Genomic DNA, 72089 nt, shown 5'->3' with positions numbered 1-72089 from the left:
ATTGCTGAAATCTGTTAAGGAGACATTATCTAGCAATGATCATATTCCACATGTGCAATGAAGCTTGACTGCCGAGAGAATTTTAGAAGAACAAATCTCACTGAACTCTTTTTATTGTGGTCTTTCAGCAGAGGTCAAAAGTAATGCGCTGTGGCTAGAAAACCACTTTAAACACTTCTCATATTCATTGTGGAGGAAGACTGTCCTCTGATTAAAAGAGCCATTTCGGAGCTTGAAGGGGTGGCTTGCGCTGTTTTCTCTAAAAGAATTTGCAATTAGATAAGGAGTGAGACTGAACAGGAGAGACAAAGGATCTCTCTGTTCCCACTGTTTCTCTCTGCCTTATTCTTTTGGAATATTGTTCAGGACTGTATGTTGCGTGCACTGAAATAATCCAGATTTTGAACCCAGGAAATCCATAATGTATAGGGTCAGTGTTGCTTTTAACTATCTAAGGCCTAATTCTATTAACTCACAAATAAAACCAAATTTATAGCTAGGTGACCACATCCCTAAATTTTCTATATCCCAATTTTAAAAGACCTTCTCTCTACCTTTTTGGATTCTCTCTCTCCACCTGCTCCCTAAATTTAGGTTGGCCAGAAGCCTGAGTTTAATGGAATTGAGTAGGAAAATGGAAATAGCACTTGATCTGAAGAAACAAATTTGGAACAGGGCCACTCCATCAGTTCTGCTGGAACACCAGCACCATTTGGCTTCTCCTCTCCCTGAAGTATTTCTATTGAAACTAGTCATTATAAGGGCATTACCAGATGTGGCTTCCAATCCACTTGGGAAGCAAATTGAGCCCCCTGTGGATCTGTTGATGGCATCACTGAGGGCTTTCTATTACTAGAACCTGGAATGTTGGAAAGCCCTCAGTGATGCACTGATGATTGGCAGGGCTACCCACCAATCAGTTAGCTTCCTGCATCGATCTGAAGCCATCTCTTGTAATACTCTAACCATTGCTGTGGAGCCTTAAGAACTTGTGCCTAGGCACCCTTGTTTTCACTATTCTTCCTCATTAGAGACTGGGAGAACTTAATTCAGTTTACATTTTTAAGTAAACAGACTTATTTTGCATTATCTGAATAAATACAGGGATGAGAGCACCTAAGTCTTTTGGACTACACATTTCTATGAATTTTGTAAGGTAGTTCTCAGTTCCAATAATGCATGTAAAATACATATTTTGAGGAAATTGCATTCAAAATGATTGTTTTAGGAAAAAATGTGTTAAAATGGTTTCATAGGGAAAATGGGAAATGAATATGAAAATAAATGAGTATTTGAATTCACAGATTGATACAGAAATAGGGCTTTTATTATTTTTAAAAATGTAAAACTGCCAGGGACCAGAAATAGACTGAATTATCCTTCTACAGATTGGGTATATGTCTTTCATACATTACAACTGCACATAAGAACTGTTTTATTTTTACTAATGCTAGATAAGCTTTTTAGCTGAAGAGTAAGAAAAAAAAATATGAACAATAGGTACTGGTATTGCCTCTGAATTCTTCATCTTGCAAAAGCCAAAGCTAAGCATACAAGAATCCCTGATAACAGCTTTCATGAGGGAAAATTGTTCTCAGAAGACAATTAGAAGAGGTGCATCAGAGTTTTGCTGCAGAACTAGCAAGTTCAAAGTGGTGGTAAATGTAGATGAGATTAGGTATGTAAAGTCAGAGTAGAGTATTTAGGGCAACATCTCTAGACATCTAAAAACAGCAAGCTTTCAACCCAGCTCTAAATTTAAGGCATAGCAAGAATGACTGTGCCTGTAAGCTGCCTACAAAGTTTGAAAGGGGGCATGTTTTCAGCCTGCCACATTCTCTCTCAGTCATCTCTTCCTGTTTCTTGGTACCTCTCAACTCTCTCTTTCCAACCCCACTGCTTAGACAAAGGAAGATGAAAGTGGTAGCATGCAGCAGAAGCAGCTGGGGATGAGGCCCCTCCACATGACAAATCCACAATTTTTGATGTATTGAGAGATTTGAAATACTAGGGATATAGAATATGCACAGGGTAATCTATCAGAGTTATACTGTATTAACAGTCCTGTTTATTTCAGGACAAAATGTGGCACTAGCAGGACAAGCTTCTTGTCTCATGAGTGACATAAATAACTAATCTCAGTATTGAAAAAATTCTGTGAAAAGAGGTTAATGACTTAGGAACCTCAGATAATTCCTCAACAACCTACAACCACTGTGGAAATTCAGAAGCTTCAATAGCATCTGGACCAAATAGACAAAATAGATCACACTTGGATTGATTAAACTGCCAAGAAGAGAGCCAGGCTAGTGTAGTGGTAAAGGCACCAGGCTAGAAACCTGGAGACTGGGAGTTCTAGTCCCACCTTAGGCATGAAAGCCGGCTGGGTGACTTTGGGCCAGTCACTCTCTCTCAGCCCAACTCAACTCACAGGGTGGTTGTTGTGGGGAAAATAGGAGGAGGAAGGAGTATTAGGTATGTTCTCTGCCTTGAGTTACTTGCAAAAATAATAAAGGTGGGATAAAAAATCTTAAAAAAAAGAACACTCTGAGGTCAAACTCACTTTTAATTTGGAAAAATTACATTTCACAGGTTAAAGGATCAATATTATATCTGCAATCCAATATGTTCCATATTGAAAACGTGAAAGTGATGTTTGCTTATCAACAAAGAACCCAGTACTTACCAGGACTTTAATTCTGAAGTTTCTTATTCCAGCAGCAGTCCAAAGTATGATAAATAAAGGAAAATGTGGAAGATTAAATTCGTGTTTCCCAATAGGTAATTCTAATTTTCACAATGAAAATATTTTCTATGCCCTTGCCTGAGATATGTACTTACTATTCTATAAACTTGTCTACAATGACTCAACTTGTCTACAATGACTCAACTTTTTTCCCTTTTCCCAGTATTATTGCCTGGTGCAATGTGATAACAGTTTTTTTTTTTTTGCGGGGGGGCAGAATAAAGCATATCAAGTTCATATTAAGCACAGATCAAAAGACTTATAGTACCTAAGAGATAGGATGCATAGAGTTCTTGAACAACTTTACTTCAGCCAATTGTTGCTTTTTTCTTTTAACTCACCTTTTTGCAGGGGGGGTGGTCCTTTGAGTCAGTGTTGACTCCTGGTGACTTCCTAGATAAGTTCCTGCAGTTTTCTTGGCAAGGTTTTTTAGAAGTGGCTTGCCTTGCCTGCTTCCTAGGGCTGAGAAGGAGTGACTGGCTTTGTGCCTCAGGTGGGACTAGAACTCACTGTCTCCCAGTTTCTAGCCTGGTGCCTTACCCACCATACCACACTGACTCTCTTTAACCCACTTACATAAGCTTATATAAACAGAAAGGTGAGAATCATCATCATCATCTAAAACAAATCATAACAATTTGATCTCAAATAAATGCCAACATGTTAGTCTTTTCCCATCATAATTGAAAACTTGGTATGCTATTTTTTCTCTTTTATTTTGAACATATCTATAGAAGATGAACCTTTTGTTCATTTTGTGCTTTAGTTTTCCTGACACCCTCCCTCACTGCTCATTGGAACTTGCAATTGTTCTTTTATTATCACTTTTGGGGGGGATCTCTCATCCTTCTTGAACTTCTTTTTCTATTATCTTCTCCTGCCATAGAATCCCATTTATTATTGCTCTGTGTTTATTAAAATCCACTTCTTTTTTTCAAAATATGTGCGTGACTACATGCAGCTTTAGTTTCTCTTAAAATCAAGAACTTCCGAATTACCTAGTTTCCCCCAATGTTCCTGCTGTATCTACTTCCTTCCACTTCCTTTTACACTGCCTAAGGCTTTATTTGAGGTCCTTACTTCAAGACCTTTGTCTCAACCCCACAGGATTCAGTTTAAAGCCCTCTTGATTTGTTTTGGCCAAGCACATTTTTACCAGTCCTTCTAATGGACAACTCATCCCATGCCAGCAGTCTGTCTTTCTGTTCATGCTCCCTCATACTGTGTCTCTCCCACTGACAGTAACTTATGTGTTGTTAGGTATTAATTTGCAGTCTTCTCTTTCCCTTTCCCTTTCCCTTTCCCTTTCCCTTTCCCTTTCCCTCCCTCCCTCCCTCCCTCCCTCCCTTCCTTCCTTCCTTCCTTCCTTCTTTCTCTATCTCTAGAGTTCCATGGATTCTGGAACTGATTCTTCTTTTTCAGGGGGCCATGGGGGGAAGGAGCATGAGGTCTGAAAGCTGTTTCTTTCAGCGATGTTAAATATTTTCTATGTTTTTTCTCTTTTTCATTCCTGTTCACTAGGCTTCTTTTGTTTGTCTTATGGATAATTGCTTCCTCTGTCACCTACTGCAACACCAACTTTTTTTTTTTTAATGTGATAAATTTTCATCTTTTCGACTCAGCTGAAGCATGGCAACTCAGTCTCTAATCTGGGTTTTTCTTCATCAGGCTGCTTTTAAACAGGAATACAAAGATGCCACTAACATTGTATGTTACAAGTCCTATCCCTTCATTTTCATTTTTGTTTTTTAAGCTTTTTACTTCTTCATATTCCTTTTATAGGCTCTCATATTACAAAAGTACAGTTTATTAAAGATGCTCCTTTAAGCTCCTTTCCAAACGCCCCTGACAAGCTATTAGTTCTTTCTGTTTACCCACTCAGTGACCCTATTCTGTTATCTGTCTGCCTTTATCAGCCTTGCGAGGTAGACCAGACAGGAAACATGACCAGATGAGCTAATTCTCCTTTATTGCAAGGTTACATTAACAGAATCTTGCAAATCTGAAAGTATGCTTCTCCCCCCCGCCCCCATTACCTTTATAGCCCAGGAAACTAGGAAGGGCTCCTTCTTAGCCGCTTGCCCAGCACACATTCCTGCTGCAGGCTACATTGCCTTTTATCTGACCATTCCCTTGGCTGCATCTCTTTGCCCTGTCTCCCAAGGTCATTCCCACATGCCATTACAGCCCTATATTTCTTATACAACCTCTGTTTGCTCATCAAGAAGCAGTCAAGCAGTCACCTACTGTACAATGGACAACCATCAGTTCTCAAGTTATATCTTTTGAAAACATCAGCTGTTTGGCAGAGAGTTGTTTCAGTCTTCGTACAGTGCCACGAGGCCATCATAAAATAACTATGATACCTGGAGAAGGTGGGATAGGAACAATAGATAGGCACAATAGAATATGGAGAGGAATTAATGCTCTTTCATACCATCACTACACAACTGCTTTGCAATTTTATGCTGTGTGGGTCCAGTCACAGACACATGTACACATAAACATATGCTGCAGCAGATGGCAGCACCTGGCTACCATTGTCTGGGCTAGTAAGCCAAGTGGGATCAGGCCTGATTAGGATGGCAGACACCCAGGGAACATTAGGGTTGTTGGCTAGACTAGGAAGTAAAAACATAACCTTGAAGGCAATGTCAAACCACTTCCACACTGGTGCTAGGAAAATAACATTAATCCAACTCAATTTAAATATACTTTTGCACCACTCCTTTCTTCATCTCTTACTGGGGTTTGGTGGGTGGAGGGCTGTCATAAGGATTTCATGCAAGCGTGTAATTAACAAATACTGAAATTCTGTCCCAATGCAATAATGCCAAAAAGGCTTTGTTTAAGGAATTTAATATCAAATTGACTTGATTCACATTTTTGGAATGTTGTTAACCCACTGTTTTTCACACTTTGCAAACATGCAATGCACTATTGGCTTAATAAAATAAGATTATTTTCAGTCAGTATAGGAGCACAATTGGATTGCCTTCTCTTTTTCTGAATGGTATGCTCATCTGGAATCCTTACAGATTTTGGTATGCCTATGTTGCCCCTTCTTCCCATTCCTTTGGTCTCGTTGATCTTCAACTGTAGATGAAAGTGAATCTTGCCAGGAGAACCATCTGTCTTCATTTTCCTCTGCTGAGTACTAATGGATGAGTCACTGACCATTTGTCCGATTTTTCTCCCCCATGAAAATACTGGTGTGCCAATTCCAAATATTTTAAAGGACAATTTCACTGACACTTTTGAAGACTGATCTCAGTTCCTTGAAGAAACACACACAGACACATGCACCCCCTTGTGCCTGCTGACCTGCTCAACACTAATTTTATCAGAAGAGAAGAGAACAGTGATGTTCTCTAAAGCTGCTTGCTGGAAAGTATCATTCAATGTAAAGTAAAAACATCTATAATTAAACTATTTAGGAGATGATTTTAACACAATATTTTCTTATTTTGCATAAATAGTGGGGTTTAAACTTCAGTTGATGGTATTCTTGAGTAACAACATACAGAAGTGTTGCTAACTCATTTTGCACTAAATGAATTGTTACATCATAAGCAGAGAGATAACCAATTTTTCCACCCACCTTCTTGTAATGTTTCTTCCTTAATTCTTCAGCTCTCACACTCAGTTGCATTTGTTCTGTCATTTATTTATTTGATTATTTATTTGATTTATATGGCTGTCCAACTTAGAAAGCGACTCTGGATGACTTATAATTATATAGAAGCATGTCAACAAAATATAGCAAGTCTCTAGAACTGAAGAACAACAAAACAAAAAGGAAGCAGACTATCCAAGGCCAACCACAGTAGGGTATATTCAGAAACTTTGGATGGGTTCATTACAGTCTGGCTCACTGCTCAGGGGAAGAATCATATTTTCAAGGCCTTATGAAAAGTCAGCAGGATTGTGGCCATCCAAACCACTGGGGAGGTAGTGATCCATAGAAAAGGTTTTGTGAGAGAGAAGTGATGCCTCCTGGGTCCCACTAAGTGACATTGTTTCAAAGAAGGGACCTGAAGCTGGATCTCATAGCATAATATATCCACACTTAGCATAGGCAAACTCTGTGCAAACCTTTATCATTTTTTTTCCTGGAGCATTTAATAGCCATCACACTCTATTTCTCTCCTATCTGCTTTATTGTTATTCCTAAATACACATTTTCCTTCCCCTGCCAAATTTTCTCCACCAACATTGTCAGCTTCTTGAGATATCTAACTTTCTGTTCTACTTATGCTGCTTCTTAGAGCATCACGTGTGCATTAAAAAAAGTGAAAGTTTATTTTATTTTTTTTATTTTAGAAAAGGAAATCTGCTCAGGTATCATTAGCAGTCTTGGAATCTGTGCAATGGTTGATTTGTTGTGAGTATCTCTTTCATTCCCATCTATTTCCAAGCTCTTGGGATGCCAGCAGCATTAACAATTTGACACAGAAAATTCTTCTTCCCAACCCTGTTCAGTTTAATGTGCTGAAGTAGCTCTTGTAAGTTTGGATAAAACAAGAGAGGTGTAGACTCTGAGTCTTCATTGTCAGCTATGGCTTTTGAATCTTCAGAGAACAGCAGAAGAGATTTCAAAAAGCCCACCATGTTTAAAACATTGTTGAACTCTGGCAAGACAATAGATGATAACCTTGTGCCTGAAGCTCAGAGCTGGGATCTTGAAGAAGCAATTATTCATCTCATTTTCCTGAAATGAAAGCAGCTGGATCTGTGAGTGTAACAGTAGCCATCACAAAGAAAATAAAAACAGAAGCAATGAAAAATAATATACTACCTCCCATTTATGGACCCTGTGTTGCTTTGCAATTTTTAAAAAAAGGGTTTGCTTTGTTTTTTTGTATCTTTATAGTCCCCTTTCTTCAACTTTGTTTAGGGCCCTGGGTTTAAAAAAGAGAAAGAAAAGAAAAGAAAAACGGCCAGGGGAGGGAAGATGACATTGCAGGTTATTGCCATTTGATGCAGTTGGAGTTGGCGTTTTAAAATATTCATTTCAGATCAGAAGTGATGTATTTGCTGGAGACGTGAGTAGTTTATAACTGCCAGCACTGACTTTAAATTTAATGACACAAAGAATGTCACGTACATGTGACACAGCCATCACTCCCTTCATTGTAATGCAACTTTGTGACACGGGCGACACAATTTGTATGCGAGCTCCCATGCAAATAATGTCATTTGAATCCTTTTAACAGAAGATAATGACACAAATTTCTAGGAGTACAGGGAACAGGCCATGAAATAGGACTTTCAAATGACAAATGGCAAGTTTCCTTCCTTATTTACATTTCTCTAATTTTCCTCCTCCTCCTTATTGCTGGAGGCCAAGGCAACCCAAAGGAATGGTCAGGTGGGAAAATGGGATTATAAAGACCTTCATGTCCCCACAGTACAGGATGGTGATAGAGGGATTCTTCCTCTGGGATGCACTTTATGTTTGTACTGATTTTCTTCTTTCATATACCTATAATAATAACTTCTTTTCAGCTGCTAACAACAATTGGTATCATTTAGTGGAATATATGAAGCAGACTTACACTGAATCAGATCCCTGGTCTGTCAAACTCAGTATACTTTACAATTGCTAAATGTACATTTTTCGGGCAGAAGTTATTCCTTATGTGGTTTTCTTCTTACAGTCTATCTTCCAGAGTCAATCTCTTTCTTTTGTAATTACACATGTATACACAGCATCTATCTATCTACCTATCTACCTACCTATCTACCTACCTACCCACCCACCCATCATCTATCATCTATCATCTATCATCTCTATTTAGACTTATTCATGATAACTAGATAGTGCCTGTCATGCAGTTTACCTGGTCAGCTTGTCTACCACTATCAGCCCTTCGAGGTAGACCAGAATAGAAAATGAAAGTTATGAATGCTAATTTTATTTTTAACAGAATTTTGAAAGTCTGAATACACTTCTCCCCCCCTTCTATTTATCTTCCTGAGAACTAAGGAGGGTCAAGTCTGAGACACTTTCTCAAATTACAATTCTGCTTTGGGCTCAAATTTCTTTTATCTGACCATTGGCTAGGCTGCGGCTCTTCCTCCTGTCTCCCAAGGTTATTCTGATAGCCCATTACAACCACCATAAGGTTATAATAAGCCAGTCTTCCTCATATTTGGCATCCTTCCAAGCACCTCAGCTTTTCATTTTTTTCTTTTCCAAAAGAAAACAATCTGTCTCCTAGAGACTAATTAAGCTGGTTGTTCCTTGCTTGTCTATTTTTTTTTTAAGTTTTTCTTTTAAAACCTATAACTATATGCATAACTAGAGCAGCATCTGTGTGTATTTTGGGGTGGCCCCATTTTGTTTTCATACTGATATCTATCAGAGATCCATATTAGTATATGCTGATTATGATTTTGAGATTTTGTTGTTATTATTATTATTATTATTATTGTTTAATAGAAGACACACACAAACACACAGACACACACAGATGGTTTGGTGTAGTGGTTAAGGCACCAAGTTACAAATCAGGAGACTGTGAGTTCTGGTCCCACCTTACGCACAAAACCAGCTGGGTGACCTTGGGCCAGTCACTCTCTCTCAGCCCTAGGAAGAAGGCAATTTCAAACCACTTCTGAAAAACCTGCCAAGAAAACTGCAGGGACTTGTCCAGGTGGTCTCTGAGACTTGGACATGATTGAATGGAATATACATGTACATGTACATATACATAAATACACACACATACATATGAGGCTGGTTCCTTAAGACTGATGGTGGAAACCATCTATAGATTTCTGTGAGAACTAATTAGCTAGATCCACCAAAATGGAATTTTCTGGAATAAATGGAATTTTCTGGAATAAATGGAATTTTCTGGAATTCTTTATTTCCCAGGTTCTTTAAAAAAAAAACTTCATTAAAACCAGATATTTGAAAAAGAGGCACCTGAAAAAATAGCATATATTTGAAAAGATTTGCATAAAAATCATAAGTCAGTGGTTTTTTGCATTAAAAATACATCGAAAAATATTTGCTTTAAAAAGTGCTTTAGAAAAACGTATATAAAAGTCTACAAACATTAGAGGAAGTTGCATATAATAGCTCCACATTTTGCGAAAAGAGATGATGCAGTACTTAAAAAAAAGAAAAGAAAATGAATATATACCCACACACAGAAAAAGATCAACAAATCATATCAGTAGTTGAAAACTTGTGACCAGTACATGGACTTCATCTATGCTGATGTGCTCATCCTCACTTCCTTTAGTTTGCCTTTTGGCCTAGCCATTATATTCCCAAACAGACCAAACGTAGTTTCCGAAAGCAAAAGTTTTTGTTGATACTGAAATATCATGTTTAGGGAAGATACTCAGACAGTATTTTTAGGATAGACTCTGCTCAGTTGGTCCTTGTTTATTAACTCAAGAGTGTCTCTTTATTTCTGAGTGAACTGAAATGCATCATTAAGTGAATGGAAAAATAACACATAATAGCTCTACTTCTTTTTCTCTGTGTAATTTTACTAGCTTTAAGTAGGATGGCTTGCATAGAATGCAGTGTACTGAAAACACATTTTCCATCTTCATTTAAGCTGGACCATCCTTCTTTTTCCTAGGAAGGAATGCAGACCATCCAGTGCTCTATAATCAAAAATGGGATTTGTCATATATTGAATAAAACTATTCCCTCTATTAAGTGAATATCACTTCTATCATTTGCATTTTCTGTATATAATTGTGCAGCAAACATAAACTCCAGAATTAAAATATATCTTGGGTTCTGTTGCACCTTGGTAATTCAAATACATAGTTTATCAACATCAACAACAACAAAGCAAAACTAGGCCATTCAAATTTCCTTTTTAGAAGATAGGGTCTGACTTTGGAGATTCATGTTCCACCTTACAGTGGGTATGTTTTCAGCTGTTTGCTATTTTCACCTTGAGGAAACGTTAAGCTGCTAATTTAGCTAAATGAATCAAATGCATACAAATGGAAGTTTTGGTGTTATGAAACTTCTTTTCAATGCATAATATGGAAACAAGTATGTAGGTCATGATATCTTATGAATTGCTAGTTTGTTCTTTGTTGACAACTACATTTTCACATGAATGTCATGTGAAGGTGTCGTTTTACATACACAAACACACACTTAAAATTCAGTTTCTTCTAGACTGATGCAGCTTCATTGACAACTTTCAGTACAGTAATATTGAAGTTTCATTAGGTATACAGCCATCCCTACCAATGAGACTTGGAAGATGTTGGTGATACAGTTCCTAAAATATAGACTCCTTGCATTTTTTAGTCTATTGACCATTCAGAGTATTAGGAAGAGAGACAGAGCAACCAAGGGATTCCCCCTTTGTTCCCTTCTTTGTATCTACTCTGGTCTCCCTGACTAGAAGACATAGGTTATTCTCCAGGCTGCTTCCTATAGGATGAACAGAGTACTGTACCTTCTTTTTCTCTTCCCCCCCGCCCCATGTTGAGAAATATATATTTTAAAATGGAGTATTTAACTTCTTTGATAAACATTATGTGCAATTTTGGACCTTGAATATCTATTTCTATGGGGTTCTATGAACACTCATATGGTCTTCTAAAGAATTAATGGAAGATTCCAATCAGAGTTACATAAGAAATTTCCCTACATTATGCAAGCTTCTGAATAGTGTTGGATGAGATATGATGCACTGCTAAAAGATGCAAGTAGGGGAAAACCTGTTTAAAATTAGGCTTGGATCCTAATATAAGAACTTCAAGACGTTTACAGAATAAAAGTCTCCTAGCTTTAAAAAGGTAAAGGTTTCCCTTGACATTAAGTCCAGTCATGTCTGACTCTAGGGGGCGGTGCTCATCTCCGTTTCAAAGCCGAAGAGCCGGCGTTTGTCCTTAGACACTTCCGTGGTCATGTGGCCGGCATGACTGAATGGAATGCCGTTACCTGCCCACCGAAGTGGTACCTATTAATCTACTCACATTGGCATGTTTTCGAACTGCTAGGTTGGCAGCAACTGGAACTAGCAACAGGAGCTCACCCTGTCACGCGGATTCGAACCACCGACCTTCCGATCGGCAAGCTCAGCAGGTCCCTATGTCCAATCCAGTCTTGTTCAGGAAAGCTACCTGATCATACATAAAATCTTTCAGGATCACAGAAGGCCACAGAAAAAGAACAACGTGGGAAATTTTCTTTGCATTAGCTTCCTTAATGACCTGCCTCAGGTGTAGCAAGGCGTACGAGAAATCTGGTCACTATGAACTTCAGGGCTGCAAGGCACACAAGAAGTCACAAAAATTGAACATAGAGTCTAAAATCAAACTCGAGTTCATATGCAGAGTTCCTGTCAGAGCCAGGGCATCCAATAAAATTGAAGTCCAAACCTGGATTGTAGAATTAGTGTGAGCATCAAAAGGCAGACTTTTAACAAGTCAAGAAAAATCTAATTCATAAGGCAAAGTCAGGGGCTATAGTTAGACTTAGCTGAGGGAATTAAGGGCTAATAAAACCATAATGCTTAGAACTTTTCCAGGCTCCAACTTTTTAGAATATTCCCAAAAATTCCTCCCTGCGTGTAGGTGTCTACACAGTAAACCTTTGGTTCTCCCTCTCATGAGAAGTTGCTTAATTGCACACTGTATCTCTGAGCTTGAACCCTCCAACTCCTGAGTTCTCTGGGGTTTGAATAGGGCTGCCAAATCTGGACTGCAGAATTCTGTGTGGCCACAAGATTATAGCAAAAACATGAAGGGACTTGTAACTCTTTGCTACAAGCTAGTGCTCATTTGGATTTTAGCAGCCTAGGTATAGTAGCACTAGTTCTGTAAACACCATGGCTTTTCCTTCCTCATTTAGTCCATTGTGGATGTTCACTAGATGGTGGCAAAGAGAGTATTTCATATTTCTTTGCTGCTAGCTAGTAGGCCTCCAAATCTTCACAACTCAAATGTGGTAGTCTGCTTATGGGGAAACATAATTTCAATTAATTCCAACCTATTTTATTTGTTAAGAGTTATCTAATCCTTAAATGAGTATCAACAAATGGGACGAAGAAGGGGGGATTTATATTCATCTGACATGAATTCATTGTTTTTCCTTACACATTTTTGCTTGCTTGTTGGGGTGACTATATTCTAACTTTTAAAATTTTAATCTGTGTCACCTGTTATTTTATTTCAGTTGGTCTTCCTTTTAATCAGTCCATTTTACTGTTGTTCTTCTTTTAATCAGTCCATTTTATCAGTCTCACAAGTATGATTTAAAAAAAAAAACTTGGTCTTTCAGTAAAATGAACTTACATATTATGGTCTTTTTAATATTTGATATTGACTTCTCAGTTTAGAATTTGAAAATGATTCCCCTTTTCTATTTATTTTATTTTACAGTCCACCTATATATGTTTTTGGTTAGATTGTATAAATCTGCCTTTCCTCCAGGAATTCAAGGTGGCATATAGCACTGTCTCCTTTAGTATTTTTCCCACAACAACAGCTCATTGGAATAAGTTGAACTGTGAAGATTGTGACTGGCTCAAAGTTAGCTAGTGAGCATCTATGGCTGAGATGGGTCTATGGCTCCTTCTCTCTCTCTCTCTCTCTCTCTCTCTCTCTCTCTCTCTCTCTCTCATCTATCTGTCTATCTGAAACGAAAGAATTTTAGCCTTCTTTGCATGTGTGAAAAAAAATGCCTTTCATACTTGACCCTGTGCATATGTATTATTTATCAAGATCTGAGCACAAATTTAAAATTAGTCATACTCTTGATATGAAGGAATTACTATGGTAACATTCCAATAAAGTTTATGCTATGTAGGCCCACAAACTGAAGAGATCAAGCTTACATGTCAAGACCCCTATCCAGAGCTGACAAACCCACTACTTGAAGTTTCAAATTTAATTGATTTTAACCTATCCTTTCAAAGAAAAGATGGAGACTTAAGTGCAAGAAAATTATAGTGTAAAAATGATATAAAATTACCACTATAACAAAATATTTAAGTAGCAGATTACAGCATCACAAGCACCTATTTCAGCCTTTAAGGGGTTGGTGAAATAACAAAAAGTATTTACCTGGTATTAAAGACAAATGCATAATCTGAATCACATGCCAGATGTGACTCATAACATTTTGAATGTTGCTCCAGAGATTTCCAAGCATTCCCGAGGTGTAATTTTCATTGCGAGATTTTGGGGACAGGGAATATCAAATACACCACTGAAGAATAATCATATCAACAATCATATTCATTCATAGTAAATGGGAATGAAATAAAATTTAATTTTTATCCTGGCCCCACCACTGTGGTCCATGACGTGGATCCCAAAAGCAAAATAGGTCCATCTAAATAGGTGATAATGAGGATACCAGGTGATCCTTGCTGGAGAGACCATTCCTCTGACAGAATGACATCATGGACAAGGATCTCCTTCTGTACCTGCCTCTGGTTTTAGGTGGAGGGGGGACCAGATTAGCCACACAAAGTATTGGAGACACTTTATCAAGGATCAATTTATTATATATTTTCACATCTAATGAACTAATGCACAGAAATAATTTACAGTTGTCTGAATATTCTAAATCACACATTCTTTGTTTAATAATTTCTGAAGATCCATGGAACTAGAGTCTCTTCCATAGCAACTGTCTTCCCTGCCTTTGCATAGAGTTTTCTCACCAAAATGTGATTAAAAGTGCCCTTTTGGAAGCTCCTATGCCACAGATACACTATAGATATTACCTCTCAATGTTTTCCAGACATTGGGGTCAGACAGTGACCAGACATGCAAATAACAGTCAAATTATGCAGGAAGTTGTCAAAAGAGTCCTTGCACAGGCAAGGCCAACCTCTGAACTCTCTCCATGTCAAACGGCTGGTTCAAGTTATCTTATAGTAATCTATCGTCATGGAAACCCTTCTGAGTGAATCAATTTGTAGATTCTGCTTCTAAAGCTTGTCTTCCAGTTATGAAGTGAATTGTGAATATAGGTATCATTGAAAGTGTAATTTGAGATCTTTGTTGAGAGAGAGAGAGAGAAGAAAAAAAAAAAGAAATAAGTCGTATTCTCACCTCCAAACAGCTTTTAATGACTATGCTGTGCTATTAATGGGACTACCACCACTGACCTTTTCTTTGACCACAGCGCATTCAATAGAAGATGTGAAAAGAACTTTGCACAGAATTCCATATAAATAAGCTACTTCCATGTAATAAGGACCATACACCCAATTCTTCACACAGAGTTTGTATTCATACAACCCTTAATTCTACTCTAAACTTAGTTGAATCATGTTCTGTTTTATTAGCCTACTTGTCTGAATTTATACCACACTCTAAACTAAAAACTAACCATGCTCTTGGGTTTGCCCAACAAACCAGACAACTCCTTTTTAGCCTAGCAGGTTGGGTTAAGCCAAGCAGAATCTGTCTATGTGTGTCTGTGTGTTTTCAATTTAGGTTTTCATTATAAGCTGGGATAGTGAATGTATATATTGAATCATTAACTCCTTCTCCTTCAACTTTAATTTTATGACCTCAGGAGGAAAGCTTCCTTCCTGGTGGTCCAGATACCTTGTCTTCCCCCTAACATGCCCAAGGTTTAAAAACAAAATGAAACCCTGTTTTTTGGTTTGTTATGGGGGAACTGTAGCTACCAGAATAGGTCAACTGCAGAGTGAAATGGAAGGAATTCAGCCATCCCTAATCACAAAGCCAGTTCTGATTATGGCTGTGTTTTATGCTGATACGCTGAGTAAATCAACACTGTTGTTTTGTTCTGCAAGTGCCTTAAAATCACAGAAAGAGGACAATCTTACCCTTTGCAGACTTATTGTTTTTGTTTGTTTAAAAAAGAGCTCTAATAAAAAGGATAAAAAAAAAACCCCAAAACTAGTTTGTATACTTCAGAACCAAGCCATATATGATTATGTCCAGGGGACATAATATATTTTAATGTCCAGGGGAAAGCAGTTGCCACTCCCTATAGAGTTATTAAATTTATAGTAATCTTAGGCCCAGTTTAGCTTTCATCCTAACCTCCCCCCACCTCCCAGGTTGTTGTGTTGAAATAGGTCTGCTTTGAATGGAAGGAAGGAAGGAAGGAAGGAAGGAAGGAAGGAAGGAAGGAAGGAAGGAAGGAAGGAAGGAAGGAAGGAAGGAAGGAAGGAAGGAAGGAAGGAAGGAAGGAAGGACAGACATATGCAGATAAACTTTTAGGAGGGTTCAACAGTTCTGTTGGATTTCTTTTCTCCTTATTTTATTTTATTTTATTTTTTAAAAAAGAACAATTCTCAAATTCTTTCCATACCATTTAGGATAATATTTTCTAATGTTTATAAGTTGCTATAAAAAAAGAATGGATCAAAATTATTTTTCATCTAATCCTAGGTAAATAAAACAATACATGTATCCTGAACATCTGTCTGCCCTTCCCTGCCATGTTGCTGTTATTTTAATGATTATGAACAAAAACACATGGCAGCCCAAATTCAGGATTCCAAATCTGATTGAGTAATACACAGGGATTCAAAACTGGATGTTAGAAATTCTCAAGACCTTCTGTCTGGGGGACAATTCCGTCAGTTTTGCATCCTTCCAGATTGACTATTCTACATTTCAAGTTCTTGCCACCCTACTCAAGAAGAAATTTGCACATATTATCAAAAAAGCAAACTAAACCAAATATTCACTCATCCCTAAACCCTTTAATTACATTCACAGTATTAATTTGACAGATCTTTCCATTTCAGGCTAAAATCTTAAATGGACTTGGCATGAATAGTGATGTTAAGCCAGAACATCTCTCTCTACACTGTGGTGGCTGATTGTTCAGAGAGAGTATGCAAGCCACTATATCATTTAAAACCAGCTTCCTCTTCAGGTAAGTAAATGGCTGTAGAAAAAATATCAACGACTTAGTTGCTTAAATGTTTCTCCCTCCTACTCATTGTCCGTATCCACTCCAACATTTTATGGGTATTTGAGATGGGTGGGATATTCTACTGACTTCTCAGCTCTTGTCTGAACAAATATGCACTAATCTTTTACTTCCTAATTTCCTTTTCCAAAAACATTCTGAAGTTTCTTTTACACTTGCCAAGGTTTTGCTCCTTTCCCCTTAGTGGGACTGCTGTGCTAACATCAGTGTGAAATAAGCAGAAAAGAAGTGCTTGTTTATGCACAGTGGTTGATTGCCATTTTGGCAAGCAACCCATACTGGGACAGGCCTTGTTTAAAGTATTCTGAAGAGTGTAGTCAAGCACTAAAAAAAACTTGGAGTGTTGTTGTTTGCTACTTTCTCTCAAATCAAAGACATATCTGTGCAAGGCAACCAAAGTATTAAGCAGATTTCACATTATTTTTGAAATAGATGCAAGAAGGGGGGGAGAAAGCTTGAGAAAGAGACCTTTCAAAATGGACTGAGCTTGGAAAGTACTAATTTCCAGAGGATATCAAGTTGAAACATGGTATAAAGGTTAAATGGAGTTAGAAATGCAACACAATAAATGATCTGCTACTTCCAAAGCCCCGGTAGCTTACACCAGGATTCCCAGTAGGTAGCAACAAAATGCCTATTGACATATTCCTTGACACCTGCCAAAGTCCCTGTGCTACTTTTTCAAAGGATTGTTTTGATTTAAATAAGATAGGAAAGCATGCAGAATATGGCTTCTGGAATTCTTTCCAACCTCTTTACCAGCAGTGGCCATCAGAGGGATCTGTATTTTCTCCTGTATAACAAACAAGTTTGTCTCTGTGTGTTTCTGTTTACCCGTCCTATTGTATCTCTCTGTGTTTGCAGGTATGTGTACACTGGAAAATGTGGAGCTGGCTCTTACTTACATGACTGGAAAGAGAGGTCTTAGAGTGGAACTGTCATAAATATCTCAGACATTTCATGAAGGGAATTGTTTTTATTGTTTCCAAAGCTCCTGGTCTAATCCAACTCATTTTCTAACATGCACAGAACAAATGTGGCCCAGTTCTGCTCCGTTTTAGGAGAATTACTCTGCTGATGGACTGACAAGCAAGCCGGTAGACTGACCCTCTTTACATAAAAGGGTAGGAAAATCACCCAGATCCCAACCCCTTTACTAGCAGTGACAAGAGGAGGTATCTGAATTTTCTTCTCTGTAATGAAGTAACATCTTTACTGTTATGCTTTCTCTCCAGGGACTATGTATACAAGTTATATATGTGATTTCTCCAAGTTATATGTATACATGTTCCCTGTGTGTGTGAGTCTGAGGGTGGGGATGTATGGGTGTAGGCGTTTCTGCTCTCCCCTCATGTTGCATTTGGGTCTATATGTGCGCACTGGGAAGCACAGAGTGGGGCTCCAGTCTGGGTCATGTGGCCAAGGGGGTACAGGAGAGGTCTTAGAATGAGGAGTTGTCATGATCGCCATTGCAATGTTTGCGACATCGTAACGGCTCGTATGACAAAGCGCGGATGTGTGTCAATGGCTGGAGAGGTGCGGGCGATAAACCAGACAAAAGAAGGTAATGGGGTTGGGAGATCTACTGAACAAACAAGGTCCCATCACCCGGTAATCGGCCATTGACGCCCCTGATAAAGAAAGGATCAGGGCGAGGTTCGGAAAGGCGCATCTGGGCTTTCGAGGAATATCGAGGTCTAATCGCCCGGTAATGGACCATTACCTCGCAGGAAGATAAACAGGGCGAAGCCGGGGCGAATGGGGCTGGACGACCTCTCACCTATGAAGTCTTGATGACCTGTCACTCCGTGGAACTCGGGCACACCCGAGGAGTGTGGGGGTGGAGCGCTGTTTGGCGCAAGACTATTTAATTCAACTTTTGGTGCGCTTCCCTCACTCTCAGCTTTTTACTGGTGTACATTCTATTCTAAATAAAAGCCAGAACTTAAAGTTAACTTAGAGTCTGAGTCTTTTATTTGGTCTTAGGCACTCCTTACAGGAGTCAGCAAAATTCCAAGTCATTGCTCAACTACATCTCATACTGGAATTCGGGCGAGGGGGTGGGCTTTGTCTAGAATGTTTTCTCTGCAGCCCCAAGCTGAATCCATTTTCACATTCAATATTTCTTTTGTTGACTTCTCACACTACACTAAATTTGATCCAATACTGTTTAGAGCTTTTCTGCTGATGGATAGACATGAACAGATGGAATTCTGAACTGCTTTATATGCCTTTCTTTTCAACATCCCATTGGGATGGAAAGAATAAAAAAGGGAAAGTTAGCATGTTGCAAAGTAAAGGAATAGTCTAGACATAACATATAATTTCCAGTAATGTTTCTGGACCTCAGGTAGACCTCAAAGTCATTCCTAGAAAATAAAACAATTGGTGGCTGCAACCCAGAACTTTAATTGCTTTCTGGTAAATGGTGGTTTATATACGTGTACTGTACATATACATATTAAAATAACAAATAAAAGGAAGATAAAAAGTAATACAAACTAATATAAAGAAAAAGAGAAGAAAAAGAAATAAAAAAGAAAGCTTAAAGTGCAAGGAAGAAAAAAAGAAAAATAGAAAAGAAAGAAAAAAGATACAAGAAGTGGCTTCCAATCTTCTTTACAGCAGCTATAAGTACAATTATAAATTTACCTTTTACTCTATGATTACAACATAACTCTCTTCTTTCTATAATCTATCCTGTCTAATAATCAAAAGCATAAATCATAAATCATTTTTTTCTGTTTTATGCAAAAAGTCCATAAAGGGTTTACAGTCAGCAATAAACATAGATATTGTCTCTTCTCTGATCAAAAAAGTCAATTTAGCCATCTCAGGAAATTCCATTATTTTCACCAACCATTCCTACATTGTGGTAGTGCTGAATCTTTCGATCTTTGTGCATACAATAATCTTGCTGCATTTGTCATGTACAAAAATAAAGTTCCAAGACTTTTTTCCAACTGTTTTTCCATCAATCCCAAAAGAAAAACCTCTGGTCTCAATTGTATATTAATCTTTAAAATTCTCTGAATCAGTTTATGTATTTGAATCCAAACTTTTCTAGCTTTTTACACATCCACCAAACATGGTAAAATATCCCTTCTTGTTCATATTTCCAACAAAAATTTGAAGTGCCTTTATACATTCTACACAATTTCTCTGGTGACATATACCAACGGTATGCCATTTTATAAAAATTCTCTTTAAGATTATAATATAGTGTAAATTTCAATCCTTTCAACCACATATTTTCCCATTGCTCCATCTGTATTGTATGTTATAACCAGTTTTTTGCCCACTTTATCATACATTCTTTCGCCTGTTCTTCTGTTTCAAATTTCAATAAAAGTTTATATATTTTAGCAATTACAGTAGATGGGTGGTTTGTGATGGAAATGTCAACCATGGCAACAATTTTGTCAGGGTCCATAACATGCTATTATGTTTCATATGTCCCTTCTGGCCCCCAAAGGCCCAAGGCCTCTATTTTAAATTATTTTGCTTCAAGTAGGGAACACTCAGTCCTATGTACACAGGATAGAGCTACATATGGATTTCTTAATGGCATCTTTTTGATCATTGTAGAAAATGGGATCAAAATAAGCTGGATTTGGTGTCCAATACATGAGATCTTTTCTCACCTTAGTATGTAATATCCTATGACATTTTTTTAAGTGTGTGTGTGGGGAAGCTGGTAGATACATATAGCATACTTTTTTGGCCAGGAAGAATTGTCAAATGAAGCTTACTCTCTGACACCTGCAAGCATTATCTTTTGAAAAGCTGGTTGTCTTGAAACCATACCCATGCTGATTAAAATCAGGCAGAAAGCCCAATTCCCGAAGTACTAATTTAACAGCTTGAAAAATGGAAACAGGCTGAACTGAAGGGAGGGGGAAACAGTACTTCAAACTGAAGCTAAATGAAGCACCAAAGTCAAAAAGTATGTCCAACTTCCTTTTTAGTGAGGATCTTAGTGACCTACATTAAGGAAAAGAGTAGTATTGAAAATTTCACTCCATTTATATGTGAGAGGCTATGATAAGGAAATCAGTAGCAATGAAGGCCTTGGAAATGATATTCAGATGCTGTGATGTATCTGTACTTACAAAGATCAGAAACTTGGAGGGAATGGTTTTCCCTGTGACACTGGCTGGATGTGAAAGTTGGGTTTTAAAAAAGCAGAAAAGAAAGAGTAGTGATGCTTTTGAACTTTGCAGTTGGAAAAGACTCCTGAGAATTGTATGGATAGTAAAGAAAACAAACAAATGGATTATAGAACAAATCAGCTCAAAGTTCTCAGACCAGGCTCAAGTGATTATATTTTGGACACATTATGTGAAGACCAGCTCCCTTGAGAAGTCCATAATTCTGGGAAAGGTAGAATGAAGGAGAAGAGGATGAGCACCAGCAAGGTGGACAGTCTTGGATACAGAAGCAGTGGGAGCATCACTGGGAGACCTGAAGGGCCAGGCTGAGTTTAGATCATCCTGGATAAGTTCTATCTATATGATCACCAAGAGCCAACACTGATCTGATGGCCCATAATCAATCAATCAATGATAAGGGGAAGCTTTTTTGAATCTGATACATCTCTTCACATGGTCAGCTAAGGCTACACATTTTCTTCTTATTTGTGCCATGGAATCTGCTTTCAACTTAATAAAAATGATGTACCTAGAATTATGCTTCTGAAGGAAACCCTTAAAACCCAACCACAGTTTATTCCTTGAGCAAAACATTATGGTTTTAGCAAATGTTGTTGCATATACTGTAACTCTTGGATTCATTCTAACAAAAACAGTCAATTATTTTCTCCTCACTTGTGTGCTGGAGATGGAACAAAGATATACCCCCTGCAACTATATTCTTTCTCACAGATATGACATAGAAGCTGCAACCATCTAGGCAGATGCCAACCTAAAAAGAGCTACCTGCAAATCCAGCAGTGAAAGTAAAACAAGTCTTTGCCTGTTTTATTAACAAAGTATCACTATGGTCCTCCATACATCTTTCCTTTTTTGTTTTTTTTCCCCAAACAAGGAAACATTATAGAGTACCTTCCATCACATGTTTGTTAATATAAACTTTATGTTATCAAAAACAAACAAACAAAAAACAACAAGGTGCCATCAGAAGAAGGCTGCTAGCCCCTGAAGGTTTCAAACCATTGTCAGTTAGACCAGGGTTTCTCAACCAGGGTTCCGTGGAACCCCAGGGTTCCGCAAGAGGTCACTAAGGGTTCCTGGGAGATCACAATTTATTTAAAAAAATATTTCAAATTTGGGCAACTTCACATTAAAGAGGGAAGTTTCTTTATTTTCAGTTTAAGAACACTGGTAATGCATATATACAGGCCTACACATGAAACAAATATAATAATTTTGTAACTTCTGGCCTATATTTGAGCCTGAATTTGCAGGGTTCCCTGAGGCCTGAACAATATTTCAAGGGTTCCTCCAGGGTCAAAATGTTGGGAAAGGCTGGTTTAGACTATAAGCATAATTTGGCCCAGGGTATTTTTCATTCTTACTCTTCTAGTCTTACCTTCTTCCTCCTTGTTCCACAGATACAACATTACTTTGCACAGTGTGATTTTTTTTAGTTTATAGTTTCGTTTAATTTTGTTGGTTTATATTGTCTCTGAAAACAGTACTGAAAGAACAGTGGTCTAAGCATTCCACAAGCTCCCTACTTGAATGGAGATAGAAAAAGAAAGCCAGTATTTCTATAGAAAGCTTTTTCTTCTTCTTCTTTCAAGGGTTCTGTTTCTTAGGGTCTGGCAAGGTAGGATTTATTTGTGTTCTTTGCATATGACTAATGTTATTTCTGCATTCCTAATATGTATAATGTATGTGCAGTGGGAAAAAGTGAGATACCTACATGGAGCATAAATGTACACAGATGTACCTGCACAGAGCTCTCTCCATAAAAGTTTTTTTAAATAAAATAAAATAAAACTAAAGCATATTAATATTGGAGCTTGACCATGGGTGTTACCTAAATTAGGCAACAATTGGTTCTGATGATAACTGTGACCTGTGCAAGTGTCCTCAGGAGAAGGGCCCCATGAGAGACAATGAGATTTATTCCCAGGAAAATATTGATTGGTTTGCAGGTTGATGGTTGATTTTCCTCTATTCTTGGGGGCAGGGAATTCCTTCCCATTGGATATCTTGGCACCCAGACCCTCCTCTCCAACATTTTTCTCTTCCACATGACCCCTCTAGTCCTGAACCATCCCTTTTCCCTCCCCACAGTTGCATCTGCAATTCTGATTGTACCCCTGCCCAAGAAATTAAGCAGAAGACTAGTTAAGAAGTACAAGTGTTCCACAGAGCACAGAGACAAGACAAACGAACATCTGGCAACCCATACATCCACCTTCCACCCAAATGCCAACGGAAGCCTCATCCCTAAGTGGGAAGGAAAGCCATTCTCACACTGTATCTCTAGCTGCCTCACTATCAGGCATTTGCCAGTGTGTCAGAACTGACTGGAATGTTGTGTCTCTTCTTGGAATCCATGTGCCCTCAGACCTGTCTTTCCCATCTTTCTTCCTTCCACAACCCTGACTGTTAATGTTATCTAACTAACTTTGCAAACAACCAGTTTTCATGAATCAGACCAAACCAACTAGGTAACATCCCAAATGTACTGAACCACCGAGGAAAGGTAATTCCACAAGACAAGTGGCACCACAGAGAAAGTCCATGTATATGCATCATCACCAGATAACAATTTGTAATCTGCAGCAAAGACAGCTAGATTTTCCATGAAGATCACAGCTGTTTAGAAGTATGATATGAATGAAACCATTATTTATACTCACATCCTCCTGAGTTGCTTGGGGCTTTATTAATAAAAAAACAAACAAACAAGGAAAGGGTTTAAAACACACAGAATCAGGATTCTTTATCAATGTGGCATCTTTGTAAAAAATTCATTCCATGTGCAAGAACATTCCAGTGTCTCCAATAAAAATATGTGGAAGAGTGCCTGGTGACCAGCAATGTTTAGGCATGATGACCTGAGTCATTCTTGGAGATTCTCTATTAACCTGTTACCTGCAGTAGAGGGCTTCATCAGCAGAAAAGCTGCATAGATACTGGGAAGGCTAAACCAGATGTTCTCTGGACTGAGCCCTGCTTACTCAGAGAAGTGCGAATATGCAGACAGCATATTCTGAGAAATATACTGTTTCTTTTTTTAAAAAAAATCCCTATTGTAAAACTTTTTTAAAATCCCTATTGTAAAACATATTGTAAAACAATATGAGAGAGAGAATAAGGGAGAGAGAGAGAGAGAGAACTTTAAACACTGTATGACCTCCGGAACCAGACATGCTGAGGCTGGACAATATTGAAGCCAGGAACAGAAAGGTTTAGGATAAAAGGCTTTCTGATAGCAATCTATGTCTCTCATGCCCTCAGCACAATGGCTTAAATATCTCCTCCTTGGACAAACAGATCAATACGCCCTTTTTAACATCTTCAATGAGAGCTCATTAATGCTCTCCTGGTGTCCTCTTTACTGCCCTAATGACCTGGAGGGAGCAGGAGAAGTGTGATAATTATCACAGGCATAACACTTCAGATCATTCTTCAGCACAATGTGAATTGTTTCTGTATAATTATTGCAAGCAAAAGTGCAAACTAATTGAAAAATATGTTCTGATGTATTTCGATATATGAGATACAGCAGGTTAAATGCTGAGTTACCAGGATATGGGGTTTTATCTGTTCTCCATCATTTCACAGAGTTCATAGCAAATTTTTTTTGCCAGTCTTTAGGTTCAGATAACTTCCCCTCCTCCTCCTCCTCCTCCTCCTCCTCCTCCTCCTCCTCCTCCAACCATCATTTGATAATGCAACAAAGAGATGCTCAGTTTCCATTGCTCTTAGCTTTTCCCAGCTTGGGACTGTTTTGGGATTGGAACACCCATAATTCCCAGCCAGTTTGGCCAGTTATCATGCTGGCTGGCAATTCAAGGAATACCAATTATAGACCCAATACTTCTTGAGAATATGAATTTGTGGAAGACTGCCTGGTGACTAGCAATGTTTAGGCATGATGAGCTGAGTCATTCTTGGAGATTCTCTATTAACCTGTTACCTGCAGTAGAGGGCTTCATCAGCAGAAAAGCTGCATAGAAGCCCAACAGCTCTAATAGCTCTAGAAATAATATTTCCATCCATCAAATACAAACCTACTTACCTTAAGCAGGACATAGGCAGTTAGAGCCCAGGATGCTGGGAAAGAAAAAAAATGAGAAGTTTTCATTGCTTCATTGTGAAAGGACATTTAATCATAAATCTTTCTCATTTAGGTAGTATTTATGTAACTGTAGCAGTTATATTTATTTGTGAGTTTATTTACTTAATTAGACTTATAGGCCATTGCAATAGTTCACTCAGGCTTATAGATCACATCCAATTAACAGTACAGTAGGTTTCATGGTATCTGTGAGCACAGGGTCAACAACATCAAAATAGCTAGCGCTATTGGGCAATTGAAGCCCCATCCATTTTTAACATGCAATTTATATATTGTAGGGATGTGAAAAGAAGTGAGCCTTTGTTTGTTTGGTTGTGCCAACCATTTTCACATCATTAATCCCACCCATCCTCTGGGGATGTCCCCGGTACAGTTATATGTCTAGAACATAACACATGAGATTGCTATTGTGCCAAATTCTTCCCTGTGACCTGTAACATTACTTACCCTATTCCATAAGGATAATATTTGTAGTGTTACCCTGCCTCATTCCACATTATCAACTGCCACGAAAAATGGGAGAGGAATTGATACAAATTAAGGCTCACCAATCATTCAGATTTCACAAGTTTGTTTATTGTTTGTCAGTCAGAAATCTTAAAGTAGTAGAAAAAACTTAGGGAAAGTATACACACAAAAATGAATATATTGGACAGAAGAGTGAACAAAAATCTTTTACTTGTACTGTATATACAGTACATTTATTTGCAACCATAGGTTTTAGCAAAATTCATATAAAATTACAACAATCCATATCAGTTAAACACATCCCCTCTAATATTAACAACACTATTTGTCAACATCTGCTTTCATATCTTCCTTGTGGCCATTGCAAACAATGCAGCTTGTTCAGTTACATCTCTTGGCCTTTTGGCTAAGATCAACTGTAGTAACAAAAATCTAACATTTTAAGTTCTGTCATAAAAAAGAAAAACTGAGAAATTAAAAATGACTGATTCTGGCAGGGGAGTAGAGGGAAGAGACACACATTCATCGTATTCCAGGGTCTGTAATCCATTCTAGAATTAATATCTGCTAAAACCTTCTGGAATGAAAAGAATTAGCTTTACAATTGGAGTTACAATTATGCCCTGGAGCTTGGTAGGACTAAATTTGGATATTTAGCTCCCGTTGAATCCATGGCAGTATAAATGTTACAACCTAGTTAGCATTCAACACACATACACACAGTTTAAAAATCTAAGAGGAAATGGAGGATGGAACTTTTTGTTCACTGTACCAAAAACTAAAGATAGAGAGGGTCTTTCATATTTTCTTTTTAAAAACACCCTGCATATTCATTTCAGTGTCAGGTCCTTTACAATAAAGGCTGCCATCTGTTGCAGTCTTCCCTCACTGGCCATGTTACCTCTTAATGTTGTGATGTTCCATGGTCATTCCAGGGAACACTTCAGGAGAGGCAGCCTTTCTGAGCCCTGGACTGCCTTAAGCATCTGGAAGTGGGGTGGGTGGGTTGGGAGAACTTGTTTAAAAAAAAAAAATGGAACCAACTCATACATTAAAACAGTAAGTGGAATCTTTCTGCCTCCTCAATGTCCTGCCAAATTTTCTACATGTTTTATTAATACTTCATGGATGCTGTTATCTTGACACTGAGCATGTAGTTTTTGGAACATCCTAATCAAACAGCTTTTTTCACCATTAATTCATTATAGAGAAGTGCAAAGCAAGAGGGAGAAAAAGTGACATCTTCTTTTGAGGAACAAAAAGAGGCAGTACTCTATTTTAGTCACTTTTTTAGTTCTCATTTTTAGTGCAAGAATTTAATTATATGTATTTCCCCCATTTCTTATATTCTGACATATTAATTAAGGATGCTCTAATTCAATTCCTGTGGCACTATTGGCCTATTCTGTAAAAAACATTTTACTGTTTTTGTACAAATATAAAAATGAGCAGATAAGTAAAGGCAGCCCTTACATGTTGCTGCTCCTCCCTGTCACTGAAACAGAAGACTAATTATTTTATAAATAAAGTGATAGTTTCCCTCATCAGCACAGCAGCTTATTAAATATCTTATTATGTTCAATACCTCTGATATTGTATTTAAATACTGGCTGATTTATGTGTACTGAATGATTAAAGACCAGAGACTACCTTGTAAAGTATCTTCCAAATACCTTGGAGAATCCTCTGGAGGATAAAACAAGCTATTAATCTGAGAAATAAAAATTATGAGTAAGAAATATAACACAGCTCTCTGCTTATCTCCCAGAGTTTGTTCCAAAAGCTTTCTCTACCCCCCAGGATAGATTCTGAGGCCACATGAATGCTTCAGGGAAAGGAAGAAGTGCCCCTTTCTGATAAGGTTGGGGGAAGAAATCCCATAGATCTATTTGTTGCCTTTTAGGGCTACATAGAAATAGGTGCATATGTACATCTGAAAATGTGAAGTGGTGCTGTCAGAGCTGGACTTGGGCAAAAGTCAATATCATATTCAGTATCATCAACAGGTCATAATAATCAGAATGAGCATTAGAAGACTGAAACACAGAATGGTATCAGCAGAATGAACAGAAAGGTCTTTTCCCTAGCCCATATAGATGCTCTCCCCACTAGGGTGATGGCTGGTCTATATGCCAACCTTCACTATGAAGACTGAGTATGTATTTGCTCAAACACAGAGGTTGAGTCTGTTGAGTCACACACCCTTTTAAAGTGCCCACTGTACTCTCATTGGCGACTGAAGCTAATACATCCACTCTTGAATCTGATAAACACTCAGGATAAGGAGATTGAGGTATTCTTACTAAACAATCAATACTCAAGTGCTTTGAAGTAGCAAAATTTTTATTTATACCCTTAATTTATAGAAACCATTTGGTGCCTTCAATGAATTGTTAATTTTAGAGTTTCTTCATCTTATATATGCATATATTGCCACATATGAATGTATGAATGGTGTGCTGTATCTTTAATTTTTGTGACCCTGGTATTGGACTGTAAATAAACAAAAAAGTAAATCAACAGAGAACAGTAGGGGCCTCAAGTAGGTTGGAACAAGCTCACTACATTTTGAAATAAATGAAATAACATTTATGCCTTCCAAAGGAAAGGAAGGTATAAGACTTGTAGTTCAGAGGTAGGCCAGCTCAGGGAACAGAGAATGCAGAGTACTGGAACTCTATTGTTATAGGTTACAATAACACCTTGGAAGCTTGACAATTTCCCTCTGTCTCCTCTTATACCAAATAGTAACAAGGCAGGATTATGTTGTGTTTCATTCTCATCTCTTCTTCCTTCCCAGGGTTAAATTGATGTTTACTTAATGGTCCTTCTTCAAAGCTATCTCTATATTCCTCTACAAGTGTAGTATGAATCTTGATTCATTGCAAAGAAATAATAATAATAAAAAGGCTTTAAATACTGCACTCACCAGGAAACTGTATTTTATTACAGCTTCTTATAGAATGTGCAATCTGTTGCAAACCTGGATTTGTCTCTTTTAAATGTATGAATGTTAGACTGAAGTTTGCTTTTGTGCAGATTTTCATTTGAAATTCTATCTTGTAGCTGCAATAGTTTTCATTAATATATATATATATATATTAAAACTCATAGGTGTTTTTGTATCTTTTTTCTCTTAATATACAAAGCCATAACGCCTACCTTCCCAGAAATCATGGCAGAACAAAGTTAGCAGTAGCCCCACTTGACATGCTGACAGTGGTATTACCATCAGCTGTCATGGAAGCACGCCACCTGCCACAATACAGAGAGTAATCATCTCCCCATTTCTTTCAAGTGTTTCTATGGTTGAGATTTTCCAATTAATTTAATTTAATGTAGTTGATTTAATATGGTCACCCACTCCGGAAGACTCTGGGTGGCTTACAAAATCCATAAAAAAGAGAAAACAATTAAAACCCACAGAACCAGGTAGGTGAGATTAAAACAACTAAAACAACAAAATGTACCCCAAAAATGGCAGGGGTTCAACCCAAAAATAACACCCACAGTAACCACAGGCCTGGGAACCAAGCCAGGTCTTAAGAGTGTTCCATAATCCCAGGAGAGGCGGCACTTGTATCTCTGAGGGGATGCTGTTCCAGAGGGTGGGAGCTGTGGCAGAGAAGGCATGCTTCCTCAGTCCTGCAAATGGCAGCATTTAATTGAAGGGACCTGGTGCAAACCCACTCTGCCTGAATGTACCAGGTGGGCAGAATGAACTGGAGAGAAGCAGTCCCTCAGCTAACCAGGTCCTATGCCATAAAGGGCTTTATGACCAGCACCTTGAATTACATGCAGAAGCCTACTGGCAACCAATGCAGCTCACATAGCAGCAATGACACATGGGCCTACCATGAAGAGCCCATTACTGCTTGTGTCACTGCATTTTATACCATCTGCAGCTTCTGGATAGTCTTCAAAGGCAGCCTCACATAGAGTGCATTGCAGTAGTCCAGTTGTCAGGTGGCCAGGATGTGAGTGACCATCTAAAGGGCCTCCCGGTTGAGGAAAGGGCACAACTGGCACACAAGATGAACCTGTGCAAAGGCCTGCATGGCCACAGTTGCCACCTGCTCTTTGAGGAGCCACTGTGAGTCCAGAAGGACCCTCAAGAACAAGGGTCCATCTACCCTGACTGAAAATATTTTTTAAATTTCAAGATCACATGTATCAGGATTTTTTTAAATTATTACTATTTTCAATTAGTAATTATTGGTTCATATATAAATGTATCTCCTACCATTCTGGTGCATAGCCCCAACTGAACATTCAACATTGTTCACTAGATACTGCATATACCAATGAAAAATTTAAAAATTTCTAAAAATCCTTTCTCCTCTCTTAGTTGAACCCATACCCAAATGGAAAAATTGATTCAGTTTGAAAAGGAACACTATCTGAGCAACCTTAATATGTCTGTCATTATCTATCTATCTATCTATCTATCTATCTATCTATCTATCTATCACCATCTTCATCATCATCACCACCTAACTGTAGTATATCCTGTTGTATTTGCTTCTTTATAATTTTAGATGAAAACCACAATTTAGTACCTGATTATATCTTTCCTGAGATGACAACATGATGCTTAATTAATCCTTATAAATGCTGCCAGACCTTGAATTAAAGGTCAGCATAGTAACACAAAAACACACAGATAATTAGTGTTTTAATCTTAAAATCTATTTTGTAATGAAAATATAAAGAATGAAGTATTTCAATAATTGTGTTACACGTTTTCTGTTGACCAAAGCTAAAGTTCATAACCTACTTCTGGATTTCAAGAACTAAGACAACAGCATAGAAAAATACTTAATGATATTGTAATGTCTATTTTTCCCCAACAGTCCAAACCTGGGCAGAGTTAAGGCATTTTAAAAAATGTCTGGCAAGTTAGTTTCCCCCCAAAGCTGGACTGAATTTTTATTGCCCTGTTTTGTTATTTGTTATGGCTTTGTAAAGTGGGCACAAAACCATGGAGGGCTCATCAAGGCATGAAGCAACATATTTCTCTTTGCTGAGGAACTTTGCACAATGTGAAACACCTTTTCTGATGGTTCCCTTAACTGAAAATCAGCTTCCACATGTTGCCTGTACAAAAAGCCCATTTCCTTCAAGCAAAGCAAGAGAGATGCTTCAATGTTTAGCAGCTGAAGGACATGTCACTCTGTGAAGTTGCTTTCAAGGAGTGCTTTGTACAAACCTTCATCAGAACAAAATCCCCTTTCGAAGATTGTCTACTTGTGCTATCCCCACTCCAGCAGCTGTAGTTCAAGAGCCCATATACACATAAAGCACATTGCCATATAATACAGCAGCAAAGAGATTATACATGTTATTGATCCAGGAAGGGGAATAAATGATAGTTTGGGAAGCAGGGAAGAAATGGTATAAAACAGCAGCAAGATAGATTAAATAATATGTCTTTGTCAAAACCTTTTAAATCCCAACCCCAAAGCAACTAAAGTGAAGCACATCTGATTGAAACCATAATATATATTCTTTCATTGTTTATCTCTGTGTTCACTGTCTCTCAGGTGTCAATATCTAAATTGTAAGCCCTTGGGGAAGGGACTCATTTACTTATTTCTGGTGAAGAATGAGATACATGGATGGCAGTATATTGATAACTACCACTATTTGCAGTGATTTTGGCAAGCAAATAGTTATTCATCACACCAACCACTGTTGGACATGAGAATGGAAACTAGAGAATAGTCTACCTACTTTTCATAAGGCCAATCTTCCACCAAATATTCTTGGAGATTTCCGTCTCTTCAATCAGAATTATATTCAAAGACAACATGGTTTACTCCAACAGCTCTGCGGGTGTCTATGTGTCTGTGTCGTATGTGTCTTGTGTGTGTCTGTATGTGTGAAACAAATCTGGAAGCTCCATGTCACCCCTGTTTCTATTGCTGACTTCTAAATAGAGTATTGTGGCAGAAAGCAATGCAAACAAGTTCCATTCACTTACCTTTTACCTTTTTGTGCTGGAAAACTTTGAACCAGCTATGAATTATTCCCACAAGTAATTTTTGTAATCTCCATCTCCCCTCCCTTTTCTACCATTCCCTTAGTCAGATTTTATTTATTTATTTTAAAAGCCTAAATTAAGCATAAGCTGGCAATTGTGTGTGTCAGTTTTTGAGAATAAATGAGATGTGATGATGCCAAAAGTATTGGTAAAAGGGGGATTAAATAGGCGAGAACAGTTTTCCACCCCACTGGTTTTGTGTTACTATTAAGAAGGATGGATTAATAACAGATTTCTGGTATCTGCTTCCTTACTGATATTGCTTAATTATCCAGATAAGTGATCAGAATCCAAGCACACACAGCCACATAAATTTGAAGGACATTATTGCTTTATATATATAATGTGTTTATTAGTTTAAGCATCATAAAACAATGGTAAAGTGCTCATTAAAGTTAAATTTAAAGCACTTTCCAGCTGCTCAGTTTGAGTTTGTTACTCTCCAGAAAGTAAACGGATATTTCTTATTCACTGGAGGCGCTCTGAAAGGACTTCCTGTTTACATGAGACCACAAAGGGGCTTTCCCTCAACCCCTTTCTTCACTTATTCATCCTCTTCCATTTTCATTTTTGAGGCCTCCATTTCAGATGCCTACCCTCAGCTTAAGAAAGTGAGCACCTTGGCTTCCCTTGAGTCACATCAGATGCAGGAACATCTGGTGTACCAACTCAAGCTGTGAAGGAAAAGACTAGGTATTCCCAGCCTGCTTCTTGAAACCCCAAAGCTACTGTGGAGTAGCATTCTGGGTGATTCTTACAGGCTGATCCTCCATGAATATGATTCTAAAATTCTCATAGTTTTTGTATGAGAGAAACTGAATCTTGCAAACTGGTTGAAGTCATGTTTGCAAAATTCTCCACTGATGTTCATTCATTTAATATAAAACATTTTTGTATAAAACATATACACACACATATAGAGACAGTTTGGTGTAGTGGTTAAGGCACCAGGCTAGAAACTGGGCGACCATGAGTTCTAGACCAGCCTTAGGCACAAAGCCAGCTGGTGAGCTTGGGCCAGTCTCTCTCAGCCCAAGGAAGGAGGCAATGCCAAACCACTTCTGAAAAAAAACTTGCCAAGAAAACTGCAGGGACTTGTCCAGGCAGTCTCCGAGAATCGGACATGATTGAGTGGATAAAACACACACACACACACGTACATACACACATTCTTTATTTATAAGTGTGTGTGTGTGTGTGTGTGTGTGTATACACACACACACAGTATGCATACTGCCTTTTTCAGGCTAATAATAAATAATAGTAACAACACAGAGGAATTCTGATAGAAAGATAGAAAACATCTTGATGAAACTAGAGCTATTGCTTAGGGAGCTTTCCCACTTACAGCTTCATAAAGGGCATTCTTATGTAACTTAAGGCCCTACCACTCAGAGTATTTCCACCCTAGTTTTCATCCCAACCTCCTACACTGATTACAAAGATATAAATGGGCATTCTACTCAGGAACAACTGCTCCTCTATTGGGATCAGTGGAAAGCAGACATCCTGCCTTCACACTCAAGTGCCCCTGGCAGGAGTATAAAAAAGTGCAGCCCTGCTTCTGTAACAGTACAGGCACCGGGGCTGGGGGGAGGCGAATGACAGAAGGTACAGAAGGGGTCAAAGTGCACTTCCTGGAGGCTGAGTTATATGTTGCACATGATAGACTGAAAAAAGAATCAGCACTATACAGTAATTCACATTAACTTAAGTGGGGTAATAAATGAGAGACAGTGGGAGAAAATTACTTCTTTGGGAGGTAGTTGTCTCTTCTTGTTACCCCTGAAATTGGCCATGTATGCAGATCTGTAAATGCCTTATATCTGAGCAATACATGCAGATTGTTTTTTCTTGTTCTTTGATTCTCTATCATCCCTCTCTCTCTCTCTCTCTCTCTCACATCATCATCATCATCTATCTCCAACTCAAGCAATGAGTTTCCTTCCATTGCTCTGATCTTTCTCTGCAGTGGTGCCAACTCCTTACATTTCATTTCACTTGCAGGAGACTAATCACTATGTTTAAGCCTTTTCATTCCCTTCCCTTATTTCTTTTCTTATTAGCTTTACCCTCAGTTCAACACAAGGGCATCTATTATCATCAACCTATGCTTTTCCTACCACTGATCCAGTTTTACCTAACACCAGGGTTGGGAAATCTTTGAAGAACCATGGCCAAGGAGGATTTCTGGTGATATCACTGGAAGGAGCAGGAACCATTCTTTGCTTACATCCCCTCCCCAGGTTTGTAGGCACCTACCTTGTTTAATATGTGGGAGTGTATGATCAGGATTCTCTTTAGTTGCCATGCAACCTAGTACACATCAATCCAAGCTATATCATCTATCCTTAATGTATCTGCTATATATTTTGCTCTTACATCAATATAAAGAAACAGATACATATATTTGTTTAGATTAAATATTCCTCAGCCACAATAATTACAGCACTCTGCAAGTTCAACATTTTTTTTTACTTCTTCAAGTAAACAATACCACCTGGGGCTGAGATCAGGCCAGAATCCGTGACCTAACTAAGGTCAGCCAAGGCTTTTCTCGCACTGAAAACATGCTTCAAAAACTTTGAGGTTGAAGCTGTAACTAATTAGTTTAATTTTCTCCTCCATTTTAGTGTCAGTCTAGCATAAGAAAGGCTTTCCAGTCATGGGTGCGACAAAACTCCTTTTACTGCTGATGACCATATTTTAGAAGGAATAACATATTTCAGCCAATTTCTAAAAAAGTTAAATATAGATTTAAACAGAAGAAATTTAAAATATAAAGAATTGGAGGCATAAATACAGAGGGGAAGACTGCCAAATATAGCTAAAACCTTAAGTATGAAAATGTCCAGCTCATGGTGATAGGTTATGGGCATCCCACTGGCTTCTCTTCTGAGATTTGCTCCTACACTTGGGCAACATGGAGGCAGGTTGGCAGCTCATGTTCCTACTAGCAATGGTACACATATTTACACAATGTTATAACCCATCCATGGTAATCAACAGCATTAGGTCTTAAGTCATGCATGTGAATAACTCGACATGCAGACATTTCAAGCAGATTCAACACAGGGCCTTAATATTTCAGATAGGTTTCTGAAGTACTTGTTCCTCTTATAGTAAAAATAAAAGCTTGCAAGATGTAATCATGACAAAGGATGTTCATGAAAGAACAAAACATGTATTCCCTACAATAGAAATGCAGTAAGAAAATGATTGATCAATCAGTCTTAGGGTGATAACACATTTGTTTCAAAATATAATTTTAAACAACCAAGATAGAGCCATAAAAGAAATAACATCTTAAAGGGGTAATTTAAATCTGTAATTGTTGTTTCACATATTAATGTTGCACTGATGAATTTTATGGATATGGTAAAGCCTCCCTAAACTTCATTTGTGAAAGTAACCTGTAGACTTGTCTTTCTTAAATACTCAATGTATAAAGTGAAGGCCCATTTATTGTCTAACTTGTTCCCTCAGATTTAGGGCTCTTCCATGAGACTTGCTTGCTTTGGAGTGAGGGCAAGCTATTTACTGATTCTGTAATCTCCGGCATTTTGTCCCATTGAAGTAACAGCCCCACTTCTGATTGGCTGCAGTGCCTGCCACACCACCTCCCCTCCAACAACTGGCCACTGCCCAGAGAAGCTATTTCATTCTGAGCTGCTGGGCTGCTGTGTTCTCTGCATTTTAATTTATTTAATATACTTTTGCAGTTGATTCAACAGTGGCCCATTATGTCAATGAACTGTCCTCAACCCTAGAAGTAGGGTTCTGCATTCAAGCCTTACATCTCCCAGTAGGCACCCTTTCTATTTCTGCCCAGGCTGTGTGAAGCATGCTCCCCTTGCTTTCTCATCCTCCTGCCCACAATACTGCAGAGCTTCTCTTTTTTTTCCTTCATTTTTTTAAAATACTATTAACTTACAAAGTAGTTTCTATGCCACTTTGTTTCCACGAAACTGAACTATCAGTACTTCCTTGCTATAGTTTCTATGCACCTATAGAGGAATTTAGGAATGAAAATTGCTTTGATTATTGTAGCAACAGAACTATGATGCTACAATAAGATTAAAAAGTAAAAGGGCCTGCTTTAGTGTCAAAGGAGACAATGTGGGAAAGGAGGGTGAAGGCATCCAGGAAAGCAAAGGAAAGGCACGCATAGGGAACAATCCTTAAAAGGAAAAGACAGGCACTGACAGACTGGTCCACTCATAAGCCAGCCAACAAGGCGTGTTTTCCCTGCATGGATGGAAAGAGCAAGAAGAGAAATAACCAATTGGGTCTTGTAGTCTGGACTGAGTCCTACCCCAGCTTCATGCTAACCCACTGCAACCTGGACTGGAATTTCTGAAGTTAACTTAAGAAACAGCTAGGACAGCACAGGAGGCACAGAGCTTAGACTGCAGTGTGGAATTATCCTGAGTGGACTCTTCTCTAGGAAAACCTTAAATGAAGGCCTGTCCACTATAAATGCAAGCATTTGGGTACAGTAGTTTCCTTCCACTATTGTTTTGAAGTAAAAGCTTTGTACATGTGGTTGATGCCATATACTTGAAAGTATAGATGAAAACTTAGAAGCAGAGGACAGAACTTGGTTGTTCAAATATCTTTCTTTCTTAACCCCTTTCAAATGCTAGAAATCTGATGTTCTAGAACTAGTAATATGCTTTTTCTGCAGGTCTGTCAAACCAAGAAATTAACATTCACCATGTAATCCAGGACTAAGCAATGATTTTGTGGGTGGGTGAGGGGGAGCATACTTTTTCATGATGTCTCTGGAAGGAATACTTTCAGGTTTATTTATTTATTTGCCCTTTCTTTTCCTAAAATAAGTAGGAATTTTAGTGGCACGATCCCAGGACTCCAGAAGCTGCAAGAAAAGATGGAGATGGTAGCATATAACACCCATGGATTTCCCCCTTGCATTAGGCATATATGCTAATATAATCATTTAAAAATTAGTAATGCAAAAATTAAAAGCAAAATGAAAATGGATTAACACTATAGGGAGCAGGGAATATTTTACTATTTTCTTCCCATTTTGTTCCTCCTCTTATTTTTATGAATTGTATGACCTCCATGGCCTCTTCCAACTTTAAAATTCTATATTGTAAATGTCACCCAACATGCTCTATTGTCTCATTCAGCTGGCGAATTCTGTAGTCACTCACGTCCATCTCATTCCAAGTGATGCCTTCTATTCTCCTAGAAGGTAAAAGAAAGGATGATCAGAGTATCTGTTCTATTCCCAGGTTTCTTTGTTTGTTTATTATATCTTTATTATATTTATATCCTGCTTTTTGATGTATATCAACTCAAGGTGACTTATAGCAATTAAAAATACAAATGGTAAAATATAGAAATAAATCAAGGCAAAATTAAATGTAATATCATTAAAATAAACTAAATTTCAACCAACAAAACCCTGGTGAAAGAGAGTGGGAAACAATCCACCTCCTTGAGGAATGTATCAGTAGACTGGGGGCCACACAGAAGATCCTCTCCTGTGTAATATTGTAGATAAATGAGTCCCTGGCAGTGGGGACTCTGAAAGAACCTCTCCTGCATCTAAATAACTGGACAGTTTGTAGCAGGAATGGCAATCCCTCAGATAATAATAATTTATTAAATGTATATTCTGCCTGACTCCCAGATATAGTTAGGCCTAAAGCCATTTAAAGGTGAACACCAACATCCTTAATCATGCATAACAGGCAACTGGCAGTAAGCACAGGTCTTTCAGTATAGATATAATATGATTTCTGTATCTTATTAGCTGCCCAAACCCTGCCTTTTGTACCAATTGTGATGCCCAAGTGCTTTTCAAGGGCAGACCCAAATTAGATGCATTGCACTGCTCAGCATGGACATGGATAACTAACCCAAGTCTGACTGGCTCAGGAAGGGTCAAAGTTGGCACACTATTCATAGCTCTACAAATGAACTTCTTATCAGAATCATTACCTGCAAATCCATTATAACTGGTTATCAAGAAGCATTCCCAAATTGTGATCCTGCTTTTTTTTTGGGAGGGGGGAGTGCAACCCTATCTCAGTCCCTGATGCCAGCTTTCTCCTTACCAACAGGATCTCTGTCTTGTTAAGCAACACAGGACACAAGAGAAAGTCTTGTGGGTGACCATAAGTTAATAAACTTGGTGTCAAACAATAGGCACCATGTCCTGGATACCTCACAACAGGAGCGACCATAGTAACTAAAAAAAAAACAAAAAAATTGTCCCCAAAGCCCCAGTTCACCAGGTGGCCCAGAAGAAAATAATGAATAATGGTACCTAAAACTGCCAAGAGATCCAGGAGAAAAAGCCAGGTCAGCTCTCCCTATTTAGTTTCTGGTATAGGTCATACTTCAAGACAGACACTGAAACCATTTTCCACCTTCTTTTGGTCTTGTATCTCCCTTCCCTTTGGTGTAAAAGTATTTGGTCACATTTTAAAATATCCTCCATTTTTTTACCCCACTATTCTTCCTTTATGTCTTCAAACTCTTAATGGAATCTTGATCTATCTTTTTCTCCTTCTTGGGGGGACAAATTATTAACACAAATCCTTCACTTTGAACAAAGCCATCTTTTGATTGGTGTGAGCTCCATTAACTTTCTACATTCTGCTTTCCCACCTTCCACTGCAGCATCCTCCAGCAGTGTTAACACATCTCAATTTATGAGCCTCATGTAGCAAGGGTCAACATATTAATATGTTAATAATGCAATGCTTTGCCAATTATGCTGGGAGGGGGGGTTACGTAGAGCCTCAATTAATTATGTTATAATATTTTGATGGCAGACTGATTGCTAGCTTTGCATAGCTGTAATGCTAAATGTTTAGAAGATGATAGACTGGGACGCCTTAATGGCCTCATGATTAGATTTGAGGAAAAGGCTGATATGAACAGAGATACTAATTTATGGACTTTGCTGCAATACATTATCTTTGGGATCAGCAGATAGCAGGTTTTAAGACTGTCCTTATTTTAAGAAATACCTGCTTTCATAAAGGGCTAGATATGACAAAATAAGCTGTCCCTGTCATATGAGCAGCAGCTGTGAGTGGGAGGGCTCTGGACTGGGAACAGAATCTGATCCAGGACCATGGCCAGTGCATTCAGCTGACTTTAGGAGAGAGATAACCAGGTAGTTTATCTATACATTCTAATGAGATGATTTGAGAGTTCCAAGTCTTGCCATTATTACCAATATTGCATCTGTAATTCTGAAGGTTACTGACACACTTCTGCTAGCCCAAAGAATGATGCTCTGTATGTAGTGTGGAAAGCAGCATCCCTTTCCCAATCAAATCTGAGGGCCAGATTCTAGAACGGTAGCATCTCAGTTGGGCTTCTATGAATGTGTGATATAAACTGTATAAATATTTACAAGCCATTCAAACTAACGAGTGAGCTCCCATTTTGGAAGAACACCCACAAATATAAGATCAGACACTCATTCCCTAGGGAATATCATTTAAAAAAAAACCTAATAAAAATTAACATAGAACTGCTGAGTTCAAATAAGGTATTCTCAAGATTTATTTATAATTCAGCAAATGAAGAAAAGATAAGTGATAGAAGCCATGCTGTGTATATTGCTTTAAAAGCTGCAGAAAGAACAAATTTTTAAATTTTGTTTTGTTTACTTCTGGGGAGATATTAGTCAATTGTCACCAGCAAACTGGCTAAAAATGTGGGAAAAAATATTCCAGATAGATGTCACCATTCTAAGGAATTAACATGACTGGGTATTTCAAAAGTTTTAGATATTTGTTCCTTGAAATTAAGCATATTATTTTAATTTCAGTGGAGATTGATTGATTGACTGATTTTGTCCCATCAAGTTAGTATTGAGTCTTCTATTGGAGCTCTCCTCCCCATCTGAGCAAGAAACCCCACTGGATTGCAATCACTGTCTGGAACAGGAGTGCACCTAAATTATTCCTAATTATTTCAATTTGATTGATTGATTGATTGTTCAATTAATTATATGCTATCAGGTCAGTATTGACTCTTAGCAACCAAATTGACTGTCCTTCTCCAGGATGACCTGTCGCCAACCTGGTCCTTCAAGGCTTCCAGTGGTGCATCCATAGCCATTGTAATCAAGTCCAACCACCTTGCTGCTGGTCATCCCCTTCTTCTCTTTCCTTCCACTTTTCTCAGCATTATAAACCTCAAGAGAACTGAGTCTTCACCTAATATTTTTGACAGGAAGAATATTCCAGAATCTTTATATGTGGGTGAGTTTATTAAACAATGTGATGCAATGCCCTTAGGATATTTTTATTAATTACTGGGCTCTTAAACTGCTACTTATTTTAATTGGCATTTGGATATACATATACATACTATTGTGTTGTTCTGGTTAGACTCGGACAACCAGTAGAATTCAATTAGAAATCTTCATTTACAAGCAAACTATTTACAGTAGCAATGTCCTCTATTAAATATTAGTTCAAACCCAAGCAGGCAACGGTGGAGCACTGGGCAAAATGACATTGCCAGGATCAACTGGGAACTGCAACAAGGCGACTGGACAGGACTTGGTGGATGATGGTGGCAAGGCTACTGGATAGGGCTTGACTGGAGACAGCAGCAAGACAGCTGGAGCTCACGGCAAGATGGCAAGGCAAAACTCGACTAAGGAACGCAACGAGGCGGCAAGACTCGGCTCGACTGGACTCCGTGGCAGGGCGGCAAGACTTGACTCAGCTGGGCTTCTGGGCAAGTCAGCAAGACAGGATGCAACGGCACTTCGATGTGAGGCAGCAAGGTGGAATTCAGAAGGCTGGGAAGGCTCTGGGTGGCAGCAAGGCAGAATTCTGTAGTGACTACAGGGCAAGACTCTGAGGACGATTCTGGCTTGTCTCCAAAAGAAGCTGTTAGCTCAGTGGAACATTTGTCTCTGGTGACCTGATCCACATACTGGCCCCTTTTTATCGAGTTCTTTTTGCTCCATTCCCCTTCTGGAACCAATCGGGCTTCTTTCTGTTTGACATGCTTTTCGGCTGGCCTTTCCCTTGTGCTGATTGGCAGTTTTAAACCAGGCTCCTGTTTTCCTCCAATCAGCTGCTCAGAACTTTCCCGCTCTGCTGAGTCACCCTGAGTTTTGGTTTCCTCATTTTGCTCAGCATAAGATTCAGTTTCCCTCTCCTCAACCTCAGAGTCACTCAAACCTTGCATGCGTGTATGTTGAAACAGCCTTACTTTCATTAAGATTGTAATCCACCTTGTAACGATTTACCGAGAATGCTGTATAATTTCTAATGTGTTTTTACATGTCAGTTTTAAAAAATGCCTCTTGGGGAACAAATTAAAATAATATAAACAAGTGGAAGAAAGAAACAAAAACACTCCATTCCATTTCTTCCAATTGTTTCTATAAAATAATTCATCAAATTGTACTTAAGACACATAATGTAAAGACCTAACTCTCTGGAGAAGACTCTAATGCTGTAAGAGGTGGAAGGAAAGAGATGAAGAGGATGACCAGCAGCAAAGTGGATGGACTCAGTTACAGTGGCGATAGCTGTACCATTGGAAGACCTGAAGGACCAGGCTAGGAACAGATCATCATGGAGAAAATCTATCTATCTGGTTGTAAGAGTCAATACTGACCTGATGGCATATAATCAAACAATCAAATTGAAATAATTAGGAATGAATGTAGGTGCTGTTCTGTTCCAGACAGTGATTGTAACCCAGTGGGGTTTCTTGCCCATCTGAGAAGGAAGGTCCCAGCAGAAGTTTAAATTCAGGGTAGGACTCTAGTTGCTCCAAATGGAATTCAAGCAGTTAGCACTAAAATGCACTCACTCCAGGTGATTTGGTCCTTCTTGTCTTGTAGTTAAAACAGCCTAGCATGTTCTAGCTTTGCCTTTTTTACTTAATGAAAGGCAGAGGAATTCTTCTATATTTTTCTACTAGTTCTCATTCGAGGGGAGAGAATTTGCCTTTGAAATTCTTTCAAAGGACAAAAGAATACTCATAGCTGACATTTGTGTTCTTGCATTTATTTAATGAAATACAGAACAGGCCAAGAACTGTGTAAGAATATCCCATCTTTCATTGTAGCATGATTTTTGCAATGGTCATCACCCTGTTTGGTGTCTCTTACTTCAGTTAAACCCAAGCAGAAAGACATCATGAGATGTCTCCTGTTTGGGGGCTTTTTCAATTGGTGTCCTACTGTCATCACAAGGGGAGAATCCAGCTTTGGCAAAATCCTAGGCCATGTCAGGTGCATTCATTCCAGCTTGAAGCTGGCTGTTGCAGCTGTGGGAACATGAAACAAGAAACATAGTGGCTTCTAAAAAGATAACTCTTTCTGGCTCCTTCTCCTTCTCTTTTCCTTAGGGCATGCAATAGTATTTAAAAACCAGAGAACCTGGGAAATGTACAAATGACATTCCCAAGGCTCCCAAACAGGTGGTACTATTGTTAACAGCACTCCAAACAGGTGAGGGGAGAGAGTCCCTCCCTTTCCCCCTGCTGCTGTCAGCCATTGTAATTAGGAAAATGATGGGTAGGAAAGAGAAGGAGAAGAAGGAAGGAGTTTCTCTTTAGTTCAAATTACAAATTACAACTTAAACCAGAGACAAGTTATTGATGGAGTAGAAGCTGGTTACAGTAATGCTAAATTAATGTTGTGATCAGTGTAATTCCAAGGTCTGTGAGACCACTAATTCTCCTGACTATGTTAAGCCATCAGCTGCAATAGTTGTAGAAAATAATTTTGCAGAAAACATTTAAAATGCCTCTTCTAAGTCAATCTAGATTTCTGGGAAAAAGCATGGTATTATAAGACACCAGCTAGCTTGCAGTAGATAGGACCAATAAATAATTCTGTGCAAAGCTGGGGATTTAGTTAGGAAGAGGACCTGTGGAATTATACAGCTGAAGTTGGATTCTTGTTGATTCATTGAAAGCAGAACAGGAAGGGCTTCCAATGCCTTCTGGTCTTCCATTACAATAATACCAATTTTCTTCTCCCTGCAATTGCACAGATAGAGGTGAAGTTGAAGATTTAAGTTTATGTAGAACTTTCTTATCCTTACCATACAGAAATTGGCTGTGAAATACCACAGATACATGGGGGATCCTTGTCATTTCTGCCATTTGATGCGGCCAAGACATAAAAACACCGCAGGGCCTTCATTCATGATTCCAGGATGAATGTGAACTGCAGTAAGAGAGGTGAAAGACTTAATAACATGTGCAGTTACTATCCCCCCAAACAGCTGGAACTGCATCCAGATCTTTTGTTCAGCATGCAGTTCATCCACACTCCATTCTATAAGCAAGAGAAATAGGCTTGCGGGCAGGGCTTTTCTTCTTCTTTTCAGATAATGGCAAAGTATCCCTAATTCAAAACAACTCAACTAATTGGTCCAAAAAGGATGTTAACAGCTCAGTCTAGCAGACTGTATTTAAAACAATTGTTAGCAATCAATAAATCCTGCCTGATTGTTTGATTTCATTATAGATGTATTTGTTAACTAAGCAGCTGGCACCCAAACAGCTGCTTTAAATAGAGAGGCATTTCCATATTCTATTTTATCATTTCCTTTGTTAGTTTCTTTGCACATTTCCCAAGACAATGATTATCAAAATAACAGAGAAATCCAGACTGGTTCAATAGTACAATTAGGGACATGGCAAGTCAGTGAAAATACAAGGAGAATATCAGCATTATACTGGACATTGGACATTAATACAGTAGAATAGGGAGCAAACCCCACACTTACTCGCACTGATGATGTTACCTAGTTGGGTAATGAAACATCTGCAAGCAAACAACCAAGCTCAGAGAACACCAAGGACTCCACAGTTCAACCCTGAGCTACAGATAGTCTCTTCTACTGGAATTAATAGAATACTATTATGAATCAAAATATGGGAGGAAAGATAGTTCAGATTTCCAACATTCTTCCTAATTGGCTCTGAGCCATCACATGCCCTTTGGTGGGTACTTACAAAATCACCAAAAGGCAATCATGTGTCGGGAGCAACCAGGAGACTGAGAGTTCTAGTCCCACCTTAGGCGTGAAAGCCAGCTGAGTGATCTTGGGCCAGTCACTCTCTCTCAGCTGAACCCACCTCACAGGGTTGTTGTTGTTGGGGGGAAAATAGGAGGAGGAAGGAGTATTAGTTATGTTCACCACCTGGAGTTATTTATAAAAACAATCAAGGTGGGAAAGAAAATAAAATAAATAAATAAAAATTCTCACACATCCAGGTATAACTATCTAGTGCTCTACCTTATGTCAGACCAGAGATATTGGTACTAGATACAAGTGTTGTCAGTGACCTAACTGTCCAGCACCAACTTCTTGGCGCCTTTCCATCAGATTAACTTATCTGCACTGCTCCAACTTAAGGTATAGTATATATAGTGTAGGTAGCTATGGAAGTTTTTTATTCATTCTCTACCAATCTTCTGGATTTCTGAGGTCCTTTTTATTCTAAGGGTAGAATGTTGCTGCACACTCATAAAAGTTTTTTTTTAATTGCCTTCAAAAATGTGGCAAAATTTATCTCCTCAGTTAGCAGAATGTGATCCACACAACTGAAAGTCACAATGATTTTACTCTCCACCCTACTTCCCTGCAGCAGAAGTCAATCCTGTGGGACAAATTATCACACTGTGCTGTGATGTCATGAAATTAAATTGTACTAAACATTCCAAAGAAAAACTAGAAAATGAGATACTTAGATGCCATTTTAACAACAACCATCTGTTTCAAATAATATGCATGTCTGGCTTCTGATACATGTGTAACTTGTATAGATTTGTAACTAGATTTGGAGCAAGATCAGAGGAGGCTACCAAGATTCTGAAGGCTCTGGAAACCAAGTCTTATAAAGTATGATTAAAGAAACTGGTTGTATTTGGCCTACAGAAGAAATGACTGAGAAGAGATATAATAGCAGCTTTCAAATATCTGAAGAATTGCTACTCAGAAGAGGGAATTGACTTATTCTCTATTGTCCCAGATAACAAGACCAGAACCAGTGGGTTAAAATTACAAAAAAAGTCTGTTCACAAGGAACTTCCTGACTGTAAAAGTTGTCAGCCAGTGGAACAGGCTGCTGCATGTAGTGGTGAGCTCTCTCTTACTAGTTTTCAAACAGAGGCTGGCTGGTTGTCTATCGGAGATGCTGTAGTGGATAATGCACTGAGCAGGTGATTGGTCTAGATGACCTCTAGAGTAACTTCCGACGCTATGATTCAATTATCAGTACCAGAATGTATCTGAGCAGTGCATAGGCAATACTACAGCAAAGAGGTCAGGTTGCTCAAACACACAAGTGAGATGTTGATTCTATGTATTTTTCTAACACTCACTGTTAGAATCTGAGGATCATAAACCAGAGCTTCCAAGACCACCCATCTTGACCCATGCTAGTATAATGATTCTTCCATTTTAGTAGGGGAATTGCTTTCAAAAAGTGTCTATCAAATGTGTGTTGGTGGAAACCAAACAAACTGAATTTAAGGTTGGAAAATGGGAAGCACGTTTGTCCATCCCATTTATTCAGTCCATGTCAGCTGGCACTACGGCTGCTTGTTACGAAGGAACAGTCTAGTCAGCCAATCTGTCTGCCTCTCTTCCAACATACTGCCATACTTCCAACAGGTCACCCACACTGGGTGACCTTGGGCCGGTTCCCCTCTCTCAGCCCTGGGAAGCAGGAAATGGCAAACCATTTCTGAAATCTTGTGAAGAAAACCTCAGCTGTGGCTGTAAAAACAGATCTTTCTATCTATTCAGGGGAGAAAGTCCCAGATTTCCTTTCATAGAATTGCAGCTGAATTGCCCTAGATTTAATCTGACACATGCTCAACCTCTCCTCTTGGCTTTTGGTTATCTGTCAATGGTCAGTCCTTGTCCAGAAAAACACACACACACACACACACACCTTTCCATGCTTCTTTATTAGTCGGTCTCCCTCCCATGCTTTCTCTCTCTGTCCCTCTTTATCTTTTGTTCTCTCTCACACACCTCACCAGCAAGTGCCCTCCATAGGTATGTCTTGGGCAGGTAGATACTATTTGGGGTAGAAGGTCTCAAATAGAGGGAAGTTCCAAGCCATGCCTGACTTGAAAGGTGATCACCAACGCTTTGAATTGTACCCAGAAACAAATCAGCAACCAGTGCAGCTCTGCAGTATTGGTGTTATATGACAATATTAGCTTGACCCAGGAAATATGTGGGTACGTTTTATACTAGTTACAGTTTCTGGGTGATCTTCAAGGGCATCATTACAATAGTCAACTCTTGAGGTGACAAAGGCATGAGTGACTACAGCCTGCACCTTTTGCTCCAGGAACAGTTACAACTGGTGCACCAGTCAAAGCTAGGCCGAGGTCTTCTTGGCCCCAGCTTCCATATACTCTTCCAGCAGGAGCTGAGAGTCCAAGAGCACCCCCAGCTTGCACACCAGGCTTTTCTGATGGAGCACAATCCCATGTAGAGTTACAGATAGTTTGTCCATTGTCAGCTTCTGAATCTTCAGCCACTCTGTCTAGCTAGGGTTGACTTTCAGTCTATTTCTCCCCTTCTAAGCTGTCACAGCTTCCAGACACCAGGAACAAGATTTTGCATCCTCCAGACAGCTGAGCTAGAGAAACTGTATGCTGGGTATCATCAGGATATTGATTACACCAAACCTTAAACTGTTAAATGATCTTCACAATAGCTTTATGTAGATGTTAAATGTTAAGCGGTGAACAGTCTGCTTAGAAGAATGATGCACACCTTGTCAAACAGGTGTTGGATAGCCACCTTTTGTGGATTCCTCCATTGAGCAAGGGATTGGATTAGATGACCTATAGATTGTTCACAGCATATATAGCAACATTCTTTAGTTCCAAGAAAACAGTTGCTTAAAAGGAAAAAAAAAAAATACTACTAAAGCAGTGCTTTCCTGTTTCTTCAGTTGGCAAAATGTGGTATGCTTTTATTGACTTTTTGTAGTATTGAGGCTCATGTGGGATTTCAGCTTTTATGATAGCAAGAGTTCATGAAATCTGCATGTGTTATATAGCAAAGCAAGATCCGACCTGATTAGTACTTAGACGAATGACCATCAGGAAATCCCTGGGGTGTCGACTAGATTACAGAGGGGTTTTTTTTTTTTTTTTTTTAAACCTTACTGGAAGAAGGTAATAGGAAACCACTTCTGTACTGTTGCCAGAGTAAACTATAAAGACATCAAGAGTCAAGCTTGACTTGAGGAAAACTTTACCTTTATAATTTGCAATCATAGGTTCATGTTCTACCCACTGGATCAACAGAAAACAAATTTGTTCCAGTCCTTCATTTTGTTGAGGGAGAGTATCCACACATTCCTAATATGGCAATTTGCTGCTGAGTCTCAACAACATATTTGAACTCAATTAAGAGGTTTGTGCTTGCATGAGTTGGCTGAGGAATATCAAGGCAAGGGAAAGGAGTTTAGACAAAATTAGATACATTTCCTAAGGGTAGTTAAGAAATATTCTATACTGAAAGCAGCCTATTGTTGACTTTACTTCTGGCTAATGTCATTACACCAACACAGGGTTCACTGGACTAAATCTTAAACATTCTTTGCTTATAAAGTATCTTCAGTCTCTAATTTAAATGAGTAGGTCACAAAACATTCACTTATCTTACACTACAATTATACCCATAGCTACATGTGCATACCAGCCTTTGATTTTGCTGAATCAGCATGTCTTCACAATTCACAGGATACTACCTTGTATAGGGTTACCATATTTTAATCTGGCAAAGGATAGATAATACAGTTATTCACTGCAGCCAAGGTCAGAATGTGTAGGACATCAAAAGACATTCAGCAGCTGTCTTTCACACATCTTTTAAATTCAGATGAGATAAGTGTTTTGATGGCTTTGCAGCACCTCTTGATTACAAGCATCCAGATTTTGCGGGTAATCACCAGATAAATGAACTCAACAGGCATTAAAATATGGACAGGGGAAAGACACCTTCTTGCTATTTTTGTGTTCATCTTTTGATTAACTGACAGGAGCTACCATGGTGTTCTAAGCATTTTACACCTAGTGGCAGTGAAAATTATTGCTGGTTGACTTCAAATTACCTATAAAGGATTGGAGAAGGAAATGGTGGATGTGTGGTAGTGACTTTTGGTCAACTTGATCCAAGTAGATATTTTCAGGTTTTGAGTAAAAGTGAATGAAAGCTGATGATGTGGATTGCTTAAAGGGATAAAACCAATATTTTGATTTGATTTAGTCTTTCAGTGTGCTGTAATATAACAGAGTTACAAGAGGCCACTCAACACAGCAAACTGGAGTCAATTTGAAATAGTTTAACCTGTCATCCCCTCTCCTCAGATTCTGAACCATGAGAAATATCCCTCAATAGTGAAAGTTGGAACCTCTAACGTCACTGCACTAGAGTTCCCAGAGTGCTCACAAAATGAGTACATGCATATTAATGCACACAAACATCAACTTGGGGAAAAAAGTTTTTTTTCTTCTTTCTTTCCTTTTTTGAACCTGCTTATTTTATTTGTTTGTGACATTATTTGTTTCAAACATTACTTATAACTTCAGGCTTAGCTGATTTTAGCCTCTACCGCATTGTGTAGGTTTAGAGAACAACCTAAAGATCTGATGGTAGCAAACACCTAGAAAAGGAAGGATGTACAGAGTCTTGTTCTTACACAGTTTTACTATCATTTCCTATAATCTCACTGATGTTTTACCTCAGAAGTAGGCCAAATTACTAGAAAGCTTACCATGAAGCTATCAGTTAGAAAAAACTCAAAATGTTGCCTCTTTAAAGACATTCTTGCCTGAGATTCAGCAATCATATACCTGTGTTAGTGTATATGGGTGGAGTAGTTTTTAAAGCATGTAACAATTGTTGATGGAGTGTTCTATCTCATTAATAAATATAGCTATATAAAGAATAATCAATAGCATTGGGCCAGGGTGGTGTAGTAATTTAAGTACAGGCCAGGGAGGCACAGGTTCCATGGAAGCTCACTATGACAGTCACTGTCCTTAGTCCCCAATCTACCCCACATAACTGTTGTTGTGGAAAAAAATGGAGGAGGGTGTACTAGGTACACCTCCTTCAGCTCCTGGACAACAAGCAGTCTATAAATCTAACAAACAATCACTCCTGGTGCCTTGATTCATGACAAAATATATTTTTTTTCTTTAGAGGAAAACAAAACCAGACACACAACTACGTTTAGCATGATATGTAGTTTAATCCATGTTAGCAATTAACATGTAATTTTAATAAGAGGTAAAGCATCTTTTGAGTCAAGCTCAACTCCTCTGTGACATAGCCATGTAAAGCAAAGTAATACATAACATATACAGTACCAACATGACTACATGAAATGAAGTAGGCAAATGGCCCTGATTGGTATCTTCAACCATATCCCATTTTCCAATCAAGGTTAACAGCACTGCTCAAATATCTCTCTCTCTCTGTCTGTCTGTCTGTCTGTCTGTCTCTGTCTCTCTTGTTTTTAGCTTTTATTTTTAGTTGTTGTTTTTTTCCCCTAATTACCTGACAATATAGGGGAATAGCATAGAGTAAAAGCATGGAAACTCTTTAAACAGTGTGTGAGTGTATGGGTGGGTAAGACAGAACAAGAGCAAGAAAGAGCAATATTTAGCCAGAATTATATGCAAAAAGGAAAAGGAAAAGAAAGGAAAAGAGTGAAGGTAGAGCAAATTCATTCAAGGAATTAGTCTCAGTATCAAAGTAATATTCATAGGCCATTTAGAATGTCACCAGGCTTCTTAACAATGGTGATGGATAGTAATGGCTAGAGGGATAATGTAACATGAAGATGATCAGCCTGCGTTAAATTTCTTTCTGTTTTCTATCTTTTTCACATTCTTGGGTGAATCTGAATGCTTTTAAAAATGAAGCATAGACATAAGCCAAGAATCTTTGACTGAAAGCTTTATTCTCCCCCTTCTCAGATGATTTGCCAATGGTCTTTGTTTCAAATATTGCTTCTCTTTTCTTTTCATTTGGCACAATTTTCAGTATGGCTGGCCAATATTGGCACACAGTGATTACCAAATGATGACTGCTTATTCCTTCCTTCCTTCCTTCCTTCCTTCCTTCCTTCCATCCATCCCAGCAGAATAAAGTGTCATGGGAAATGGCAATTTCAGGAAATCAGAAGGCTCCAACTCTGCAATCTCATGAAGAACATTGGATTCTCTCTCTCTCTACACACACACACCCCTCAGTCTTAAAGCTATTTTGAAACCTGGACTACAAGACGATGAAATCAGTTTATATCAGTATGCACTCAAAACATCTCAGCATAGATTATTCTTGGTCAATCTGGTGTATATGCCTTCATTTAAAATTCCCATTATCCACTATTACACCTTTGGATGATGGAAAAACTAGATCTGGAAGGCACCAGTTTGGAGAAGGATGGTATAGGCAGTATGGAGCAAGACAGATCAACAGTTTGACTTCTTATGGCACTACCTTTGCCCTTGTCTCAGGTATGGACTTAAAACATATAGTGTGTCAAGTAGCTTTTAGCATCAGGATGCTGACTATTTCTAAAGCCTGTAGGGTGTAGAAACTTTCATTTCCTCTTTCTTCCTCAGACTGAATCTTTATGTAGTGGAAATATCTTAAGTCTTGCTGGGGTTCAGTGATTGAAATTCTGTGTTCACATACCAATTTTCCAGCTGAGAACTTTTACAACATTCTGGACATAAAGGCCTGAAAATGAGCCCATTCCTAGATGACCATTGGTGTATAATTAGCCTATGAAAATTGTCAAGGTGTTACTGTTGGTTAGTTAAAAGGTGGATCAAAATCTTTCTTGGCTGCATAATATGCCTTTTCTTCACGTGGAGAAAGCAAATTCATTATTTAGCTTGTGATTAATGACAGAGGCTCTTTGCCATTGTTGCATTCTGTTGATATCATCAAATTGCCCAGTTGGATATGCTGAGACTTATAGAGTTCAGCTGCTCCTCAAGCTAACTTTACTTTTCAACCTCTTTTGTAAGTCCTGTATTTCATAGGGAGTCTCATTATGTAGAAGTCCCCAGTCTCATGCTGAGCAAAGGATTAGGTCAATAATTTTGGAGACTCTGGCAGTTGAATGACATGTGACAGGCAGACTCCTGGGTCTTCCTGAGCTCTTGCCTGGAAGATGCTGGTGTCCCCTACAGTGAATGAGCTCACATCCACCACAGGAGTTTGTCATCGTATCTGGATCAATTTCATTGATGGCTCAGGATCCACCTAATTGTCACATGATGGGTGTTGGAAGCTGTCTTCCTGTAACTAATGAATATCTGAAATGTTTGTTGTATGTCATGCATTTCCCCAGTCACTTGGAAAGTTTCAGAGCAACAGCCATAAACTCAAACAGGTGGCACCTGGAGATGCTTCGGAAACTGCCCATGCAATGGTGGTAGCTTCAGATGTTACAGTCTTAGTGGAGATTCACAGCCACATGAGGGATACTTTAGTGGTTCTTTGATAAGCATAAAGTGCAGATTAGCTCTCAATGGCTTTGTTTGGTTGCCCAGTTGCAATCCTCAGTCAAACATGCTCAATCACCTTCTTCTAAAAGCTAAAATAAGCAGGCTTTGCATCCCAACAGTAGTCCTGCTTCTATCACAAAAGAATAATGTCTATGTGCTAAGGGCAGTCCAGAAGGGGCCATCTGAGCTTTTGGAATTGCAGGAACACTTACTAGGAGATGAGCAATGATATATGGCCATCCTCCTTTCTGTTTAAAAGACAGAACTTAAAAAGTAAACAAAACAGAGGGATCCGGCTTTTGATGTTCAACACAGATGTCAGGCACAGACTTTTAAAGCATTTGTTCTAATCTGTATACCCAACTAGAGTATGCTAAAACTGAAGGATTTAAAAACACAGCCACCAAACTACTATCACTAGAAATGTCTTTATACATTGACCAATATGTTGGGGAAACTCTGCATACTGGTAACAGGATTTCTGCTTGTTGCACAGAATGTCCAAGGTGCATAATATGATGGGCCAAAACAAGTTCTGTCAACTATTTTAACTCTTAAATGATGCTAAATGGGAGAGAGGGATTTTGAAATTAGTTTGAATTAAGTACTTGGGTATTTGAAGAACTGACTTCAGTGTCCTTAAAAACAAACAAACATAAAACAGCAACAATTTTTAAAAGCTCTCTTATAGAGAATGAGAAAGACCTCCCTGAGGCTGCTGATTTTTGAAATCCATATCTTCTTCCAGAAGATAACAGCTTGGGTGCTAAATTTTGAGACAAAATGATGGCTGGGGTGGCTGAAAGTCCACCTTTTGTCAATTCTTTCTGACAAAATGGTGGGGGGGAGAGAAGTTCAGGGAAGAGGTGAAGATCAAGTGAAGGTTTGTGTGTGTGGCAGCAGGGGGAGGCAGTAGTACTTAAAATAGCTAGGAAATCCTAAGTAGCTGCTATTCCTTCTTTTGTTCTTCTACTTTAAAAAAATGTAGCCATTATTAAGGGCAGCCACTTGATTGAGAATCCCACTATAGCATCAGTTTGGGAGAAAACTTTAATTCTTAGCTTCCAGAAATACATTGAGCAATAGTATTAAATCTGTAATAAAAAAAAGTTACATTAAAAGCAAGCTAAATCTAATAACTTTCATAAATTAGGAAGGCTGTTGAAATCGCCAGATTATGGTTAAGGCTGTTGAAATCACCAGATTATGGTTAAGGAGATGAAGAAAACCCAAAGGGAGTCAAATCTGCACATTTTTGTTTATTTCTCTTCTACAGGTTTGAATTACTCAAAGCAATGAGATGAATAAGCCATTAATTCATCCGTAGAAACTAGCTGTATTTGTTAAGCTTTTGTGCTTCCACCTGATATTGACTCTAGTCCAGATTGGTATACTGCAACTAGACATCTACAGTGACAACTGATCCTGAATGTGGATGTGGATCATGCATATTGAATGACATGGGAAGTCGGAACAATGGCACCAACTAAGAACCAAAGCAGAAAGAAAATCACACTTCAAGACTTGCCTTCATCTGTGTCATTGCATGGCAGATGAATCACCAGTGCTAGATTGCCAGATAGGGATGAGAGTTCCAGCTCTTACTTTAAAGCATTCAAGGAAGATGGCAGGGAAAGCAGGAGGTTTAATAATCAGAACTGTAATGCAGGCTGCTAATGTCCTCTCTACACACTCTGTCCATGTGCTTGCGGCCTCCCTTCCATTAACCCCAAGGGAACGCATCATGAAGAATTCCTCCCATTGGACCTTTTTAATAATGGTACTACTTTCACCACTAACAGGAAGTTCTGTCCCTGAAACATTGTTAGAAAACTTATCCTATCTCTCTGAATTTTGAAAGACTGTTTGTGGCCAATTCTACTTTGTATACATGAAGGAAGAACAGTAATTGATTGGGAGGGAGAAAGCATAAGCAAACAGTTGCTTTGGCATCTTCAGTCAACCCTCACTTAGTCCAATCTCTCTGGCAACCATGCCTTTCATATTGGAGGGATACCTCCACCTCATATTGCCACCCACTGGGTGTCAGTGACTTCAACTAATGGATCATTCTATTGCCCACTGCTGTTCTTAAGTGCTGTTTAGAAACTCTAAAGTAGAGAAGCCTCCTTTATTTTTATGTTTAAAAAGAGTTTGAAATGCACAATTCCACACCGAAAACTAAATCTGCTTTTACTAAAAGTTTGTGGAAACATTGACAACACCTATTCCTAGGTCTCATGTATTATTTGTTAGAAATGAGTAACCAGGCTTCCTAAAATGTAGATAGGAAAAATTTAGCACAACAGAAACAAGATGGGAGATTAGTTTTAAGAAACTAGTTTCTTTATGGGTACTGACAAATTTAGTATGAGAACTAAGTAACTTACATGCCTGGGATAATGTTTCTCATATTCTTTTTTTTTAATAATAATTTTATTAAGTTTCAAAACAAAGATAAAAGCTATGAAAAAACAAAAACTACAAAAACAAAAGAAGAACAACTAAAAAGATGGGAAAAAACAAGAAATTTTTTTTTTCAAAGTTACAGAAAGACATGACTTCTGACTTTTAACAGCAAGGATATACAATTTTTTTCCATAATCAATCTCTTACTCTATATTAAACCAAAACCACATTATTTCTATAAACCATTCCACTTTGGCACATTGGTGATTACAATTAAATATTACACAGGAGTTAGGAGTTGGGGGGTTGATCTGACAATAGGATGCATCTGATACTGCAGCGGGAGAAAAAAGGGGAAAAAAGTATCACAACACAGCTCTTTTGAAAGTTCATTGTTGTAAGCCTGGCCACAGCATTATGCAGTGTAGCTGAGAGTATGATGTAGGATAGGGTTTAAAATACGTTTCTGACAGTGGCAGTTGCTGTCTTTTCAGAATGCTAAAAAGTTCATCATTAGAAGGGGAGCCACTGACTGTCCATTGAACATATTTTGATGGGGAAGGTTTAAGTTCTCATGAAAAAATAAAAATAGGCAGAGTTTGCATCTGTTAGAAGCTATGTTGTTAAATATTAAGAAGCCTCCCTGGCTGTGGCTGACAAAACTGGAGACTTGACTGTTGTTGGCATTAGGGAGACTGATTCTTCATCAGATGGGTGGATGGATAGATGGATGGCAGGCTGGTGGGCTTCTAAATCAGAAGGATGGCAAGAATTTCAAGCAGGGAAAGACATGAGTTGGTTCTTCCCATTCTCCCAAGGAGAAATCAGAAAACATCTGATTTAACATGGTCAAAACCAAATCAAAATTAACTGTGGGAACATTGAGGGTGCCAAGGAACTCCAACAGACTAAAAAGATGATAGAGTTTTCCTGACACTATGTATCATCAAACATCTTGCCATCTATGAAGGGAAACACTTGAGAACTCTTGTGAAAGATGAGAAACTTTCTGTAGGTAACATGATACTTGCTCTGGATCACTGTTCTGGGTTGTTCTTATGCCAATCCTGATTCATGAGTGCAGAACACTGGCCCCTAATGCTTACAGCTTAGCATCAGTGCTAAGATGACATCATAAGGAAAAAGAAGAAGGAGAAGAAGGCTCTGTGTTGGTGAAAGATCAGAATCATACAAGCCATGGCATTCCACTCTATGGAAGTGAAAGTTGGATTTTGAAGAAGCAGGAGAGGAAAATTATCGATGCTTTTGAAATTTGGTGTTGGGAAAAACTCTTGAGAAAACAAACAGCCAAGAAAACAAACCAATGGATCATCAAACAAATCAACCCAGAGTTCTCACTTGAGCCACAAATGTCCAGGCTGAAATTATCCTACTTCACACAGATTATGCAAAGACCTAATGGAGAAGGCTGTAATGCTGGGAAAGGTGGAAGGAAAGAGAAGAAGAAGAGGACCAGCAGCAAGGTGGATGAATTCAGTTATAGAGGCAATGAATGCACCATTGGAAGACCTGAAAGGCAAGGTTAGGGACAGATTGTCATGGAGAACACCTATCTATGTGGTTGCTAGGAACTGAAAATGACTTATGGCACATAATCAATTCATGTGTGGATGCCTAGAAAGAAAAGGCAGGCACTACTAGTCTGCACCAACTGGAGCCAGGCTTGCCTTCTCTGCACAGGGACAGGTTGTAATGGTATGTGGAGATGACCTTGGGAGATGGGGGGAAGAGATGCTGCCTATTGAATTATCAGATGGGGGTGGGGTGGGGGGAGCCCACAGCTGCATAACAGGCAGAGAAATAAACTCAGAAAGAATTTCCCTAACTTATCAGGCTGTAAAAAGAGATGGCAGGAGATTTGTACTTTCAGATTGCAAGCTTCTGTTAATGTAGCCTTATAATAAAATAGAATTAGCTCATCTGATCATGTTTCCTGTCTGGTCTACCTGGGAAGGCTGACACAAGTCTTGTAGCAGCCCTAGTCCAGATGGAGCACAAGCCTGGACCTATTGTAGCTGAAATCTGAAATCTGAATTGAAATTTTTGGAGTTGACTTAAGAAACAGCTGGGGGGCAACATGAGAGGCAAGCAGCTTAGGTTGCAGTGTGGAATTGCCCTTTGTGGCAAACAACCAGTTTGACTATATTATTGTCCTTGGTGCCTGGGGAGTGGGGGACGAGGTAGAAAAAGCATACAGAGCCTGGCTGCTGAAATTCTTTCTCACCTCATAATAATAGTTTTATTCTGAATACATGACTAGGAGGGAGAGAGCATAGAACAGAGTAGTCAGCAATATTTCAAGCTGCTGTCCAGTTGCCTCTCCAATATGCATGCATGGTGTGTGGGTGTGTTTTATCTGTTTTTTGTTAGCTCACTGTAGCCCCTGGCCCCTTTTTAATGTAATCTTTTTTCTCCTACCACAGCAAATTAAGCCCAGTTCTGATTAATTTTTAGAGAGTTATCCTGTTTATGGACAAACATATGGACAGACAGAATTCTGAGCCCCTTTGCACAATTTCTTAACATTCCATTGAGTTAACAAGGATGAAAATGCCAAAATCCCAATGCAAGAAGCTTGCCTGCCTCAATATTCACCATATCCCTTTCAGTCTAGGGCTGTGAAGAAGCCCCATGATACCTAGTAAAGATGCCCCTTGGCATTTGGTATTCTCTTCTATCAGTGTTTAAGATTAGTTTACATATAAACAAATATGGGATATTAATTTAAGGAGCTTTCAATAGATTAAACCTAGGACAGAAACACAAGAAGTGTCTACAGCTATTGCTTCTCTGCAGACCACACAATTTTTGAAGACAAAATAACTGCTCAAACCCTATTTACAAGTACAAACATGTCCTGCACCCTATTAAAACAATTTGGTGCTTTCTTGCTGAGCCTGTGTTGAAGCAGAGTGAAACAACAGCACCATTGAGGCTTTGATTATCTTCCATTCATCTTAATAGGATGAGAAATTCACATCCGGGAGCCTAATGCAATTCTCCCTGAACTCAACAACAGCTTACCCTGTGATTGCTTTGGGAACTGTGCCACAGTTTTAGCCTGCAGATTCTGGTTCCATTAAGCAATAGATTATTTATTTACTTATTTATTTATTCAACTTGTATACTGCTGAATCCAGTAGGATCCCCAGTGATTAGCTACACTGTACAATAAAACATCCATGGCAATTAGATGATAAAACATCCACATTAGGAATTATATAAATCTACAAAAAATATCCATGGTAAGATAAAAAATAAAATATCCATGACAAAGTGATCAGTTCAAATTAAGGAACTGCCGGCTGTAACAAAGCCATATCCCAAACATCACACTCAGTCCAGATAACATCTGATCAGTCAGTAAATGTATGGAAGAGCTCAGTTTTGAGCATCTTCTTGATCAAAATCAAAGTGGTGACAAGTCTGATTTCAACTGGAAGGCTATTCCAAGGTGTACTGGGCTGGGGGTTAGGTGACATACACATTTAATAAATCATCATCATCATCATCACCATCATCTTCACACTTCAGCCTCTGACACTTATTGAAAATGGGGGACATCACACAACTTCTCCTGGTTAACACTATAGGTCAGGTTGATTGTGGCTGAACAATGCAATCTTGCAAGTGTGCAGGTGCCATGGGGGTTGATAGGTCAATACATTCTGAATTGCTCCTAGAAGCCTATCAAGCCAGTGCAGGGCCTGAAGCACAGGTGAAATATACCCTTCACATAAAGGTCCATTAACAAATGGACTGCTGCATTTTGCACCAACTGTAGCTCCAAATGGTCTTCAAAGGCCACATAGAGCATGTTGCAAGAATCCAGATGAGTGATGTTGAAGGCATGAGTTACTGTGGCAAGGTCCTCCCACTCCAGGTAGGACTGCAGCTGGCACACCAGAGAAAGCTAAGCAAAGGTTCCCCTTGGCCCCAGCTTCCAACTTCTCAACTAGCAGTAGCCCTGAGTCTAGAAGGTCCCTCAGATTGCAGACCTGCCCCTTCAAGATAGCACTTTCTCTCAAGGGATAATACTGGGCCCAACAAAGAGCCTTGGTGCACAAACAGCAACTCATTCTTGCCTCAAAGGGACCTGAGGTGATTTCTGATCTGATAGCATCTATGATGGTACTTAAACCCACACTATTTTCCAAAAGTTAAAGAACATATTTAAATTGGATACAAAGGGATTTATCAATCATGGACTAAAGTTTTTCTGATTATACTACACCAATGGTCAGCACAACCTCTTTCAAGGAAGCTGGCAGCATCCCCTATAAAAGAAGGTGTAGAAAGTAAGGAAGACAACCTTGAATATGCAAAACACATTACCTAGGCAAAGGAGGCTGAAACATTTTTTTTTAAGTCTGGGCAATGAGTAAACAATTGGAAGCAGCTCAGGCAGATGCCTCCCTAATTCATTGGAGTATAAGAAAGTGTGTGTGTGTGGGGGGGGGGGCTATAGCTCAATCAGACTTGCAGAATTCAGTTAATAAAGCCAATCTCAGTAAAAGTAGTTTAAGTCTTCCTAAGATAGTTGATTTCCTGGTTTGGTCTACCTAGTGGGGCTGCTAGAAGGGCCATGACATCGCAGCTGACCAAGACCCCCTGGCCACCTGAAGGAGCCAGGAAGGGCATGGATCAAGCTTGCTGATGGTAAAGGACATTCTACAGAGCACTGTATCCATTAGAGCTCCCAGGACAAAAAGAGTCACAGATAACATGGCCAGACTCTGCCACAATCACTACACTGTATTCTGCACATAAAGAATATGAGTGACTTTATTGACAAAATGCTATGCAGATTGTCTGAGGCAAGTAGGCAGAAGATTTTTATGTCAGCCTACCCCTAAAAGGGAATTGGCTTGCATAAATAAGGCCACTGAACAACAGCTCCCTGATGCAGTAAGGAGAAGTAAAAGTGTTCCACTTCCCTGAGTTCTACAGTGCAGGTCTGATCAAAGACTCATACTTAAGCTTGGTAAGGGAAGCCTCCTGTTGTCAGTGGACAGCCAGGCCCTCAACAGAAAAGCCCACCAAATTCCTTAGAAACTCCCCACACTCCCACCTGGATCCATAAGGTACTTGGGGTGAACAACCTGGATGCATGGAGGTCCCAGATAGCAGTCAATCTCATCTGGACCAGGCAAAGGGCTAATGGTACTACCCTCCATATATACAACACAAAGCAACTTCTCTGAGACAAGAAGAAGATCTAACTTGCAAGCCTTAGGCCAAAGGTAATTTAAGACAAGCTAATGGTCACAATTGAGGCTGTGAATTCCTGGATTCTCCCAGCCCTGCCCCCAGGGCATAGAAATTAAACTCCCTCAGCACCAAAAGCCAAGGGAACTCCAACACCAGCCAATGAGCACATTCTTCCTAATGCTCAGGGGGAAAAAGTCCCTTCCCACACTTATCCTCCCACTGTATACAAAGGCCCCACCTTGCAAAAAACTATATATTCACTTAAATGATAAAAAATGGCTTTTGGGTGAATGTTCTTTTGCAACTTTCTCATATAGCAACTTTCTTATATAGCGAATAACCCTTGTAAATTAGCATAGCTGTAATCTAGAGGAAGGAAATTCATTATCTTGTCTTGCACCTCAAAAAGGAAGAGAAGAATGGAGCTGTGGTAGCTGAACGAAGGTAACCTGATATGTTTTATCACAGAACCTCTAGCTGCATAGACAGTATATGGTTACTGACTCAAATGAAAGAAGCTACTGATACAAGACTGATAAGCAACACAGGATGGAAGGGTATCAGACAGTTTCATCACTTCAGGTTATAGGAAGATGACTGCACTAAAGCTGCCTTTGGAAATTAGCTGCCTTCGTTATCTAAGGCTTATGTTATTAATTGTTTGATTTGGTTGTTTATGTTTTATTGAGCATTATATTTGTTTTAGAAGTGTATTTATGTTTTTAACTAATGCATTGTAGGCCATCATGAATCCTCCAGATTGTCTGGTAAATAAGCAAAATAAATAAATAAATAAGCAAGCAAGAAAACAAGCAAATAACAAACATACCTAAAGACAACCAGGTGTAGTTGTTGTCTATAAAATTGCTATCCACAGAGTCCTGGGACTCCTTTTATGTTTTCTGCTGATCCTTTCATCACCATAATCAGTTGGGTGGCAGAAAATAGATTACTGGTTTCCTGTGCTCTCAAATAAACAATGGAAAAATTGTCCTCAAGCTCTGCTTGTGAGCTTCCCACATGCAACTCTTTATCTATTCGGATACTTAGCTTGCTAGACTAGATCAGTTTTGGGTTGAACAGGCAGAGCTCTTATTATGGTCTTAAGTCCCAAGAAGTTGAAGTCTCATTAAGAGAAGATGCCCACTAGGTAGAAATAAGTGGTTCCACAATTACAAAACATAGTCTCCCACTTTCTTTACCTTTAACAACATAAAATTATAGAAGCTTAAACACTTCCTTAGGCATGATCAAACTTTTAGGAACTCCCTTTTTCAGCTGAAAAGAAAAATCTGAGGCAACCTTTGTTTAAATCATAACTTACAGAAACTCAAATTAACCCTTGACATGGTGCTCCTTGAAATAAGTGTCAAGTGTATCATGCTCCACTCTAGTAGTTATGTAATTAAATAACCTGAAGGGCTCCATATATCAGAGGCCTATTGAGCAGAATGATCATAATAACTAAGGGGGAATTGCCTTCATGACTCACTTGAGATTTTGCCTTCTTATGACTTATGATCCATTTTCTCCCTAATGGAAATTATTTGTATTAATGATATACAATGGCATTGCCTACTGTCCTGACATGTTCTTTTTCTTACTAAAAAGTAAGTGAAGGACAGTTGTGCTACTTATGCATATGAGCAGATATAAAACAGAAGAATGCACATATTTAATGAAAAGAATTTTACCACTCCCATTTTTATGGACTGAACTTTTGGTGAATGTGTTCTCAGTTACAGGTTCACTTTTTAGAACCCTAAATATTTCAAATATATTTATTGAGTCATTGCACTTTATCAGTATTATGTGACAGCAGTAAAACAGTGCAATACTTTTTTCTAAATAATAATAATAATAATAATAATAATAATAATAATAATAATAATAATAATAATAATGTGTTTGAACATCATTGTATGCCCCTAAAAAGCCACTAACCTGTTTCATTTTGAAGTTAGAAACAAATATTTTCAAAGAAAAACAATGCTGAAAATGCAGTAACATTTTACTTGTAAAAGTGCCATCCTAAACTGGTATCATCTCTTGATGTTACTATGTTTTATTTATTAACTTTTTATTTAAACTTAAAGTCCCATACTTATTGGTTAGCCATGTTTTTATCCATTGCATAAATCTGATGGTAGAGAATCAGATAGGATAAATAAACTTCAGCTATAAATTGTTGCAACCAACTGGCAGACAGGATGTACATAGCTACCTTATATATGTGAAACCATTTGTTCTTCTAACTCACAATGGGTCATACATTGTTGTCAACAGTTTCAGACCAAAGTTCTTTCCAGGCTGATTGGAAAATACTACATCCTGGGGAATGAATTTAGGACCTTCTGCAAGCACACCATGCATGGGGTGTCCAAATGTCAAGATAGCAGGTACAACCACTTGATTGAAGCTCCACCTTTTTTTACATACCTGAAACACATGTTAAAAAGGGGTGGGTTCTTGAATGATCACACCTGACATCTTGACTTTATTTTAATCTCCCCTGCAGATTCTCCTGGCACCAATTCTTTGTACCACCCCTTCCCGACTGAGCAATTTGGACAAGGCATTCATGGTCCAAATGAACATTCTCTTTCTGTGTGAATAATGTCAGGACATATCATGTTTGTCATGCTGCCACACATTGGTCTTTGTTTCTTTTTAAAATAAAGTTAGCATTTAGGATAATAACCACTTTCTTTCCCCAGAGGTGAGCCTTTCCCCATAGCTTTTTTTGGTTTGTTAGTTTGATAAGGATTTATTTTTGTTACGTTTCAAACTTTTTAGGTTATTTTGCTTCTCTATTTTTAATCACTTTTTGGGGGTAACTTTTGTAAACCACTTCAGACTTTTTAAAATAAGAAGCAGCATATTAATACTTACTAATTAATAAATAAACAATTGGTATGACTGATTAAGGCTGCAGTCTGATACATTTACCTGTAAGTTTCCTTGAATCCATGGGACTTAAATCTGATTAAATATATTCCTGAATGCATTGCCAAGAATCATGAGATCTTTCTTGGAGTCAGTATGAGGTGGAAAAAAAGAAATCTATAATTAAAATATCATTGTATCAGTATTAACTACAGTTGAAGCACAATGTTTTCTGTTTTCTTCTACAGTTATGCTCCCTATTCTGTAGAATTTGTCTATTTAAAAAAAAAAAAGATAACTCCAAAGATAGAGGGAGGGGAGGGGACAGCATTGCTAGTTCCCAAAGTTGACAATTATCTTGTTTGCAAATGTGTATTGGAGAAGGAGAAGGGACGCTTCATCCACAGCCAAGATCCCATATGTCATTTATTATCATATTGATTAAAAATGAGTTTCTTCCTTTGTCTCTGCTCAAGCAGCTACTAACCACAGGCATTTTGTAGGGTGACTTTATATCCTCTTTATTTCATGTGTACAGAGTTAACTATTATGATTCGGGAATTCTGAGCTTGTGATGTTTTTGAAGAGCTAGGGAGAAAAATAACCTAACATTTTGAATTGTTCTTTATACATAGAATGCCTTGCTTGATTAGAGCAAGTTCTGTATAGCCTAATCCAAAGTCTCTGCAAGTCAGGAGTAAGACATGAAAATGATGTGTTCTCTCTGTTTACTCCTTCCCTGGTCTTTAGATACTGAAGTTCCACCTAACTTTTACCATGAAAAGCTGCTGCTTTGGTAGCACCCAGATGAATCTTTAGGGTTTAAGTCCAAGTCATTCAGCAGGCAAAGCAGGACCTACCCCAGCTATTCTGACTTATGTTTTTAAATGGGAGTGAGCCAAAATTTAACTTTCCTGAGAACACTTCTGTACAGCCACCATTTTTAATCCCAAATTCTTAGAAATGACTAGGAGGCAAATGGTGGTAAGATATGATAGTCACCTTGATTTCAGTATGGGTGGGAGGAAGAGGGCTGCAGAGATAGGAGGCAGGATGAGGCAGGATTTCCAACCAACAGGAGACTGCCAACACCAAATCTCCAGCATGCACACCACAGAACTATTCTTGCAGCGGCTTAATTGATTGACACAGCTGCAAATTGTTGCAGAAATCCAGTGATGCCATGGGAACCCATAGGCATGGCACCTGTTCTGGATTGGCACAAATGCTGGTTATGAAGAGGCCACGATAATATATTTGAGAAGTTTCATTTTTTTATCCCCCTAGAGAAAAGAAACCTCTTTTACAATATTCTATACTTTGTGTACAAGTGTGCATATGTTTGTGTGAGCTGCTATTTCTCTTCTCCCTTTATTCTCCAAATAATGTTTTGGATGAATGTCCTAGTATATAGACATTGCAACCATGAAATATGAAATCAAACTATCAATTTATATGTGCAGCAGCTGGAGAAGATTTAAAAAATACAGAAAAAGGAAAAAAAATGAGCCATGAAGAACTCATGGAACATTTTTCCTTCTTCTGGAAAATTCTGTAAATTACCACCCCCCGCCACCCCCATTTTTTGGTCCACAAATAAAGTGGTGATTCTGATACTTCAAAATTTCCCTTTCATTCACAGATCAGTTATCTAATGACTCCTTCCACAATACGGACATTATATTCAGAGTATAAAGTTCCTTAATTACCTCAGGCAGCTATTGGTAGATCTTCTAAGGAGATCTATCCAATAATCCACAGCCTGCTACAAGTGCTTTGATGTGTACCAGTATATCATGCACACACAAGGTGTCTATTAATTTGAAAGGTGTTTTCATGTGAATTAGCCTCTTTCGTTTGAAAGAGTACAGAAGCTTTCACAAAAGTAAGACCTTTAAGGCTGGGGAAACTTGTAGCTTTGAACAAATTAATGGATAGGAATACTACCCTGAAGCAATGTGTGCACCAAGGCAAGCACACATACTTTGACTAACCATTCTGGAGCATTCCTCCACTCTAAATTCTGCTCTTCTTTAATCAACACTGCTTTTGCCTTTGGTCCTTTTTAAAGTAGGGCCACTTGCTATTAAGGTTTCTTATTTTCTGATCCCAATAAAAATGGGGTATCTTGAATGAGCTCTGGGTTTCCAAATGGAAAGTTTAGATCTGCAGAAAAGAAAAATAAAGAGGGCGCCATGGAGCTGTTTTGTGAGCAATGCTTTCCAATAATTTAGACTGGCATTGTAGTACACAGGAAACCAGATCCATATTTTTAAATGAAGAATGCTACACTATCAAACCAGGTTTACTTTGCTATGAAAAATGACAAAATCAAAATAATTTAGTAACTACATGTAAATGTTCCAGATATGAGACACTAGCATCTAGAAAGAAAGACCTTAAACAGCTGGAATATTTCACAAATGCCTAATTAAAATAAGAATTAGATTGCTTTTGACCTGAACTGAGAACTGTGTCATTGTTCCAAAAGCAATTTTAATTGTAAATGGCTCTTTGAGGTCATCTTCACTAATACATTTCAGGAGTCTTTTCCAAAGCAATGTTTTAGTTGTGCGATACAGAAAAGTATACCATCACAGTGAAAGGATTAAAAAAGAAAAAGAAAGAAAGAAAAGAAACACTTTTGCTGAATTTGTCTCTAGCATAGTACAGATGGATCCCAGTGCTTAGTAAAATATAAGTTACCATGTCATCACTATGGACGTTCATTCTCTTTGTTTCCCATGTCCATCTATGTGCAAGTTCAAGACTTATCAGCCAAACATCTTTTAAAATTTGTAAGGTGTATTAACACCCAGATCCTGTCATACACTTTCCTGGTAGAGAGAAAAGTGACTTGAATCCAGTGATAAGGTGGAAAGGAATGTAGTGCATGAAAAGTGCCAGGCACATGTTTACTCCAGTTTACTGTATGGACAAATTAGGGGTTTTTTTCCCTCTAGAAAGGAGAGTGCTCAAGACCAGATGGAACCATTTTGATTCCTGAAGCAAGACAAGATGGCACCCATTTCTCATTCCTCACACAAAAATTGACTGGATTGCCAGCTGAATTCTATAACACAAGTGGCTTGGAGGCAGCATCCTCCATCAGACCTAAGGGCAGCAGTCCAATTAAGATAAACAAGATGCGATATAGCTCAACCCTATTTCATCAGCAGGTATCAGCAAGAAATTGGGAAGAATCTGGATGCTGTCACTCCTGGCTGTCAGCATCTGGTGCTAAAAGAGCTGCCTTACTCCACCTAATTGGAGCAGAGTTGTTATTAAGATGTTCAACCATCTCGCCATTTTTTGTTTATCACACCTTTATTATTTTTATAAATAATTCAAGGCGGCGAACATACCTAACACTCCTTCCTCCTCCTATTTTCCCAACAACAACCCTGTGAGGTGAGTTGGGATGGGAGAGTGACTGGTCCAAAGTCATCCAGCCAGCTTTCATGCCCAAGGCAGGACTAGAACTTATGGTCTCCTGGTTTCTAGCTTGGTACCTTAACCACTAGACCAAACTGGCTACCCTGGTTATAATTTTTCCGAGTGTTCCATCTTATTCTACATAATAAGATGTAGACCATCTTTAAGCTGGACTTAAACTTCTGAATAAAAGGGATAGATAATGCTATGTATGTGTCCTACTCTATGCAAAAAAAAAAAGAAAAGAAAAAGAATCACAGATTTTTTTTTAGATATACCTTTCTTATTGAGTAATTTTCAATTCTTCAGAATGAGAAAGAACTTACATTCCTTTCAGTGTAGCCAATAGCAAAAGGGAAAGATGGATTGACAATCAGAGAGAAAACTAAAAAATTACTGCTGGTTTTGGTCTCCCCCAAAAATTCTGCAAATCAGTGATGCTAGCATACATTTACCCAGCTGTCCTTCCAATCCCTGTGCCAAATCTTTTGTATGCAATAAAAACATGCCTTTTCACTGTTCTTTGTGTCTACTTTGAGGCAATTAAGTCTCTTCATTTCCACCCCAACTTTATTTCAGCTTTAACTGTGTTCTGTAATTTACAACAAGAAGAAAAGAATATTTTCAGTCCACAAATCTGTTTCAGCATAAACACAGTTGCCCACCCGTGTTTGAGGGGCTGAGTAGTCAGTTTCTCTTAAATGACCTTGCAGTGATCTGTGAAAGTATGTAAGGCAAAGTAACCTTTTCACTTCAGCAAAGACTTGAGCCTATAGGAGGTCATCTCAATCTGTTCCCTACTCCATGTATTAGATTAAAAAGGATTGCTCCTAGAGAATTGCTGATTTCTGCAAATGCCTATTTTGAGCTAATGCCAGACTGAGAAATTATCCTGTTTTTCCCCCATCACTTCTCATTCAGTTTGAGGAAGGAAAGGTGCCTTAGAAATTTCCTTCAGAGAAAAAAACTTTGGTGAAATGCAGTGGCATTTTTGTACATATTTAGTTATGGGATAGTCAAGGGATGTGTGTCACTATTGTGTAGGAAATAATCTCTCTGGTAGCCTACAACCACAATGATTTCCTACATTTCAGTCTAATTCCAAAGGAAGACATCCTAAGGGACGGTCACCATTAACGGAGAGCCCTGCCTTTGATAAACTTTTGGATAATGTCTCCTTCCCCTGGAGACTTTCAAAGATATTGTCTTCCCACTTTCTTCACCTTCAAATTTGGTGCAGAATTCCTAAAAGCCACTTGTGCTTACAGAATCATAGAATTGTGGAGTTGGAAGGAACCCCAAGGGTGTTTTAGTTCAGCCCTACTGTATCCTCAAGAAGTGGCTGTCCAGCCCTTTCTTAAAAACTTCCAGAGATGGAGAGTTGCCATCTATCTGTCCAGTGGATCTCTGTACAGGCAAATTTGTTGCTGATATACAATGCTATATTACCTCCTCACTTGGGTTGTCTGTTCTTCTGAAACAAGGTGTACCTATCAAACCTAGTATACTATCCACCATGTTTCTGTAATTCTTATTATGTTATATTTGCCTTTGTGCCTCATGACATCCAGTTCATCTTGCTTGTAACCCATACTTTGTGCATTAGTGTAGGGATATTTAAAATAATGGGTTAGATTCACTGTGGCCCCTTTTCCTTTATGACTGTGTTTCCTTTCTTTTGGTGTTAAACTAGTGATTTCCAAAACACTTGGCTTTGCTGCTACATTCTGTCCATTACCTGCCATTTCATTACTCACCAATGGTCTTTTGATTACTGTCACCTTGTATTCTAGTTTAAAACCCTCCTTGACCAGATTAGCCAGTGTCAGGGTCAGCCTCGCTTCGCAATAAGACACAGACTCACTTAATGGGTATTAAGGATTTCTGGTTTATTGGAATGATAGCTGACAGAACGAAAAAGGGAACGGGGTAGGTGGTGTGGGGGTGCCCCTTTTATACCCTCTTGTATTGCCCCGGGCTTCCCCACCCTGCTTTGACCCGATCCCTCTTGATGGGACCCTTGATGGCTGCCTGGGCGTTTTCCCGGTGTCTTCTTTTGTCTCCCAGTGACGGTTGTGTCCTCCGGGGCACCAGGTGCATCTTATCTTTGTTCCTCTGACGTCCTTCTTTTCAGCTGCCTATGGGTCCAGGGGTGTGGGTGCTTTTGGGTGCTTGTGTTAATCCCTGGTTTGATTATCTCCTTCCTCTTATCCTTAATGATCATGATCCACGTTGTGAGGCTCTTTGTGCCTTGCACCGAGGTCATGACACCAGCTATTGTCCACAGATGTACTCCCCCCACCCCTTAGTGAGTTAATTCCATCTCTGCAATGTAGCCTCTACTCCCTGGAATTTATACCATTGTTGAAAACCCCAAATTTCTGTTGCTTGTAAGTTGCTACCCAGAGCTCAGTTCTAAACTGAATGCTAGGTCATTAACCAGTCAGTTAACCTGGTAAGTTTTCCACAACCTGGCTAGTTATTTAACCTACAAAGAACAATTCAGAATCTGGGAAGAAAATAGTCCAATGTATCATACTTATCATCATCTATTACTAAATAGATGTATATATTGCCCAACTCCTGAAGTTTCGGGTGGTTTAAAAGTGAAATAAGCAATACAATGTGATGAATAAATGTGTATATCTAAAAAACAAAAATGTGGGCATTGTTCAGCTCACAGCTTTATCAGCTTGCTGCCCAGGGCAATAATAAATAAGTAGCCCTACAAAATTAATAAGGAACGGAATGGAATGGAATGGATTAATAGCCATGCTTGTTCTTGACTCCAAAATGTCCTAATGTTCTTACTGGTGCATATAGCCTTAATTTGCAAATGGCGAATAATGGTCAAAAAATCTGGCTTAGATTCAGGACAAATCACTTTCAATGAGCATCATGGCTATTGAGAGTCAGTTTGGTGTAGTGGTTAAAATGCTGGCCTAGAAACCTATGAATTCTGTGAGTTCTAGGTCTCCCTTAGGCATGAACGCCAGATGGGTGACTTTGGGCCAGTCATATTCTCTCAGCCCAACCCACCTCGCAGGGCTGTTGTTGCAGGGAAAATAGGAGGAGGAAGGAGTATTAGGTATGTCCACTGCCTTGAGTTACATATAAACAAGGTGGGATTATAATAACAATAACAATAATAATTTGATTCTGATTGTCATCATCAGCAGGACCGACCTTTATTTGAGGAAGACTCAAGTAACTGGGTTGGAAAGGGCAGAGAATTGTCAATTATTGAGAGGGTGCAGCCTGATTCAAACTAGGGATTCAATCTGATTCATCCATTCACTCAGAATTGTTGATTCAAGCTGCTCATTCACTGTGAAGATTTGATATGAAGGGGTGATTCAACCAAATTGCCTTTGATTTGAAGCCCTGAGTGGAAGTTTTCCACAACCTGGCTAGTTATTTAATTAGTGCTGTGTTTTGGCTCCTAAATTTCTCTCTGTAATATGGTTTGAGAGAAGGAGGTGCCATTTGCAGTTCCACCCCAGCCCGGGCTGGCCCTGAGCATTAAAAATTCAAGAAATGGAGCAGTAAATGATTATTGCAGTCTAACAGCTGGGAATCTGCCCAACACGACCCTGTAAAATATTCTGTCCTTTTCTGGCTCTTTCAAACACTCTTATTTCTGTTTTTAACTAAGCAGTCAGTTATTATCACATCAGTAGCTAGTTATTACAACCCCACCTCAGTGGAGTGCTATGCGTATTCCTGTTAACCTTTCATTATAAATCAATCCCTTTAGTTCTCTTACCATGACTTGAAAGTCTCTCCAATCTCTTAATATTATTCTGGTAATAAGATGCCCAGAAATTAACCCAATAAACTCAGCCTGCTTTCCTCAATTTGGCAAGAAACAAATGACTACTTTAATGTATTCTACTTTATTAGCTTCCATTCACCACTATTTTTATTTCTTTATTTCAGCGGATTACCTTGCAACCTCATTTAGATGAGAGGCCTGGGGAGCACCCAAGCTCTCCATATAATGAGAAGGCAAGATAAGTCTCATGATGCAATTCACAACATAGTTAAGCCCAAGCATTTAAAACATTGATCTTGGTGGAACACATTCTCCTTGAAGCCAAATATTTCTGCTTGTCTAACTTATGGATCAAAGCAGTAATGAAAAGCTTTATCTGCCAGCACAGAGCTGCTTCATGAGCGACAGCATGGACGCTGAAGCTGTGACGTGGATGTCAAAGCTGGCACTGGCAGGAGTAGTTTTGGAACTGGATCGAGAAGAAGGATATCCGCAGGCTGAATCCTGACTAGGCAATCATTTGGGCTGCTGGACCCATTTGGAATTTGATGGCTGGCATGGAGGGATTTGTGCCTTGACAGAACAGCTCCTGTTGTTGGCAAGACCATTCACATGACATCCATTTACCAACAGGCATACTGGTGAGTGTTTTTCTCTCCACCTGTTTAGCGTCCCCCCCCCGCCTCCCCAGGATACATCATACCAGGGATGTGACCTATTCATGGAACATTTCAAGTCCTCTGGAATATTCCTTTCTCCCAGAATGCACCACTCCAACTGTTCTGGGGGCAATTAGTTTCTAAAAAATAATTGCTCTGGAACAGGGAGTAGTTTGTGATATTCCAGATTCATTATTTCTGGAAATGTTTATTTATTCATAATGAACTAAACATTTCTGGAGAAAAACAAACTGCCCCTGGCATTTAGAGTTCGTCACAGGATCTGTATTTGCCTTGAATTTGGTGAGGGCAACAACCAGGCAATAAACACAAATCAGTATGGTGGAACTACCTTTTATTCACCAAAATATGACTTTCCACCAAGTCTGTGTTACAAAAACGTTTCTATTTTCTAAGCTGTTTTTTTAGTACTTTAGAGAATCTTCTTTTCCTATACACTGTGTTTCTTTCTCTTTCACCAAATTCCACAGCTCTTTTTCCTATCTATAAACACTTATTCTTGTTTTCCTCTCTATCTGTTGCTAAGTAACCCTTCACAAGGTGCTGGTTTTATTTACAGTTATTCCCTCCCACCTTGCATGAGAAAGTTTTCTTAACTTTTAGGTAACTGGGCAGGCTTTGCACTATTTGCTCCCCTCACAGCAGCTTCCTATTTCACTATGATGAACAGAAACAGACTTGCCAGTTGCCCCTTCCTCCTTGTCCACAGACCCACTCATTTCCTTCTCTCTGTCTGGGACTTCTGGATCACAGCCATCAATTTGTTGAACAGCCACTTCTCTGGAAATGTTGGATCTTCCCTTCATGCTCTGCACTTTTCTTCATAACAAAGACATCCAGTAGCTTCTTCTTTCCCAATGAACAACAATTCTTCCAACACTTGTATGACATGACATGACATGACATGACATGACATGACATGTCCCCAGACTCCACTAGGCTCCACAGAGCAGCTAAAACACTCCTAATAGCACCATGTCTCTATTTAAGCCCTTTGACTGCACCCCTCACCTTCCACAAAAGGTAAACTATGTGCAATTCAGGCAACTTAGAGATGACAGGGATGAGCTCCCATGTCTGATGACCTTAAGGTGACAGGACATTCCACTGTTTTGCACACAATTACTTCTGATTATCTCTTGCTTGCTTGGATATATGGTATATTTCTAGTCAAAGTTTTGGGATTAAAACCTGCCACTACACCATATTGGTTCTATGCAGAACTGAGAAGTATAATGAAATCAGTGCTAGAGGCTGATGCTTTGTTTTGAAACATAACAGCTTTCCATGTATGCATTTAATTATTTTAATTAACAGAATCTTAAACAAATAAAGCCATGTGAGGCAGGGAATTTAGCAGGTGCCAAGAATGCACTGGCACCTCAATCTCCAAAGGCAGCACATAGTCCGAAGCTTAGACTCTCTATGCAGTCAGAGGAAAACTTCAGAAGAAGGGAGAAGGAATGGTTCTTGAGGAAAGGGAAAGATATTGAGACTTTTCTTCATGCATGTCAAGGTAACTTGCACAAATGAGTCTTATGCCATTTCATCCAAGCCTGTGGAATTGAATATTGAGCCCAAGGTCATTTCTGGTTTTCTCTTGCCACTTTGGCTCATTCTATGTTTATATGAACACATACACAGTAAATGAATACACACACACATACACACACATCTGCTCCAAATTTGGTTTTTTTTTTTAATGCAGATCAGAACAGAGGTGTCCTTCAGATTTTGTATTTCTCCTGATACTGTGTACTAGGGAAAGGAGTCTAGAAATATGCAGAGAGGATATGAACAGGGCTGTAAGAAAATTTCCCTGCAAAAAATGCATATCATGTGAAAAGTGCACAACATGCAGCTGCAAACACGTGAATTTCCTTGCATTAAAAAAAAAATCACAAAGGATTGTGGAAAGGTTATAATGAGTTTGAGAAACATCAGTCTGCAAGAAGCACTCATAACTATTTAAACTTTTCCTGTCTTTCCTAATGAATGCTTTCCCCAAAAGCCTTTTTTTCCCCTTCACAGTAGTTTCAGATCTGTTTTAATACCAAATGGCTTGGAGAAAAGATTAGTGTGAAAATGGTGGTTGGTAGAAGGGTTAAACATCCTTTCCTAACCTAGATATATGCCTGTCAACATTATTACAATGCACTACACCTTGTGTGTCACACTTTTTTTGCTTCCCTTCCAGTATGCATGCTGCTTCTCAAACAGTAAAGAGACAGCTGCAACAAAACAATTGGGTCGGCCAATAGCTGCCCTGTGGCCCCGTTTGGGTGATCCATTCTCTGCTGGGAAGTGCTGCATCTCAGATGCACCTACAGGGCTGCAGTGAGGAGTATTTGTGCTCTGGTGGACAAAGTTGCTTGGATTTGCTTAAAGCTGGACACAGACTTCTGAATATGTAATTACTGCTTGAAGAGCAGGTGGCAGCTGTCACCAGGACGGCCTTTGAACAGGATCACCTTATGTGCCAGTGTTGCCCTTTTCTTTGCTGGGATGCCCTTCAGATGGTCAGTCATTCCCTAGTGACCTTGTGATTGGACTACTACAATGTACTCTACATGGGGCTGCCCTGGATGGAAGCATTTCAAGATGGCGACCGAGAGCAGATGACGATGCTGACCACTGCTCTAAGGGAGACTCCCGTTTTTTT

Source organism: Candoia aspera, chromosome 1 (genome assembly GCF_035149785.1).
Source record: "Candoia aspera isolate rCanAsp1 chromosome 1, rCanAsp1.hap2, whole genome shotgun sequence".
NCBI lineage: Eukaryota > Metazoa > Chordata > Lepidosauria > Squamata > Boidae > Candoia > Candoia aspera.
Note: the sequence above shows the minus strand (reverse complement) of the source record.